This window comes from Hyperoodon ampullatus (assembly GCF_949752795.1).
Source record: "Hyperoodon ampullatus genome assembly, chromosome: 14".
Taxonomy (NCBI): Eukaryota; Metazoa; Chordata; class Mammalia; order Artiodactyla; family Ziphiidae; genus Hyperoodon; species Hyperoodon ampullatus.
Genome location: NC_136927.1, coordinates 4,697,180 through 4,756,944, shown reverse-complemented (window position 1 = coordinate 4,756,944; position 59,765 = coordinate 4,697,180). Strand labels below are relative to the sequence as shown.

The window sequence follows — 59,765 nt, the reverse complement described above, 5'->3', positions numbered from 1 at the left end:
TCCAAAAGCAGATGATTGTGGGGGCTGGAGACACAAGCACATCATGGGGAGGCGAGGGTGATACGTCACAGGTGAGGCTTAGTTTTCTGGGTAAGAGTCCATAGTTCTGAGAACTTCTTGATGCTGGCTTAGAAGAACCTCTGAGGGCTGGATTTTGAAGGCCCTGGTCTCGGTACCCCTCAGGCCTCCGGAGATGTTTGGAGAGCCCTCCACCCACACTATGGGAGTCATCCTCCCACTGGCTCCCTCTCCCAGGAGCTGGCCTCTCCCAGGACACCTGGGGAACACTTCTTAGAACCGTTGGGGGGCAGGGAGGAGGTCCAAGCTTCCAAGAGCACCATGGACTCTGGGAGGAAATGTCCCTGAGTGACATTCAGTGAGAACCTGTGTCACCTGCCACCAGAGTGCACATGTGAGAACTCCTCACACTTGGTGGGGTGGAAGCTGCCATACCCCGAGGCTGGCAGGCTCACTCCCGAGCCCACCCCAGGGGCCCTGGTCCTCTTCCGCCAGGCAGTGGTGCCACCATGGAGCCTCAGGGACACTTACTCTGTCACATGGTGGTATCACTGGACTCCTGGGTCCACTGGGTCCAGGCGGGGTGGGGGCATCCCCGTGTCTTGGAGGGGCCTGAGATCAGTTCTTGTACCACGAGAGAAGCAGTCAGCTCCTCCACGATCAAAGAGGGGCTGGCTGGAAACTGTGCACACCTATTCTGACCAGCGACCTCTGGCAGGGCTGCCTATCAGAGGCCAGAGCAGGCAACTCCTAACACAGCTACACCCAACCTGGGGAGCCTACAGAACCAAAGAGGCTGCCAGCAAGCAAACCCTGCTGGGCTTTTGAGCTGTGTCCAGCCCTCCAGTGCTTCCGCAGCCCTGCAGGTTGACCAAAGCCCTCTCTCACCCATGTAGAGCTCCCCGTCTGGGTCACTCTCCTCCCTCATCTTCCCCTGGAAACAGGACTCCAGGCTCCCAACAGGGCTTACGAGAGGGAGGCATCCCAGGGCTGCCCATCCCAGAATATTGGGTCCCCCACCTCCCTCCAGGTTTGCTCACCTTCCTCCCTGGTGACGGCAATGGCTGCAGTGACAAAGCACAGTGCTCGCGGGACACCTGGGGACACTTGCTTGTTGCCGGCCCTGTGCTGCTCAGGGCCTTGGCATCGGTTACTGATGCGTCCGAGGTGACAGCTGGAGTTTCTAAGGCAAAGTGATCCTCTGAGTAACCCGAGAAGGCCCCGGTTACCAGGTGGACCAGCAGGATGGTTGGACAGCTTGGCCAGGGCCCAGAGTGGCCGGCCCCTGCTGTAGGGTCCTGGGGGATGCGCAGTGGTCCTCAGGCAGGAGTGAAGACTGACTGGAGCTGGGCCTGGGGCCAGGTCCACCCCTGAGGTCACAGAGCGTGGAAGGTGGGTCAAGAGGATTCAACTGGGCTGTTTGGGCGTGGGGGTGATGGCACAGGGGACTGATGAGACTCACTGGGGCATGGAGATCCAGCCCCACAGGCCAGGTTTATTGGCGGGAGAAGGGGAGACCCAGTCCAGAAAAAGACGTTTGGATGGGAGAAAAGATGCTGACCTAAGTAATTTTGGAAACGAGCAGGGTCTGTAAAACGAAAGGCAAAAGGAACTGTGCATAACACTGTGCTCTAGTTGGTAAAGTTGTTCCCTACGGGGGTGCAGGTTGACAATTCTGAAATCACACTGTACGTGCACACTGGCACTGAACAGTTAAGTCAGTGGATCGTGGGAGCCAGGTTTCTCCCTGTTGGAGTGGGAGATTACAGATGAGCAACGGGGAAAAGCTAGAATGACCCACGAGGCCCTGGATCAGTCAGGAACAGCAGTATGAACTCATGCTTAGCCTACTCTTGCAGCAGATAGATATACACAGAAATATTTACAGATATGTGCACTTGCATAGGTTAGTACCTGCACATCAGTTTGCTTGCTCTGTCAGCTGAGAAGGCTTAGAAGCAAGGACATCCCAGCAGCAGTGAGCACATCCAGTGCCAGATCTTGATTTCTAATATCATTGCCCAGTAAAAGGAGCCCGGGCACCCTGGAGAAATGACTGATTCGAGGGCTGGGGCAGGAAATATACAAGGTGAGCCTGGAGCATCTTCTAGTGCTGGAGAGTAAGGAAGTGCTACACACACACACACACACACACACATGCACACACAATGGGGTTTGTCAAAGGGACACAGGAACTGAAGGAAAGTGTTCCCTGTGGCCAAAACTGGAACAATTTGAGCAAAAAAGTAAATAACAGTATTGGGTTACAACCCAAAGTATAAAATAAATAACTCCAAGTTTACACTGATATAAACAATTGATTAAATAAATGAGGAAAAGAGACATATCTCCTGTGCAGAAGAATTCCAGATAATTTAGACAGCTATTTCTCCTTATGGAGGTGGAACGGAACTCCCCACCCTTAAGTGTGGGCTTAGCGTAGTGACTTCTTTCCAAAGAGGACAGATGCGAGGGTGGGGAGACAGTATTTTGCAGTGGAGAAACCCGACGAACATGACCTCAGTCAGGTGATCAAGGTCACCACCAGCAGGGGAAAATCAGGTTGATAGCCCGGACCCTTTATTTGATGTGATGGGAATGGCACTTTGCCTCTGTGGACTTCCTCTGCAAAACCCGTAATCAGTCTGACTACGAGAAAAACTTAAGGCAAACCCAAATTGGGAGACATTCTGAAAATACGTAGCTCTTCAAAATGGTTAAGGTCATCAAAAACAAGAAAAGTATGAGAAACTGTCAGACTGGAGGAGGCTAAGGAGGCCTGATGCAACATGGGATCCTGGGACGGAGAAAGCACGTTAGGTGAAAAGTTAAGGAAATCTGAATTAGCTAATAATAATGGGTCAGTATCAGTTCATTAGGGGTGACAAATCGACCATAGTAATGTAAGATGACAGCAATAGGGGACATTGGGTGCAGGGTAAGAGGGAACTCTGCACTGTCTTCCCAACTTTCTGCAAACCTAAAGCTGTTCTAAAATTAAACGTTTATTTTTAAATCCTTTTCTCAGGATGTGGGGAATGGGGATCAGACAGATTAGAAGATACTCTTAATAGGTCACCATGATTGAACTGGATGTTTTCCAGAGTTTGCTTTACCCGAAGGTGCTCCAAGTTACTGTGTGTGTGTGTGTGTGTGTGTGAGAGAGAGAGAGAGAGAGAGAGAGAGAAGTGTATATATGTGTGCTCTAGTCTCATGTACATGATAAACTCTGCTAGGAAGCTTACAGTATATCCTCATTGGAAAAAAAAATAACTGTGAGTGAACAAGAGTGTCCCCAGAGCCTGGTGGAAGAGTGACTGATGTTGTAATTGAGTACATCTTCAAGCACAACTCTGAATGCCTGTTAGGCTGCATAACTGTTGTGCTGCATGGTAATTGGACATAAACCAGGGCAGTCACATGGCTGATTTACTTGGGCTGCTCTTTTGTCCTCTTGACTAACAAAGTCTATATGGTACAAAATTAAGTTACCTGACACCACTGATGGGAATGTAAAATGGTACAGCCATTGTGGAATACTGTTTGGCAGTTTCTTAAAAAGCTAAACATACTAAACACTTTTCAAATGACCCACCCATCCCACTCCTAGGTATGGATTTACCCAAGAGGAATGAAAGCATATGCCCACACAAAGACTTGGACATGAATCCATCGACAGATGAATGGATAAGGAAGATGTGGTACATATATGCGATGGAATACTACTCTGCCATAAAAAAGAATGAGATAATGCCATTTGCAGCAACATGGATGGACCTAGAGATGATCATACTAAGTGAAGTAAGTCAGACAGAGAAAGACAAATACCATATGACATCACTTATATGTGATCTAAGTATATCAAAATATGAATCTAAAATATGACACAAATGAACTTGTCTAAGAGACAGAAACAGACAGACATAGAGAGCAAATTGGTAGTTGTCAAGGGGGAGGGGGGTGGGGGAATGGAGTGGGAGTTTGGGATGAGCAGATGCAAACTATTATATATAGAATCAATAAACAACAAAGTCCTACTGTATAGCACAGGGAACTGTATTCAATATCCTGTGATAAACCATAATGGAAAAGAATATGAAAAAGAGTGTGTATCTATGTATGTATATATATATGTTTATATATATATTCTGCTATACAGCAAACTAAATCACTTTGCTGTACAGCAGAAATTAACACAACATTGTAAATCAACTCTACTTCAATAAAATAAATTTTTAAAAAAAGACTTGTACATGAATGCTTATAGCAGCACTATTCACACAGCCAAAAACCGGAAACAATCTTAATACCTATCTACTGGCGAATAGAGACACAGATTGTGGTCTATCTCTACAATGGAATGCTACTCAGTAATAAAAAGAAATGAACTGTTAATACAATCAACAAGGATGAACCTCAAAAGCTCCATGGTGAAAGAAGCTGGTAATGAAAGGCTCTATGATTCCACTTGTATTAAAATCTACAACATACAAGCTGACCTATAACATCGGAAAGCAGAAGAGTGATTTCTGGGGCCGAGGTAGAGGCAGGGATGAATTGCAAAGGGGTGTGAGAGAACTTCTGGAGAAGATGGAAATATTCTGTATTTTGATTGTGGTGGTAATTTGGCAGGGATGTGCCTGTCAAAACTCACTGAACTGTACGCTTTAAATGTATGCAATTTCTTGTATATAAATTATACCTCGATAAAGGTGATGTTTAGAAACTTGAATTACTTGAGGGGTACACTCCTAAACCCTGTAACTTATGTAGGATGGGAAAGTAACGCACACTGAGCCAGACCCCATCATGTGCCAGCAATTGTCATATATTTGTTATCTCACGTGACGGTCACGACTCTCCCAACAAAGTCAGAATTGTTAGCCCCAGTTCAGAGAGGAGAAAACAGAGCTTCAGAGAGTTAAGTGATTTGTCCAGGGCCACACAAGCTCATGAGTGGCTGACATGGTGTTTGACCACCTCTGCCCTCCTCTACCTGAGCCCTCAGGGAGACTCACGGTCCTGTAGAACTGACCGCAGATGAATGCACATCTCTGCCCCCCAAGCCTAGATACTTTCTCCATGCTCCTCCGGGTTCCACCTTCTTTTGCCCAGCATGTCCCAGTAGGCTCACAATGTGTCCTGGGCATTTCCCACCCCAATCTCAGAAGGTCCAGCCAAGCTGTGGGCATGCCAGCAGGTGGGGCGGGGGGAGGCCAGGCCCAGGTTTCCAGGGTTTCGTGGGACTCAGGGAGGGGGATGTCTGTAGGTGTGGAGGAAGGAACCTCTGGAGACCCTTGGCGGGTGCTGCTGAAAAGGGCAGGCGCCCTCGACTCCTCTCTTTATTTTACATCCCAAATTCAAACATCATCGGATCCTACGGACTCTATCTTGGACTTTAAAACGGTAACCAGGACCTACCTGCTTCTCTCCACTTCCCCTGCTGCCATCCTGGTCCAAGCCGCCATCATCCCTCTCCTGGGCTGGTTCCTCAGCCTCCTCACTGGTCTTCCCTTGCCCCCGGCGCTCTATTGTCAACGTAACAGCCAGAATGATCTGTTGAATTGAAGTTAGATCGCGTCACTCTTCTGCTCTAAACCCAGCCCGGCACTAATTCCTCACAATAGCCTGTAGGGCCCCACCCATTCAGGCCCCTCGCACATCCCTGGCTTTCCCCCTGCTACACTACACTTTGGTCTCTCCCTCTGTGCAAGGGCCAGGCATGTTCCCACCTCAGGGCCTTTGCACTAGCTCTTCCCTCTGCCTAGATTGTTTTCCTTCATATGTCTGCACGTGCCCCTCCCCCTTCCCCTTAGAATCTGTTCAGGTGTCTCCTGTTCTGTGCGTGGTCCCCTAGCACTCCTTCTGTCCCCTGCTTTCTGTTTTCCCTCCCCCATAGCGCTCTCACCAATTGACCTGCCGTGTGGCCTATTGATTTAACTTTTTTATTGTCTGTCTCTACCCATTAAAGTGCAAGCCCCAGGAGAGCAGGGATTTCCATCTGTTTTGTTCATTGCTGTACCTGTAGTACCTAAAACAGTGCTCGGCTGCGTAGCAGGTGCTCAATAAATATTTGTAAAATGAATGGATACATGAATAAAACCTTGGGCTTCCCTGGTGGCACAGTGGGTAAGAATCCGCCTGCCAGTGCAGGGGACATGGGTTTGAGCCCTGGTCCGGGAGGATCCCACATACTGCGGAGCAGCTAATCCCGTGCGCCACAACTACTGAGCCTGCGCTCTAGAGCCCGCGAGCCACAACTACTGAGCCTGCGTGCCACAACTATTGAACCCTGCACTCCTAGAGCCTGTGCTCCGCAACAAGAGAAGCCACCGCAATGAGAAGCCTGCACACCACAACAAAGAGTAGCCCCTGCCTGCGGCAACTAGAGAAAGCCCGTGCGCAGCAATGAAGACCCAATGCAGAAAGAATTTCAAAAGAGAGAAAGAAAGAAAGAAAGAAAGCCACGCTGTATGCCTCAAACAGAAGGAAGTGCATTCTCTCCCCAAGGCTGCTGTTAGTAATCTTTTTTTTGTTTTTAATAAATTTATCTTATTTATTTATTTTTTGCTGTGTTGGGTCTTCATTGCTGCGCGTTGTCTTTCTCTGGTTGCGGCGAGCGGGGGCTACTTTTCGTTGCGGCACATGGGCTTCTCTATGCGGTGGCTTCTCCTGTTGTGGAGCACGGCCTCTAGGCACACGGGCTTCAGTAGCTGTGGCACACGGGCTTAGTTGCTCCGGGGAATTGTTGGATCTTCCCGGACCAGGAATTGAACCCATGTCCCATGCTCTGGCAGGCGGATTCTCAACCACTGCACCACCAGGGAAGCCCCTGCCCTTAGTAATCTTAAGAGAATCTCAAGGATGGGCCCCAGTATGGCACATGGTAAGTATTGTGATTATTATTATATCCAGTATTATTAGGTTCTTCTGACAATTCAGTTGTGTTCCCCAAAGTCACAAACCACTTAAAAAAGAAACTATATTTTAGAGTAGTTTTAGATTCACAGAAAATTTTCAAAAATAGTACAGTGCCCGTATACCCCATATTCAATGTCTCCTATCGCTGACATCTTACATTAGTTACATGTTACATTTGTCAAAACCAATGAACCTAAATTGATCCACTATTATCAGCTGATTCAGATTTCCTTAGTTTTCACCTAACGTGCTTTATCCGTCCCAGGATCCCATCCAAGATGCCGCATTTAGTTGTCATGTCTCTTTGGGCCCCTCCAATCTGTGGCAGTTTCCTTGGTTTTGATTACCTTGACAGGTTTTTGTTTGTTTTTGGAAATAGCTCATAAGAGATTCATTAAATATGTTCTTTAGTACTTTTTTTTTTTTAACCTTGACAGTTTTGAAGAGGATTGGTCAGCTGTTCCACAGAATGTTCCTCACTTGGGTACGCCTGATATTTTTCTCATAGTTAGACTGGTTGTGAGTTTTGGGGAGGAAGACCAGAGAAGCAAAATGCGATTCTCATCACATCGTATCAAGAGAACATGCTATCAACGTGATTTACATGCTGTTAACCTTGATCACCTGACTGAGGTCCCGTTTGTCAGGTTTCTCCCCTGTACAGCTCTCCCTCCCCCACCCCTGCATACTGCCTTCTTTGGAAGTCACTTAACGTTGGGGAGTTATGCTCTACATAAATTATTTGGGATTCTTCTGCATAGGAGACATGTCTCTTCTCATCTATTGATTTATTCAATCATTTGTATCTGTATAGACTCATGGATATTTTATTTTATACTTTGTTTCATAATCCAGTCCTACATTATTTATTTTGTTGCTCAAATCATATGTGTGTTTTACACTGTCTTATTTTCTGGTACTACAACGCAGGCCAGGCTCATCCCACCCTTAGAATCAGCCATTTCTCCGAGGAGCTCTGGTTTCTTTTCTCGAAGAATGGTATTAGAAACTAAGATCTGGCACTGGATGTGCTCATCCCTACTGGGGTGTCCTTGCTTCCGCGCCTTTAGTCATATAGTCTCCACTCAGTTCCCAAGTTAGTTAGGTCAGCATCTTTTCCCCTCATTCCCTTCATTGAGTTTATTTCATACATTTGTAATACAGTTTGATTTTGGGGGGGGTCGCATTCTGTATTTCATCTTGGGATGCCCTAACTTCCTAAATGCTTTTTAAATTTGCCTACATTAAGGTTCACTCTTTGTGCTATAACTTTCCATGGATTTTGACACATGATCAATGTCATGTGTCCACCATTACTATAGCATATAGGAGTTTCACTGCCCTAAAATATCCCCTGTGCTTGATCAATCCTGCTCCCTTAGTCCACTGGCAACCACTGATCTCTTTACTGTCTCTTTAGTTTTGCCTTTTTCAGATTGTCATATAAATGGAATCAAACAGCCTTTGTAGACTGGCTTTTTTCATTTAGTAATATGCACTTAAGATTCATCCATGTTTTTGTGTCTTGATAGCTCATTCCTCTTCACGTTTGTACATCATTTCATTGTTTGGATGGATCACCATCCATTCACCTATGAAGGACATCTTGGTTGCTTCCAGTTTGGGGCTATTATTAGTAAATCTACTATAAACATTCACATACAGGTTTTTGTGTAGACATAAATCAGTTGGGTAAATATCTAGGAGTTGTACATAAATACAAACGATTGCTGTATCATATGGTAAGACAGACTTTAGCTTTGTCAAACTGTCTCCAAAGTGACTGTACCCTTTTGCATTCCACCATCAGTGAATGAGAGTTCCTGTTGTTTCACATCCTTATAGGCAATTGGTATTGTAGAGGTTATTTTGGATTTTAGCCCTAGTACGTATACAGTGGCATCTCATTGCTATTTTAATTTGCTTCTTCCTAATGTCTTTGCCAGCCCCTCTTTTCCTGCCACCCCGTGATGCTGGAGAGCCTCTGCCACTTCTCTCTTTACGCCTCTTGCTCCTCCTAAGGAACTGTATCCGTTCTGGGTGACCTTGCAGAACTGTGAGATTGCAGCTTTGTGGCTAGAATCTCCTCCCTCTTCCTCTGAATACACATTTTCTTGAACTTACACCAGGAGACGGCTTGCCAGGAAGGAATTTTATTAATATATTTGCCTTTGAGTCTGGGAGACGAAGGGCATCCACCACGAGCTCCTGCCACGCCCCACTCATCCGACGTTTTCACTGTGGCAACTTCTTTCATCCTGGGCTCACTCTTAACTGGGGGAACATTTTTTACTTATTGTGCCCATCATTCCAGATACAACTTATTAGATACCCACTTATTGAGTGCCTACCCAGCATCCATGCCCTTTCTAGTATTACCCAAGTCTCTGTCTGGATTCTTCCTCTCCCCTGAGCAGCTCATGTGATTTGCAAGAAATTGATCTCCCCTGCAGCTTCAGCAGGGGGCCTTGTTTAACTCTCCAAAAGGCACAGCCCATTTTCCCAGCCCTTCAAGGTGCACGAGTGAGCCTCTGCTTCAAGCCAGCCAGGGTGAATCTCAGCACTCCTACTTGGAACACCAGGGTAAACATCCCCACTCTCCCCTCACTGGAAGTGAATGTGGAAGAATGAAGCCCCAGCTGTGGCTGGCAGCTATCCCACCACCAGAAGGAAAGCTGGTCTGAGGATGAAGCTGATACTCGGGTGACAGAGTGAGGGACAAAAAGAACCTCTGTCCTTGATGATGTCACTGAGCTGCTGATTCAAACCATTCCTGAAGCCTGCACTATCTCTGGATATTCCAGTGACAGAAGCCAAGAAATCTCCTTTGTTGTTTAATCCCATTTGAGTTGGGCTTACTGTTACTTGCAACATAAAGAACCCTGATACCCCAAACCTCTTCAGAGGTCAGAAATACTTCCCACTTTGTTCTCCTGTATTGATCACATTTGTTAACATCTGTAGGAGGGGCCAGTGTTGACTGAATGTGCTTTACATGCATTATCTCATTTAAGCCTCCCAACAATGCTTTGAGGTAGAGTCTCTTATTCTTACTTGACTGATGAGGAAACAGACTCACAGAGGTTAAGTAAAAATCATACAGCTAGATGAGGTGGATCTTGGACTGGAGCCCAGGAAGCCTGATTCCTGTGCTCATCTTCTTTTTTTTTTTTTTAATAAATTTATTTATTTATTTTTGGCTGTGTTGGGTCTTCGTTTCTGTGCGAGGGCTTTCTCCAGTTGCCGCGAGCGGGGGCCACTCTTCATCGTGGTGCGTGGGCCTCTCACTGTCATGGCCTCTCCCGTTGCGGAGCACAGGCTCCAGACGCGCAGGCTCAGTAGTTGTGGCGCACGGGCTTAGTTGCTCCGCGACATGTGGGATCTTCCCAGACCAGGGCTCGAACCCGTGTCTCCTGCATTGGCAGGCAGATTCTTAACCACTGCGCTGCCAGGGAAGCCCCTGCACGCATCTTCTTAACCCCTACATGACTTTCCACCCAATATTTTCATTCTGAATTTCCTCCTGGGATGACACTCATGTCTGCCCTTCACAGAGCCCAGTGTCAGTCCTGATTTGCTTGGTGTCAAGAGCATTAACAAGGAAGTCATGACTCTGGGACCCTGACCAAGAAGTGCCCCTCATTTCTTCCCCACTACTCTGAGACAGTATTCACAACATCGTCCCTTGTCTTTCTCTGGCCTCTTTCTGTGTAACACACAAACCAAACAAGTGAAGAACAAACTGTATACTTTATATGAAGGGAGGGACCATCCTCCATCAGTCAGCCTGTAATCTCTTGCTTGTCTGCCTTTTCTTTGGGTTGTCGGTGGCTTCTCTTTTCTGAAAATGTCTCAGGGTCAGCCAGAGACAGCTCAGCCCCAGCTCAATGTCCAGGGCTGGACTCTCCTTTTGCTCAATGCTGCTAACCAGGGGATGACCAGATTCCAACTGCAAAACTAATTCTTGGTCTCAACTGGGGTAGAAAATGAGAATCTCTGTTGAGAGGCATTAAGATAGGTAGCTGGAGATAGGCTCTCCAGATTTAGGAAATAAAAATACGAGACTCCCAGTTAATTTGAATTTCAGATAAACAAAGGATAATTTTTTAGTATAGCTATTCTTATTCCCTCTTTTGAGAGATACCACAGTTGACAGTGGACTGCAGTATTGGTGCCCAGAGTGACAGAGCATTTGGGGTGAGGAGAGCTGAACAGGGCACCGGCTTAAGACAAGACCAGAAGTGATCGGGAAATGGAGATTCTGCTCTGACAACCCCTTTGAACTGAGAGCTGAACACAGTTACCCTAAGGGGCAGCAATCAAGGAAGCAAAGGCCCATTGGAAAGTATTACGTTGGCCACACCTATGTAATGCTTCAAACTGGTTAATGGTGACACTCTATGGCCCCACCTACTGGCCAGAAGAATTTTTGTTTTGGTTGCTATCCAGGATATAGATTTTCCTTTGGATAGAATTCATCCTTTTTCTTTCATTCATTCAACACATTTTTACTGAGCATCTACTATGAACGAGGCACTAAAATAGTTGACACGGATACAATAGTAAGCAAATACAGACCCAATGCTTGTCCTCCAACAAAAATACTTTGGTCATGTTCCTTTATATTTTTTTTCTTTTTTTCCCCATTGTAAAATTCCTCCTGACCAATAAATCACTGTTTGTAAACAAGCATCATGTGCTATATTTGTCTTTGCAAGGGTAGCTATTAAGTCCCGTATCCCCCTTCCAAAGCATTGCTTCAGTCATTCCCTTGGGGACAAGAGATGGCGGTATAAAATGTGGTTGATCCTGTCAACCGATCTTGTAGCAGGTAAAAAACCGATACCACAGGTCCAGTTTCAGGGGTTGACAGGAGGGCCTAGGAATGCTCCAAAGAGGGATACTTTGCTACATGTTTCATGGGTGATACAATCCTTCCTATCACACTTGAATTAAAATTTTGGATTTAGGCTTAAGTAGCGCGTATTCTCCTCTGCTATTTATAAAAATAGAAGTGTCAAGGTTCATGCTTGGAGGTTTTGAAGAACAGAGGGAAAAAATAAAATGCCAGAAATACATGAGTTTCAGGAACTGACTGACCACTGAGATATTTGTCCTGAGAAAGTAATCCAACTGAATAAAAATAAAAGCTATGAATATGAATACTTGCAAAACTATAATACTGAAAAGTAGGAAATAATACAAATGTCCAATGATAAGATTAAGTTCATTATGTTATATCCCTGAATAATAATTAAAATTATCTAGATAGAGTAAAAGAATTTATGATAAACTAAATTTAAAAAACAAAATAAAAAAATTGTCTAAACACTACGGTTACAGCTATGTAAACCTTTTAAACGAATATAAAGTTCACATTTTCATGTTTATAGAAACACACAATAATAAAGTAGCAGTTATGATAGTAAAATACAGTCTTTTTCTTTGCTGTTTATTTCTCCATTTCTATAAAATTTTAAATGAGTTTAAAGAGAAAATATGAGGTAGGGGAAAAAGAGCTGAGAGACTACCTGTTTCTGTTAGGATTAGGATGTCTTCGACTGCAAGTTACAGAAAATGTAACTCAACATAGTTTAAAAAAATAAAGGGGACATCTAACTAGGAGGTCCAGATGTGGGGTGGGCTTCAGGCACAGTTTGATCAGGGCTCTGACTTCATTTCTCTGCACCTCTCTTGGGTCTGCCCTCTCCAGTATGTAGGCTTTATCCTCAGGCTGGCTTTCGTCATAGTTACAAGTTAAGGGAAGTGAAGCTACAGGCTTCCTCCTTAATATCTTTAGTCAATCTAAGGGAGAGGAGACACCACTGGAAAGGAATCCTAGCTTCATTCTAATTGGTTCACTTGCATCCCAGAGGCTGGTCATGCATTCCAGACATTGGTTTTTGTTTTGAAAAATTACTGTGATAAGGAGGATAGGATTATCCTGATTGGCTGAGACCAATTAAGACCCACTCCTAGAGGTGGGGGTAGTTCAGTCGTACCCAAAGAGCATGCATGGAGGTGTGTGGCTTACATGTTGGGTAGGAAACACCAGTGTTCACTGTTTCATGTGGAACGTGTGCAGAAGATTGCCATGAAAAGCAGGAAGGTGAGTTGTAAGGCAGTTGAGAATTTGATACAAACAGTCCTGACTTAAAATGGTTCGACTTATGATGGTGCAAGAGAAATCATACTTCGAATTTTGAATTTTGATCTTTTCCTGGGCTAGCGATATGTGGTACAACACTCTCTTGTGATGCTGGACAGTGGCAGTGAGCTGCAGCTCCCAATCAGCCACACAATCATGAGGGTGAACAACAGATACGCTTACAACCATACTGTGCCCATACAACCATTCTGTTTTTCACTTTCACTACAGCATTAAATAAACTACATGAGATATTCAATACTATTATAGAATAGGCTTTGTGTTAGATGATTTTGCTCAACTGTAGGTTAATGTTAAGTGTTCTGAGCACGTTTAAGGTAGGATAGTCTAAGCTATGATGTTTGGTACGTTAGGTGTACTAAATGCATTTTCAACTTAACGATATGTTCAACTTACAATGGGTTTATTGGAAGGTAGCTCCATTGTAAATGGAGAAAGATATATAGATATATAATGCCTTGGCTACACACTTTAAATGTTTCCTTTCCCTTCTGAAATGATCTCAGCCATCGGGGAAGAAACTCCAGATGAATTCGAGATAAAAGTTTAAATCAACTAGAAGAAAACACTGGAGAATATATTTGTGTGTATGAGTGTGTGTGCTTTTTATTTTTGGTATATGTAATATTGGAGAATACCTTGCTTTGGGAGTTTGGGATTAACATGTACACACTGCTATATTTAAAATGGATAACCAACAAGGACCTACTGTATAGCACAGGGAACTCTGCTCAATATTATGTAACAACCTAAATGGGAAAAGAATTTGAAAAAGAATAGCTATATGTATACGTATAACTGAATCGCTTTGCTGTACACCTAAAAGTTAAAAAAGAAATAAAGAATACCTTGCTGAATACGATACAAAAACAAAAGCCCCTTGGTACTTCCCTGGTGGCCCAGTGGTTAAGACTCCACGCTTCCACTGCAGGGCGCGGCCAAAACAAAACAAAATAAAACAAAACAAAACCCAAAAGCCACAAAAGAAAAGGCTGATAAATGTGTGTACTTCAGAATTTAAAATCTCTGTATGACAAAGACACCATAAACAAAGTTAACAGAGATGTGATCTGTAGGAGAAAATATTTGGAATTTATATCACAGACAAAGGATTAATATCCAGAATAAGATAGAGAATAATTTCTATTTCTTCCTTTTAGAAGTAACAACCTTCCAAGTGTTAGCTAGACACACAGCAGTACAGCCAGAGACTACATTTCCCAGCTCCCCTTGCAGCCAGGTATGGCCATGTGACTAAGTTCTGGCCAATTGGATCTGAGCAGGAAAGACTAAGTGCAACTGAAAAGTTCCATCCTTGAAAGTGAACAGCCTTTCATTTCCTTCTTTCCCCTACTCAGGGGCTGGAAGGTAGTGACCTTGGCGTAAGGGCAACACCCTAGTGCTGTGGCTCCATACTGTGCCCAAAGTGCCGGGGGTGGGGGTGGGGTGCCACAGCAAACTCATGGGGATGCTATGGGATATCTTAAAAATTTGAGAAAACAAAGTAACATCTGTGTTGTACATGAAATGCTAGCTTGAGTTAGTTCACATTTTCAGCCGTTAGATGGAGAAATTCCTGACGTCTCATCTTTGTGAAGATGGATTTAGAAAGCAAGTGCTGCTGGAATGTGGAGCAGGAATGAGAATGGTGGTTGTCAACCTGATTTTAAAGTTTGATAAACTGTGCAGTGTGCAAGGGGCACTAAGTTGTTTGGACACAAATACTTATGAAGTTGTTCAGAGATAATTATTTAATAGATGGGATTATTAGATATTTCTTTTGGCTGAGATGCTCTGTGAAAACAGTTCTAAGTCCCTGAGGGGTGTTGTAATCAGAGAAGGTTTGGAAATTTTTACCGAGTGGTGGAGCAACAAGATAGGAAGGATCTGGGTCTTTGTGAGATCGCATGGATCTCCTGGAGCGGAACTGCCTACCACGCCTGGACTGTCCACCTACCTCTGGACTATCGCATGCGAAAGAAATAAACTTCTTTCCTAATAAAACCATTGTGTTTTGGGGTCTCTCTGTTATAACAGCAGAGCAGACACTGTAGGTGCCCTGCCTGTATCCCCACAGCCCTCCGTGGAGATGGATGGCTTCCTGAGTGTCTGCCTGAGGTGTCCTCTGTAGGTGGGGCTGGGCTGGCCTACGTGTGGGCAGGCTAGAAGGACTAGGGAGTTACTGTCCCAGGAGTAGCTGCTCCTCCATGGGACAATTCTGAGGCGTGTTCTGTGGAGCCTCTCAGATGATCCCCAGTGGGACTGAGCCCCACATGCCCCCCTCTACTCATCAACATCTGCTTTCCTGGCTTTCCTCTCCTTTCTCTCACTCCCCCAATCCCTCACCATGTTTCTTGGGAATCTCTCCCCAAACAAACTACTTACACCAAATCCTTGTCTTGGGGTTCGCTCTTAGGGAGCCTGAACTAAGAGAAGCACCTTAGCCTGTTCCCTAACAAATACATAAAATATGTAAATAAGTACCACAATGCAACAAGAAAATGGTAAACAAATAAAAGTGGCAAAGGATAATTGTAAGCAGTTCACAATAGAGGATAGACAATTGGCCAATAAACACACAAGATGTTCAACATCACTAGAAACCAGCCAGCTGTAGTGAAGACAGCCCAGCACAGCAATTAAGCACACTGATTCTTTAGCCCAATGGCCTGAGTTTGAATCATGGCTCTAATACTTTTTAACTCAATGACCTGAAGGAAAATTATTTAACTTCTCTATGCCTCCATTTCCTCATCTATAAAAGTGGTATTATATTAATAATAGTACTTATCTCATAGAGTTACTATAAAGATTAAATGATAAATATTTTAAAATTTTAAACTAAATAGAACGGTACCTGGAACCCAGTAGGTGCTACATAAGTGTGTGGTGAGCAGATAAATAAAACGCCATTTAGCCCATCAGAATGTACATAGTAAAGGAGCCGATCTGGGAATTCCCTGGTGGTCCAGAGTGCTGTGGCCTGGGGTTCTACCCCTGGTCAGGGAACTAAGATCCCACAAGTCTCATGGCAGGGCCAAAAAAAAAAAAAAAAAAATGCAGAAGCCGATCTATCAAATGTTGTTAAGAAACAGGCTCCCTCAGACATTTGTAGTGCAAGGGCAATTTAGTATTTATTAAAATTAAAAATGCCTATATATTCTGTGGCCCAGAAATTCTACTTCCTGTAGCTGTCCTAGAGAAATACACCTACTTGTGTGTAATGAAGTTCATGAAGGTATTTTCACTTCAGCACAGTTTGTAATAGCAAAATGTGAAATTAACCTAAATGTTTAGTAATAGGACCATTATATTAAAGGTCGCAAACTGGTGGCCCTTAGGCTAGATTTGTCCTGAAGGTATGTTGTGCTTAGCCTGAATACTGTTTTAAAATCTTGAATTAGTTGCCAACATTAAAAAATTTGATTTATGTCATAAAAATCCAGGTTTTCAAATACTCTTAAAACACTGGAATTCAAGTTAACAATCCTTTGGTCTGCATAAATAGCTACTTCTGCTTCGAACAAAACACACCTGCTCCACTTTGTCACTTTACTGATTTGTTACCTGCATATCCCCTGTAGGCACTAGAGTTTGGGACCCTGGCAGATGAGTTATGGCTCAGCTAAACAATGAATTGCACATAATGAGGTAAATACGATATAGCAAATATATACGTATTGGTGTGGAAGGATCACCAAGACGTATTTTGGGGAAAATAAAAAGAAAGCAAGATGTAGAGCCATTATGTATAAGATAATGCTATTTCAGTAAACAAAAAAATTATAAATGTGTATGTACAATCTAGAATGTAAACTATGAAGTTCAGGGGTTTTTCTGTTTTATTGCTATGTTCCCAGTGCCTAAAACAGTGCCTAGCATATACTGTGTACTCAATACATATTTGTTTAATAAGTACATATGTAAAAATGTATAAAAGAGTTGTGGAAGATACACACTAAACAAGTGATTAATCCTGCCAAGGGACTGAGATTTGGGAGGGGTGATGGTCAAGGGAGGTTTCTGGTTTTGTTTTGTATAGTTTGACTCTTTTACAAGGAGAACACAAGATTGTATCACTTGCATACATTTTAAGAAACGAAAGAAAAGCAGTCCAGCGCAAAATACCACAGGTAATCAAACGAAGATTTAAAGTTAGGCTCAAATCAAACTATCCAGAGAAAAAAATGAATGGGGTTAAAACTAAAATTCGGCATTTATGAGTGAGGAAAGCTAATCAAAATACTTAACCACCGGCTCAGAATTAACCAGCAGGGTGAGGAGTCAGCTGGAGACACTGATGAAGTCCAGCCACTCTGCATACGTGATGAGGCTCCATCCATAACCACAGTCCTCCCTGGTGGTATCACATTTTCTGATTTGGGGGTTTTGTTTTTCAACTCTGTGTCCACAAGTTCGTGAAGGCCTTTCACACAATGTACCAGAAAGTGCCCAGCTTGGTAAGTTTTTTAAAAAGGAAAAAAAAAAAAAAAAAAAAGAATTGAAGCTGTAAGCTGGGTAGGTAGCAAAGGCCGGAAAAGAGAAGCGCTTTAATGCCAGTGTTTGGAGATCACAGACATTTCCCCTCAAAAGGAGGATAGGCCTGGCTCAGTTACAGACAGGTTTTCAGAGGCATCGAGAATAGACTGGTCTCAGCGGATTCAGAGGCGTTCAGGGTAAAAGGGACACCCCACAGGGGACTTGTCAATGCTATGTTTGGAAGCAGCTTTTCTCACTCCAGGTTCAACTATCATTAAACAGCCTTCCTTCTTATCCTCTAGGTTTGGAGTCAAACAATCGTCATGCTCCCAGGGGCAGGATGTTCAGAGGCGTTCTGAGACAGCTGGAGCAAAGACACTGGAACGGTTCAGACAGGTCCCAACGGTGTGACTGGCAGAAAGCAAAGCGAACTCTGTCCACCACTAAGACACAGGGTATGAGCCCCTAGGTGTGCCTGCCCTGCGGTGCCCGGGGTCCCTGCTCGGCTGGGAGCCGAGCCATGACTGGGCTCTACACAGGCCGGTGGGCGGCTCGGTCCGCTTCACAACAGCGGCGTCCTCGCCCGCACCAGGCCTGGGACAGCCTCTTTGTAAGATTTCTGGCAACGGCTCTATAAAGTTGGACCTCCCAGCCGTCAGACTTGACCACATTCTGGAGGAGCCAAGGCGGGAAGCGAAAGATTACTCCGAGGGTGCAGAACACAAGCGGCAGCCCCGCCCCACCGGCTGTCCGCACGCACTTCCGTCGGAAGTCGGCCTGGCCGACGGCGTCTCGTGATGACGTCACGGCTCCGCCGGAAGTCTGGGGAAGCGCCCTAAAGGCGCCGACCAGGTGCTGCTGGCGGTAGACAGGTCTCGGCGGTAAGTCCGCCTCCGTTGGGCTCTTAGACACCCGGGCTGGCAAAGGGCCCTTCGTCTCCCTGTCTGACCCGCCCTTCCCCCTTGTGTATGGAGCTGCAGCCCCACCTCCACCCCTCCCGGCGCACAGACACCCCCAGTGTCCCCTCCGATCTTTCTGCACCCTCCATCCCCCCAACCCCGGTTTCGGCTCCCGGGGAAAGCTCCGGCCAGGCCCACCCGCTGGGATCTTCGGACGGAGAGTAGCCTCGGGAATGCTCTTCTGTCAGGTCCCCAGCGCGGGCTCCTCAGGTATAGGGATAAACACCGAGATCCAAGGCTCCCGGGTTATTTCTTCCCAATGAGCTTTTTGTCTAGAAATCTTACAGCCCCGTTCACCCTGCGGGGTCTCAACATCCCTTGTCTTCCAAATTCTTTTACACGATGTATTCCGCCCCTGACTCCTAGCCTGTCATATTATGTGAGGGTTGAATTGATGTCTCTGCAGCCAGATCCAGCTTCCTAGAGGAGCCATGTCTCCTGCAGCTTTGGGTGCCACCTGTTGTGCCAGGCGCACGCCGCTGAACAAGAGGAGATGCCGTTTGGATTCTCCGTGAATGTTCGGAGGAGGAACGCCAGAGCTGCCGGCTGAAAGCTATCCAAACAAAAGAAATATGTAGGCTGGGGACCCTGAATCACCTCGTGAGAATTGCTGCTCTTTGTTTCCTCTGTCTTATCTCGTCAGGAGCTTCTAGTTTGGTTATCTTAATTGAAAGTTCTGCCCAGAACCATATCTGCCAAGGCCAATAGTAGCCGTTTCCAGTTTCTTAATACAGGCCTGTGTGTCGACTCTGGTCCCCCTGGGTGATCCCTGATTGTTGTGGTCACTGTCCTGGAGGGATCTTCATAGGACAGCATGCCTGATCCTGGCTGGGGGCCCCTGACTGCCTCTGGTGGATGCTTGTTCCAAGGGCAATGCCAGCAGATTCTTTTGGGTACATTCATATCAATGTCATTGTGAATATTTATATTCAGGGGAGTAAAAGACGGATTTATCGTTGTGGGAGGGAAGGGGGTGCATGTTGCATATTCTTCCCCACTTATTTTGGGATTTGCAGGCAGGAGATGCCACAAGGCAGACCACAGTGGTTTGATTAGGAAACTTTTGAAGGGTGACCAGATGGGAAGCCCCACTGAGAGGCAATTTGCGCTTGAAGGATGAAGAATTCTGCTTGGAGTCACTTAGGGAATTGATGTCTGAGAATATGTGTTGGACTATATCCCTCAGTAATAGTCACACTCCTTCTGTTCCTTTGTAGCCCCAGGATGGACTTTCTGGTTCTCTTCTTGTTCTACTTGGCTTTTGTGCTGATTGGTGTTGTTACGATCTGCATCTGCTCGAAAACCCATTGCTTGAAAGGCCTGGTCAGCAGAGGAGCACAGGTAACAGTGATGGTTGGAGACCACGGGATTTTGAATACCACCAGTCTAAAAGGCTCACCAGTTTTCTGCCAGAACAAAAAAGAGATGCCATTTTTTATTCGTTCGTTCACTTGTTCTTTCATTTATGGCACTTGCGGAATATTCGAAAGTCTCTCTCTCTGTTTTTGTTACTGTTGAAAGTAATCTTTTTTTAAAAAATTATTTAATTTATTTATTTTCCCTTTTTTTGGACTGTGTCGGGTCTTAGTTGCAGCACACAGGATCTTTGTTGAGGTATGCGGGACCTCTTCATTCCGGTGCTTGGGTTTCTCTCTAGTTGCGGCGCTCAGACTTCTCTCTAGTTGTGGTGCATGGGTTTTCTCTGACTAGTCGTGGCACGCGAGCTCCAGAGCATGTGGGCTCTGTAGTTTGCAGCACACAGGCTCTCTCGTTGAGGCTCGTGTGCTCAATAGTTGTGGCACGTGGGCATATGGGATGTTAGTTCCCCGATCAGGTATTGAACCCGCATCCCCTGCATTGGAAGGTGGATTCTTTACCACTGAACCACCAGGGAAGTCCCGAAAGTAATCTTTTGATGATGCTTTAAGAGAAGATAGCATTCTCAAGGTTGGCTGTTTTTCTCTAGAGTTGATGCCTGTAATCGGGCATGGATGTGAGCAAGTGTCTGCCTGGAGGGGCCTGATGGGTGAAACTGGGGGTAGTGTGAGTAGAAAGCTGAACATCGGGCTGCCCACACTCCTCCAGGGATCAAAGTGATTAGAATTGGGGTGAGCGGCCTTGGGAAGGGGTTGGCCTGGTGGCGGGACCTGGGCTAATGCTCTGTGATCTGGAGGTGGACTCTGGAACCTAGGGTTGAACCCAAGGCAGGGAAAGGCTACATTAACAGTTCACATCAGCATTACCTGATCCGGCCCCTCTGCTCACCTCTCTTTGCCTGAAGACCCCGACTTAGTGCCTTGTTTGGGGTCAGGATGGAAATGGAGGAGTTGACATCATAGGAAGGCCAGCTGAGGGAAGCCCTCCTCTTTATTCTCACTTAAATCTCTTCTCTGCTCACATGCAGAAACATGCCGTAATATCCCCAATATTGCTGGCTGAAAGTGAAGCATCTAATTTGTTTAGGAGTGGGGAGAAAGAGAAATGAAACTGAACCTTCCTCTTTTCTTTTGTTTCAGATAATTTCGTATATAATTCCAGAATGCCTTCGGAGAGCCATGCTAAGATGGCTTCATTACCTCTTCCATACACGGTATTTATATTTCAGAGTTTAAGTATTATCTTCTTTTCTGTTTCGATTGTTAACTGTTGCTGTCCTCTAGCTCTAGGAGGTTCCTTGTTTGTTTCCAGCATGATACAGGGAGGCATGCTGGAGGGATCGAGTCCTGGGTTCAGAACCTCGACTGACAGATAATCTGCCTTTTATCTCTGGGGTTTTGACATATCAAATTTTAAGTATCAGTACTTAAAGAACGGGAAAGTATTGACATGCATTTCTGTAAAAAGAAATATGTACTGATACTGAGACCTCAGTTCCCAACAAAGGTGATGATGATAATAGATAACATTTATTGAGTACTTACTATGTGGTAGGCACTAGGTGAAATGTTTCACATGATTTCTAATGTAATTCTTACTGTTGTCTCAAACCCAAAGGAAGTGGTTGTCCGTTGGTTCACCTTCTGTAGTGTGGTGTGATTTTTTCACAGAGAAGCCCCTGTGAATAAGTCATGTACCTGTGTCCTTTCAGAAACCACACCTTTGTTATCCTGCATCTCATCTTGGAAGGAATGGTTTATACTGAATACACCTGGGAAATATTTGGCCTCTGTCAAGAGCTGGAGTTCTCCTTGAATTACCTTTTTCTGCCTTATCTGCTGCTGATTGTAAACCTGGTTTTTTTTGCCCTAAGTTGTGAAACAAACCCTGGTAAGTTGAGGCTCTTAGTGTAGAAAATGGTGACAGCTCAACTGTCTGTCTCACTGACCGTGCTGCAAACAAGCAGTGATCCCTCCAAGGGCTTTGCAAAAAATTGGGTATGTAGGGTTCGCATGATCTTTCAGTTTTGAATGTTTTCTAGGTTTATTTTTTTCTTCTTTGTCCCACAGATTATTTAGAACTATTTAAACATTATCACTTAACTGTGTTATATACAGAGCTTGCAGTCTATATGAAACTGTTTCTTTTAAAGTTGTTACTGATATTTGCATTATGCCCAGGCATGTGGTCAGTTTCTGTAAATGATCCATGTGTTCTTGAAAAGAGTATTATATTTTCTAGTTCTTGGGCACAGGCAACCATATAAGTCCATTAGATCAAGATGTTAATTACGTTCTGATTTTTTATATTCATGCTTATATTTTTGTTTGATTACTGAGAGCGGTATGTGATCTCATTCTGTTGGTAGATTTGACAGATATTTTCCTTCACATATTTTGAAGCTATTATATGTGTGTGTGTGTGTACAGTAGTTATATATACTCATATTAGATGTATTCAAGTTTAGAATTAGTATTATCTCTTGAATCTTTTTTCAAAGTACAGTGAGCCCCTTTGTTACTAGTAATACTCCTGGCTCTCAAGTCTCCTTTGTCTGATACTCATATTTATTATTACACTGTTTTTAGATATATACTTGCTAGGTATTTTTTTTCCCATCCACTTATTTTAATAAATTAAATTTATTTGTTTATTTATTTATTTAAAATTTTTGGCTGTGTTGGGTCTTCATTGCTGCGCGCGGGCTTTCTCTAGTTGCGGCGAGCGGGGGCCACTCTTCGCTGTGGTGCACGGGCTTCTCATTGTGGTGGCTTCTCTTGTGGCAGAGCACAGGCTCTAGCTGTGCATGGCTCAGTAGTTGTGGCGCACGGGCTTAGTTACTCCGCAGCATGTGGGATCTTCCCCCACCAGGGCTCGAACCCGTGTCTCCTGCATTGGCAGGTGGATTCTTAACCACTGCACCACCAGGGAAGTCCCCAACCACTTATTTTAATCTTTTCTATCCTTGAAGGACCAAATGTCCATTAATTAATGAACAGATAAATAAAATGCGATATACCTATTCGATGGAATGTTATTCAACCATAAGGAGGAATGAAGTACTTATACATCCTATAACATGGGTGAACCTTGGAAGCATTATGCTCAATGGAAGAAGCCAGATACAAAAGACCACATATTGTATGATTCCATTTATATGAAGTATCCAAAAAAGGCAAATCCATAGAGACAGAAAATAGATTAGTGGTTGCCAGGGATTGTGGGATTAGAGAAATGGAGAATGACTGCTGAAAGGATTTCTTTTTGGGGTGATGAAAATGTTCTAAAGTTAATTGTAGCAGTGGTTGTACAACTCTGTGACTATAAAAACCACTGAATGGGGGCTTCCCTGTGGGCGCAGGGGTTAAGAACCCGCCTGCCAATGCAGGGGACATGGGTTTGAGCCGTGGTCCGGGAAGACCCCACATGCCGTGGAGAAACTAAGCCTGTGCGCCACAACTACTGAGCCTGTGCTCTAGAGCCCGCGAGCCACAACTACTGAGCCCACATGCCACAACTACTGAGCCCGCACGCCGCAACTACTGAGCCCGCATGCCACAACTACTGAGCCCGTGCGCCACAACTACTGAAGCCCGTGCACCTAGAGCCCGTGCTCTGCTACAAGAGAAGCCACCGCAATGAGAAGCCTGGGCACCTCAACGAAGAGTAGCCCCTGCTCACCACAACTGGAGAAAGCCTGCGCGCAGCAATGAAGACCCAATGCAGCCAAAAATAAATAATAAATAAGTTAATTAATTTTTAAAAAAACCATTGGATGATACACTTTAAATGGGTGAATTGGGTTTATGAACTATACCTCAAAGCTGTTAATTTAAAAAATAAATTATTTGGAATATTAAATACAGCAGTTTTAGTTGTGCTTTGCCAGGACAGATTGCGTGAACATCTGGTCCACTGTATTGCTCGAAACTGACACTTGTCCCTCCTTTTTTCAGGTACCATAACAAAAGCAAATGAATTACTCTTTCTTCAAGTTTATGAATTTGATGAAGGGATGTTCCCAAAGAACGTGAGGTGTTCTACTTGTGATTTAAGGAAACCAGCGCGATCCAAGCACTGCAGTAAGTCTGGTTCTGGCCCTTCCAGCTCTGCCCTCGCACAGTGGACAAGTGGGCTTCATCTGTAAGGGAATGTTACATAAATCTAGAAGCAGGGCCATTTGACCTCCAGACATGAGGTGGCCTCTGCTGGTAGGGGATAGTTAGATAGTGGTTTCTTTGAGATGCGTAGAGGTAAGGTCTTGTGTTCTCCTGTAGTGGGTAACCTTCAGCTCTGGGTAAAACAGCCCTTCCTTTGCCACATGGCAGTGCTTGCTGCTCAAGAGATGTTTCTGTAGGATGTTGTGTTTGCAGACTTCAGTCCTGGCAGAGCCTACTCTTCTGGGCAGTGGCCAAGATTTCTAGATTAGTGCTGTCTAACAAAAATATAATGTGAGCCACCAATGTGATTTAAAATTTTCTAGTAGGCATGTTGCGAAAGTAAAAAGAAATGGGAAAAATTTATTTTAATTATATGTCACTTAAGATATCTAAAATACCATTTTAACATGTAATCAGTATAAAAATATCATTCATGGATTTTTTAATATTCTCTTTTCATACTAGTTCCTTGCAATTCTGTGTGTTTTACATTTACAGTTCATCTCAATCAATAGATACTAAATTTTTATTGGAAATTCTTGATCTGTATTTAGATTTCATAAAATTTATAGTTGGAAGAGCTGATTCACATACCGAAGCTATTCTAGACATTCTTAAAAGTTTTTCAATGACTGAATCAGTATCAAAACATCATTTTTCTTGGGACTTCCCTGGTGGCACAGTGGTTAAGAATCCGCCTGCCAATGCAGGGGATACGGGCTCGAGCCCTGGTCCAGAAATATCCCACACACCGCAGAGCAGCTAAGCCCATGTGCCACAACTACTGAGCCTGTGCTCTAGGGCCTGCGAGCCACAACTGCTGAGCCTGTGTGCCACAACTACTGAAGCCCACGCACCTAGAGCCCGTGCTCTGCAACAAGAGAAGCCATAGCAAGGGAAGCCCGCGCACCGCAACGAAGAGTAGCCTCCACTCACCACCACTAGAGAAAGCCCGTGCGCAGCAACGAAGACCCAACGCAGCCTAAATAAATAAATAAATAAATAAACAAACAAACAAACAAACAAACCAGCATTTTTCTTTAATATCCATATCTATATTGACATAATGGTTTGTCTTTATCAGAAGAATTGATTTGACTTTAAAGCAAAAGCATCAGTTTCAAAATTATGTCTGTCCAAGTTAATAAGTTCACTATTTTGTCATCTCAGCATTATTCACATTGATCTCAAAGGAGCAATGCATAATTGAAAAACAGCTGTGAATTTATCAATATCAACAAAGTATTCTTTGAAGTTTCTCTTGTAGCCACATTTCAAGTGCTCATTACTCACATGTGGCTACTGTATTGTCCCCTTCGGTTCTGAAAGCTTGGTGACAGCAGCTGCCATTGACACTACCAGCTCATACTGCTAGTGTCAGTGTGTGAAACTCTCAGTAGGAGTGCACGGTGTCGTTACCAAGGATCAACGCAGGGTTGTGGCTCCCCCATTTCTGTGCAGGTGTGTGTAACCGCTGTGTGCACCGCTTTGACCATCACTGTGTGTGGGTGAACAACTGCATCGGGGCCTGGAACATCAGGTACTTCCTCTTCTACCTCTTGACGTTGACGGCCTCGGCTGCCACCATGGCTGTGGTGAGCACCGTGTTTCTAGTCCAGCTGGTGATGATGTCGGACTTGTACCTGGAGACTTACGTCAATGACTTTGGACACTTGCAGGTGGTTGACACTGTCTTTGTTATTCAGGTAATTAATATTCAGGTAATTATGTTGTGGGCTGTATGTTTCTGACTTCAGGTTTCAAAATCGGAAAAAGGGCATTTGTTTTCTGAGTCAAAACAAGAAGGCATTCCTTTTTTTAAAAAATTGATATATAATTTTAAAAAATCAATATATAATTCACACACCATAAAATTCACCCTTTTAAAGTATACAGTTCAGTGGTTTTAATATATTCACAGAACCACGTAACCATCACCACAATCTAATTTCAGAACATCTCATCATTTGCAAAAAAAACATATCTATTAGCAGTCACTCCCCATTCCCTTTTTCCCCAGACCCAGGCAGCCACCAGTTTACTTTCTGTCTTTATGGGTTTGCCTTTTCTGGTCATTTCACATAAATGGAATCATACTATATGTAGCCTTTTGAGCTGGTTTCTTTCACTTAGCATAATATGTTCAAAGCTCATTTATGTTGTAGCATGAATCAGTGCTTCATTCCTTTTTATGGCTAAATAACATTCTGTTGTAATCATTTGAGGAACCACCAGACTGATTTCCAAAACATTTGCATCATTTACATTCCCACCAGCAATCTATGAAGGTTCTAATTTCTCCACATTCTTAACAATACTTGTTATTATCTTTTTTTTTATTATAGCCATATAGTGGGTATGAAGTGATATCTTACTGTGGTTTGATTTGCATTTACCCTAATGACTAATGATATTGAGTATCTTTTCATGTGCTTATTGGCCATTAGTATATCTTCTTTGGAGAAGAAAGTTTAAGGAAGAAGCAGCTCATTTTTATTTGGGTTGTCTTTTATGCTTGTGTTGCAAGAGTTCTTTTTTATATTCTGGACACTTGACTCTAATCAGATACATGATGTGCAAATATTTTCTTCCATTCCGTTGGTTGTCTTTTCACTTTTTTGATAGTTTTCTTTGAAGCACAGAAGTTTTAAATTTTGATGTTCAATTTATTTTTTTCTTTCGTTGCTTCGGCTGTAGTGTCATAGCTAAGAAATCATTGCTTAATCCAAGATCATGAAGATTTACACTTAAGTATTCTTTAAAGTATTTTATAATTCTAGCTCTTACATTTAGGTCTTTGATCATTTTGAGTTTTTTTTTTTTTTTTTGCTGTATGCGGGCCTCTCACTGTTGTGGCCTCTCCTGTTGCGGAGCACACTCTCAACCACTGCGCCACCACGGAAGCCCCAACTTTATTCTTTAGTTTGTGGATATCCAGTTGTTCCAGCATCATTCATTCATTCATTCATTCATTTATATTTTTGGCTGCGTTGGGTCTTCGTTGCTGCACATGGGCTTTCTCTATTTGCAGCAAGCGAGGGCTACTCTTTGTTGTGGTACACGGGCTTCTAATTACGGTGGCTTCTCGTTGCAGAGCATGGGCTCTAGGTGCACAGGCTCAGTAACTGTGGTGCACGGGCTTAGTTGCTCCACGGCATGTGGGATCTTCCCAGACCAGGGCTCGAACCTGTGTCCCCTGCATTGGCAGGCAGACTGTTAACCACTGTGCCACCAGGGTAGTCCCCCAACATCATTTATTGAAAAGACTATTCTTTGCCCATTAATTTACCATAATGTAAAAGTCAAAGCCATTCTTTAAAAACTCATTTGATTGCTAAAAGATTTCTATTTCATTTATTGGAAATGGCTTATGAGCAGTCTTTTTTGGGGTAACTGCCTAATTCTCCTTGAGTGTTTTTTTCCTTTTGTTTCAAAGAAAATAAAATGAGCAAGTGGGACGTATTAAATGAATGCAAGGTTGGTTCAATATTGGGAAATTTATTAGTATCTTATACAGCATTATTAAGTATTAGGAACAATGATATGATTATTTCTCTAGATGCTGAAAAGCCTGTCAAAAAATTCAATACCCATTATAATAAAAGCACTTAGAAAATAGGAATTGAAGGATAGTGTGTTAATATGATAAAATACACACATAGTCCTAAAGCCTGCATCTTTTTTTTTAACTCTTATTTTAAAATAATGATAGATTTACAGGAGGTTACAGGAATCCTGTGCACCCCTAAGCTCCTCTCCCCATGCCAGAATCCCTATGCAAGCACAGCACAAAAGCAAGAAATTGACATTGGCACAGTCCACAGTGCCAGTTATATATGTGTTCGTTTGTGTTGTGTGTGTAGCTCTGTGCAGTTTGTCACATGTGTAGCTGTGCGTAATTGCCACCACAACTAAGGTGCTCTTCTGTCCATCACCACAGACTCCCTGTGTTATCCCTGATACCCACATCCTCCTCCCCACATCCCTAATGCCCGGCCACCACTCATCTGTTTTCTATCTCTGTTATTATGTTATTTATTGTTACATACATGGAATCCTACAGTAGCATTTTGTGATTGGTTTTTTTCACTCAGCACAGTTTCCTTGAGATTCATCCTAGTGGTTGCACGTATCAGTAGTTCATTCATTCTTACTGCCGTATAGTTTTCCATGGTGAGAATGGATCACAGTTTGTTTAATGAGTTAACCTTTGAATGACATTTGGGTAATTTCCAGTGTTTGGCTATCACTAATGAGGCTGCTGTGAACATTGGTTTAGAAGCTGCTGTGTGAAAAGAAGTCTTCAGTGTGATTGTTGGGTTGTATGGTAAGTCCGTTCTAAGTTGTTTTTTTTTTTTTTTTTTTTTGTGGTACGCGGGCCTCTCACTTTTGTGGCCTCTCCCGTTGTGGAGCACAGGCTCCGGACGCACAGGCCCAGCGGCCATGGCTCACGGGCCCAGCCGCTCCGCGGCATGTGGGATCTTCCCAGACCAGGGCACGAACCCGTGTCCCCTGCATCGGCAGGCGGACTCTCAACCACTGCGCCAGCAGGGAAGCCCCATTTTTAGTTTTGAAAAGGAGAACCACGCTGTTTTGCAGAGTGCTTGTACCTTTCTACATTCTCCTCCCCAGAGACGGGGGAGTAAGTGTTTTCTCTGCATCTTTGCCAGGTTTATCATTATCACTGATTTTCACTTCAGCTGTTCTCAAAGGTATGTCATGATACCTCCTTGTTGTTTTAACCTTGAGTAGTTTTATTCTCAAGTTTTTTCCCAATTATGTAAATTTGTAATCATACTGAAAAGTTAAAAGAATAACAGAGTGACTACCTATATACCTTCCACCTAGATTTTAAAATTGTTAACATTTTAATCTGTTCTCTTTCTATGCATGTGTATATATTTCTCTGTATTATTAGAAATAAGTTGGAGACGATGTTGCTTCACCCCTAAATACCTGAGCATGCATTTTTTCAGAATGTCAACATTCTCATACGTATCTACAATTCTATTATCCCATGTAAGAAAAGTAATAATAAATCTATATACTCTCTAGTCCGTATTCAGGTCTCCCCATTGTTTCAGATATATCTTTTATAGCTCTTTTATTTCCTTGAACCAGATTCCATTTTATAGTTATGCATTACATTTGAATATTATGTCCTTTTATTCTAAAATAACGCCCCTGCTTTTTTTCCATTAAATTGACATTTAGTAGTCTAGTTATCTTTTAAAATGTCCCATGTTCTAGATTTTTCTTTTCCTAATTGTCATGTAATTTTTCTCTCTTCTTTATATTAGTTTAAACTGGAAGTTAGTTCTAGAGCCTTGATTAGATTCAAGTTAAATATTTTTGGCAAAAATGCTTCCTAGGTAGGGATGTGTATTTCATAGTGCATCCCATCAGGTGACATAGGAGCAGTGAAGCCCAGGTTGATTCATTGGTTTAAGGAGGTGACCACCAGTTCTCTCCACTCGTGAAGTGCATTTTCCCCTTTGCAATGGGTAATCTTGTGTATATGGTTTTGTTTTTGTATTTAGGACTTTCTTTAGGATAGATTTCCAACAACATAAATACTGGGTCAAAGATTGACAACATTTATAAGTCTTTCGATATTTATATATGTTGTCAAATTGCTTTTTAAAACCTGTGGTTAGAGCAGTGTGTAAGTATTCCTTTCACTGCATCAGACCAGGCATTGATGATGCCTGGGATGGGAAGTGCTTCTAGTTTGCCAGAATATGGTTTACCCTTTTTTACAAATTACATTTCTTTCATTACGTTTGATTACTTTCCTTGTCTGTCAGTCATTTGTATATCTTTTTGTGTGAATTCTGCCCTTTAATTGTTTACCTATTTGCTATGAGAATAACTTTTGATTTGAGGTCTTTGGATAATAATGATAGTTCATTCTTGTTATATTTGTTTTCTGTTTATGTGTCTCATTTTTTGTTGTTTAAAAAGCCTTAGACATTCTTCCTCATCGAATCTGTCTCTTTTCTTTGTAACTTCAGTTAGCAAGTCTCGACCATCGGGAGTTTTGATGGAGTTTTGATAAGTATCTACTTCTTTTCTGCTAACTTTCAAAAATATTGAACTCTTTCAGAATTCTTTGTCTATCATAAAAACGAACTTATAGAAATTCAAGTAGTCCAGAACTTTTAGGGGTGGGGGGAGGTGGGAGAAATAAGTGAAGGTAGTTATTCCAGTTGAAAGATGAATAAGTCCTGGGAATGTAATGTACAGCATGGTGACTGTAATTAACAATACTGTATTGTACATTTGAAAGTTGCCAGGAGAGTAACTCATAAAGGTTCTCAACACACACACAGACACAAATTGTAACTGTGAGGTGACAGATGTGTTAACTAACGTTATTGTAATCATTTCATTATATAATATATATAATCATTATGTTGTACATTACATGCACCTTAAACTTTCATAATGTTACATGTCAATTATATCTCTATAAAGCCGGGAGGGGGGGAGAAGAAAATTTAAAACATCTTGGACAAAAATAAAATATAAACTGGGAATTATTCCCCTCCCCTCCCAACAGTTTCATTCTCCAGAGACAACCACTTTTATAGTTTGGTGTACATTTCAGGCTTTTTTGCTATGTTTATTTATATGGCCATACACTTTCATCGAGTTAGTTTTGTTTTTGCACAAATAGGATTCCATTGTGATTTTTGCATTTTGTCTTTCTTGTTGGGCAATATATTACCAACATCTTTTCCAAATTAGTATATACACACTGACCTAATTTAAAGGCTCCTTGTTGTTCCATAGTATGACTATCCCAGAGTTTTACTCTTCCTCCTGGATGGACATTTAACTTGTTTCTTTTGGGAAGAGGGGCTGTTAAAATCAGTGCTATAGTGAATACCCTTGTACATGTATTTCTGTGGTTGTATTGTTTTCAGAGAGAGATTGATCTCTTCTGTCCGTCTGGACTTTATGTTGATGCATGAACTGAGATCTACATTCATTTCTCTGTTTATTTTCTGAAGAGCTAACTGGCATCATCTCCTGAGTGTCCTTCCCCTTTTCCTTCAATGCACACACTTAATTTATCCCATATGAAATTCTTCCTGGGTTGTTTGTCAGTGCTGTTTTTGGTTCTGATTTTTGTGTTCAGTGGGTCAGATGTGTATGGAGGTGGGGGAGCTGGGAAGGCAGTTCTGAAGTGTATATGGATGTGACCATGGCCGGTAGTTCCTGACCCCGACTCGTGTCACAGCCCAGCTGCCTAACGTGCTGCTTCTTCTTTGCCCCCAGTACCTGTTCCTGACCTTCCCGAGGATTGTCTTCCTGTTGGGCTTTGTTGTGGTGCTGAGCTTCCTCCTGGGGAGCTACCTGTGCTTCTGTCTGTACCTGGCCGCTACCAACCAGACCACTAACGAGTGGTACAGAGGTGCCCGAGCCTGGTGCCAGCATTGCCCCCACGTGGCCTGGCCCCCATCAGCAGAGCCCCAGGTTTACCGGAACATTCACTCCCGTGGGCTTTGGAGCAACCTTCGCGAGATCTTTCTACCTGCTGTTGCACATTATGAGAGAAAGAAGAAATAAGAATGGGAAGAGTGTTACTGCCTTTTAAATATAGTATATGTTTATTTATACATATGGATACTTTCTTTTTAAAAAAATTTTTATTTATTTATTTGGTTGCGTTGGGTCTTCGTTACTGCACGTGGGCTTTCTCTAGTTGCGTCGAGCGGTGGCTTCTCTTATTGCGGAGCACGGGCTCTAGGCGCGCGGGCTTCAGTAGTTGCGGCTCGTGGGCTCTAGAGTGCAGGCTCAGTACTTGTGGCGCACGGGCTTAGTTGCTCCGTGGCATGTGGGATCATCCCGGACCAGGGCTCGAACCCGTGTCCCCTGCACTGGCAGGCGGATTCTTAACCACTGCACCACCAGGGAAGTCCTGGATACTTACTTTCTAAGCATTGGTTTATTTCTTTTTTCCTGGTTTCCGCTGTGTTTATGAATTGGTTCTCAGTAGCTAAGGAAGGGAAGGGAAAACTAGTGTTTACTGAGTGCCTAAGCCTTGCCAGGTGCCATGCTAATAAACCCTGGGGCAGAAATACCCCTTGCTCATCCTCTGTTCATTCAGCCGGCTGGAGTGGAGCATCTCTGAAGTCCTGGTGCCAAGGGGCTCAAAGGTGAATTCCCAGAGGTTCCAGTTGACCTTGGTCTCCCACTGGGCTCCTGGACAGGAGGGGCCTTATGGCTGTGTCCCCTGATATGCAGGAGGGTCTCCGTGACTTGAAGTTGTCCCAGCTGCACCCTCTTTAATGTCCTTTCCATCTTTCCCTGGGAAAGGCCTTGGCTTTTTTCATCTCCTTGACCACACCCAGCATCCTCTCCTAGGCCCACCCTCAGGCCAGTATGGACCTTTTACAGAAGGCTCATTCCTGTGGCCTCTGGCCTGCCCTCCACTGGCCTCTTGTGGCCACATTCAAGTCATTTCTGCCGTTTTTAAAATCCCAGGCTAACCCCGCTGTTCATTCATTGCAGAGAGATGAATGCAGAAAAAGAGATTCACAGAAAGTGCTGAGGGTTTTGAGGTTTTGAGGTCTTAGAGGTCAAGCGCAGGAGACCTGATTCCTATGGCCCTCCCAGGCTAGGCGGGGCCCATCTGGAGGGGGCTGGGGAATAGGGACTCGCAGGTAGGCAGGCATCATTTGTCGTCGCAGCCCCGAGTTCAGACTAGATATAACGTTAAAGATGAACGGCTGGGGCCTGAGCCACAGCCCTGCACCACAACCCTATCCTTGGAAAAGCTCCATGAAATCACATGTGTAGGCTTTGAACGCCGCGCAGAGAAAGCAAGGGGAGATCCGGGCGGGCCTTGCGGGGCTGGGGGGCGCGCACAAGACCTAGAGTGCGTTCTCTGGTGTATGTGGCCCCCAGCTCGGCCGCTCGGGACCCGCTCGGCGGTCGCGGGGCCCAGGGGCGGGGTTCAGGGGCGGGGCCCTGCCGCTCCTGCGGGCCAAGCCGCCAGGGGGCGCCCTCAGGGGGCGGGCCCTCGCCACCGCCTGCGCTTGGCCCTTGCGGGCCGCCGTTGCCGCGCTCGGCATCCGCCGCCTTTCGACTCCGCGGCATCGGGTTCCCAGGGATCTTGGTGGTGCCGGAGTCGCACACCCGGGGCGCCCGCTGGCCGCCGGCGGCGGCGGTGGCCCCCTGAGCGGGCCCGAACGGGGAGCGGGGAGCGGGCGGGCGCCGCGGCCCAGACCCAGGGTCGGCGAGCGGAGGCCGACTCGCGGCCTCTTTGTCTCGACAGCGGCGGGCGCGTCCGCGGGGCCCGGGGCGGAAGTCCCGCCGCGCTCCCGGCGCCCCGGCCGCAGAGGTGGCACCATGAGCGACATCCGCCACTCGCTCCTCCGCCGCGACGCGCTCAGCGCCGCCAAGGAGGTGCTGTACCACCTGGACATCTACTTCAGCAGCCAGTTGCAGAGCGCGCCGCTTCCCATCGTGGACAAGGGCCCTGTGGAGCTGCTCGAGGAGTTCGTGTTCCAGGTGCCCAAGGAGCGCGGCGCGCAGCCCAAGGTGCGCCGGGCGTCCGGCTGCCGCGTCCCCGATAAGTAAACTCCGGTTCCTTTTTCCTTCTCGGTGACAAGCGTCGGCCAGACCCCAAACGCTCTTCGGATCGGGGTCTCCGCCCTCGCCCTTGGCCTTGCTCCTTCAGCAGCAGCCAAAATGACCGTTTTGCGGGGCTTGTGACAACCATGTCTCAATGGTGTTAAAGGAAGAGACTTTAAAGTCCTGTTACCGAGAATCTCAAACCGCTGTAGGTCATCCTGAGCCCCCTAGGATGATGCATAATGACGTAGAATGGTATTTCTTGAGATTAACAGTAGAGAGTTCTACTCCGTGGGACCCGGGCTTTAGGGAGGTGAAAAGTTCCCCGGTGTAACCAGTGTTTTCTGTTTTCTCACTGTGTGAAATTAATAGGCTGAATTTCTCATCGCTTCTCCTGGATTTGTTTTACAGAGATTGAATTCACTTCAGGAGCTCCAACTCCTTGAAATCATGTGCAGTTATTTCCAGGAGCAAACCAAGGACTCTGCCCGGCAGATTATTTTCTCATCCCTTTTCAGCCCCCAAGGGAACAAAGCCGATGACAGCCGAATGAGCTTGTTGGGAAAGCTGGTCTCCATGGCAGTGGCTGTGTGTCGAATCCCAGTGTTGGAGTGTGCAGCCTCCTGGCTCCAGGTACGTCTCTAAAGATAGCGTCTCTGAGAGTCTGAAGAGGTGTTTTGTGTCAGGAAGTTTAATTTAATTGGATTTCTGGAGAGGTATTTTCCACATGTTATCTCCTTGATGTTTCTGCCCTGTATGCTGATACCCCACACCTATATATACAGGTGATCACCATTCTTGAGAAAACAGTAGTTTGTAACGGTGAATGAAGGCTCCATCTTCAGAATAAGTGAAAAATCATTTTTCTTAGTTGAAAACAATAAGGTAGGATTTTGAAAACAGCTATGCATGCAGTCTCAAAGATTGGATTCTTTTTATTTTAAAGGTCACTGTGTGTCAAACTGTGACAATGTTTGCTTGTTTTTTATACAGTTAGATCAGTAAACATGGGAGTTGTTCCAGGGTGCCATTTCAAAGCTGATGGCTCTTCTAATGGATATGGACATAGGAGCCTTCTATAGTGTTTTTAAATAGCTTTAAAAAAAAAAAAAAAGTATTTTCGTAGTAGACTTCGTGTTAGATAGTTTTTTGGAAGATCTGTTTTGCTCTTTTGTTACTCAGAGTTGTTGAAAATTCATAATCCACTTACAGTAATTATTAACTCAAATTTTTGATTAACATGATCCTCAGCTAATCTAACAAAATTCACTACATTCAGTTTTTCAAACCTGCTTCATTCCCAAAGACTTGACATCATTTGGGCTTTTTTCAATTTATTTAAATGTTTTACCTGTGATCTTATTTATCTTTAAAATTTGGCTAGTAAAAATATATTTTGTTCTTTGTAATACACAGGTAAATCTCAAGGGAATCTATACCTTAATGGCCACCATTCTGATTTCTGAGACACCTGAATAAATCTTGTGTGTTGTATTTAATGTCAAGATTATCTCTATCCCTTGACAACCTGATGAAGTCAAGTTTAGCATCTTGAAATTCATCATATAATTTTCCATTTATCTCTCATGGTGCTGTTGCGCTGGCATTTTGGCAAAGTGAAAGCAGATGTTAACAACAGGAAAGGGTCTTGTGGTTTGGGTCAGGGTTTGCCACACTGGGGTGTAGGGCTGCAGCTTCCTCCAGAGGAAAGGGTGGAGATGGCTGGTTTGGTGCGTGAATGAACAATCTGGCCTGATGCCTCCTTGCAGTTTGCCCTGCAGGCCGTGTTGTAGCCCTGAAACTGTAGCATCCTGAACAACGGTTAAATATGGCTACAGATGGGCATCTGACTGGGAAGGAAAAAGACAGGAGGGTGGTGATGTAGGGTTCAAAAGTATTAATGGAATTCGTAATAGGAAAGGATTGTAGGAAAATTTGAGAAAGTACTGCTCTAAATCATGTGATAGCTCACAGACTCTCCTAAGTCACATCAAAGTGGTACCAACTGTTAATTTTTACCTTTGGAGTCTCACCTGTAGGGTTACAAAAATTGTCGTTTCCTCACTTGAAGTCAGGAATGATTTTTTCTGAAGTAAACTTCAAAGGTCGGCAGGCCTTTCATGTAAAGGGCAAGATAGTAAACATTTTAGGCTTTTTGGGTCATATAATCTCTCTCTCTCTCTTTTTTTAAAATATTTATTTATTTGGCTGCTCCGGGTCTTAGTTGCTGCATGCGGGATCTTTGTTGCCACGTGCGGGATCTTTAGTTGTGGCATGCAGGATCTAGTTCCCTGACCAGGGATCGAACCCGGGCCCCCTGTACTGGGAGCGTGGAGTCTTAACCACTGGACCACCACAGGGAAGTCCCTCGGGTCATATGATCTCTGTCACCCCTACTCAGCTGTGCCCTTGTAGTGCAGGAGCAGCCTGAGACAATAGCAAACACGTGAGCAGGGCTGTGTTTCAATAAAACTTTATTTACAAAAAGAGGTGGCAGGGCCTCCCTGGTGGCGCAGTGGTTGAGAGTCCGCCTGCCGATGCAGGGGATACGGGTTCGTGCCCCGGTCTGGGAGGATCCCATATGCCGCGGAGCGGCTGGGCCCGTGAGCCATGGCTGCTGAGCCTGTGCATCCGGAGCCTGTGCTCCGCGACGGGAGAGGCCACAGCAGTGAGAGGCCCACGTACCACAAAAAAAAAAAAAAAAAAAAAAAAAAAAAAAAGAGGTGGCAGGGTGGATTTGGTCTGTGGGCTTTCATTTGCCAACCTCTGCTTCAAAGTAAGCTGTTAACGTCTTCTTCCCCTCTTGGAAGGGGTTCTGCCAGTTCTGATTTTCACCATGTGTACATAGTTGCTAGTCTCCTGGCTCACGACACCTGTAGTTACATGGACTGTGGCTTCTTTCCAGCGGACGCCTGTGGTCTACTGTGTGCGGTTAGCCAGGGCCCTCGTGGATGACTATTGCTGTCTGGTGCCGGGATCCGTTCAGACGCTGAAGCAGATATTCAGTGCCAGCCCTCGCTTCTGCTGCCAGTTCATAACCTCAGTCACTGCGCTGTATGACCTGTCGTCAGGTAAACTTTAAGCAGATTGTTACCCTTAAAGAGGCTTCGGCCGATTGCTAGTTGTATTTGCACTGAACACCCAGCCAGCGGATGGCCTTTTTTTCTTTTTTTTCTCTCTCTGAAATGTGTATTTTATTTCAGGCTGAAAGCTAAAGGGATGGGCCACCTGCACCTCTGGAATTTGCTAACAAGGAACTTTCCTTAGCGAGTCCCATTTGCCTGACTCAGAATGGTCCAGGTGGCAGACAGCTAATAAGCAAGGGTCTGGTGTCTGGGACAGATGTGGCTTTCTCCCCAGACATGACCTGCTTTTTTTTTTTGGGGGGGGGGTGCGGTTGGGGAACACACCACTCAGCATGTGTGGTCTTAGTTCCCCAAGCAGGGACTGAACCCGTGGTCCCTGCATTGGAAGCACAGCATCCTAACCAGTGGGCCACCGGGGAAGTCCCCATGACTTGCTTTTTTATTCCCGACTTTTTATTTTGAAAAATTGCAAAACTTCAGGAAAGCTGCAAGAACATTACAACAAAGGTTTGTGTATCTCTCACCGAGGTTCACCAGTTATTAACGTTTGCCATATATTCTTTTTTTTCTCTTTTCCTTTTGCTCTCTCTTTCTTTCCCCTTCTCTCCACATACACACTCACAAGTATTTTTTTCCTGAACCCTTGAGTTTGTTGCCAGTGTCAGGTACCAAGTACTTAAATGTGTATCTAAGAACAAGAACATTCCCTTACACAAACATGATATCATTATCACATGTAAGAAATTAAATACTGACAGAATACTTTTATCTCATATATAGCTGTTGTTCAGATTTCCTTGATCGTCTGAATAATGTCTTTTATAGCCTTTTTCCCCCCTTTTGAGGGACCAGGAGAATTCGGGATCCAGTCAAGGCTCATACATAGTTGTTATTTCACTTTGGTCCTTTTAAAATAGTTCCCACACAGACGTAGAGAATGGAATTGAGGACACAGGGAGGGGGAAGGGTAAGCTGGGACGAAGTGAGAGAGTGGCGTGGACGTATAGGCACTACCAAATGTAAAATAGAGAGCTAGTGGGAAGAAGCCGCATAGCACAGGGAGATCAGCTCGGTGCTTTGTGACCACCTAGAGGGGTGAGATAGGGAAGGTGGGAGGGAGATGCAAGAGTGAGGAGATATGGGGAAATATGTACATGTATAGCTGATTGACTTTGTTATACAGCAGGAACTAACACACCTTTGTAAAGCAATTATACTCCAATAAAGATGTTTAAAAAAAATAAAACAGTTCCCAGCCTTTAAAAAAATCTCTGATACTGACATTTTTTGAGAGCTCAGCCCTGTTGTTTTGCAAAATGTCCCTCAATTTAGGTTTTTGTTTTTTTTTTTTTTTTTTTTTGCGGTACGCGGGCCTCTCACCACTGTGGCCTCTCCCACCGCAGAGCACAGGCTCCGGACGCGCAGGCCCAGCGGCCATGGCTCACCCATGGCTCAGGGGCCCAGGCGCTCCGCGGCATGTGGGATCCCCCCGGAATGGGGCACGAACCCGCGTCCCCTGCATCGGCAGGCAGACTCCCGACCACTGTGCCACCAGGGAAGCCCTCAATTTAGTTTTGTCTGTTTCCTTATGAAAGGTTCAAGTTAAACATTTGTGGCAACAATATTACCCAGGCCGTGATGTGTCCTTCCTGTGCTGGGAGGCAAGCGTGTCTGTTGGACTGTGGGTGATGTTCTGAGACTTCCTTAGCAAGGTACCAGGAGAGGGCCTCAGGGAGGCCATTAGATGGCATTTGACTTCAGCTGGGAGAAGCCCACGTCCGTCGTCCCTGTCCAGCAGCAGAGCCCTCTGGACCCCCAATAAAGAAAACCAAGAGAAGTCGACCAGCTCTGGTTGAATTGTGGCAGGGGTCTCAGACCCCACCCCCTGGGCCCTGCTGCCCACTTTCCTCCCCCAGGAGTGGGTTCCAAGGAACGTGGATTGACAAGCCCTGAGTCCTTCTACATCTGTGTCCTTGAATGACCCCCACAGCCCTTGCGGCCCCTGGCTAGGGCTGCTGCCCTCGCTTTGCATTTGGGGAAGGTACAGGCCTCGCCCTCGTGAGCAGCTTTCTCTGCAGAGGCAGACCCGAAGCCCGCTGTTCTAGTTCAGGTTCCTCCTCTGCCCTCAGCTCTGACCGCCCAGAGGGCTGGCAGGTAACCTTTCTTCTCCTGGTTTAATAGCTAACCCAGCTGCTGGAAAGCCTTAGCAGCATTCTCCACTTTTGTTCAGTCCAGCACTGGTCTCCTGCCAGCACCCTGATTGTATTTGATTCTCCTTTTATTTGTAACTCTTTTCCTTGCCATTAGACTTTTTAGTTCTCTTGAGAAAGTTCGCATGGACCTACCATGAACGTTTAAGTGCGTATCATACCCGCGTGTAATCGCATACTTTGCTTTCGTCGCTGCATGCCACTCGCTGGGGTGGGTGGCAGGGCTTGTGGGCGCCCTGCTGCTGGAGTGGAGTCTTCCCTGGCGCTCTCTTAAGAGGCTTCTCAAGAGCCCTTAATAGCTAGGAACGTATTTAGGTCTTTTGTGTTCCCATAGGAAAGATTTGCAGCATTGTAGTTTCTCTTTCAAGTCATCGGTTATTCCAGGGCAGCAAGGACAGAAGTTGGCCTTAACGTTGGGAATGGATTCGTGAACATGTGGAGAAGGAAATAACGTTCAGAAAATACCACTAACGTTCTAGGATGCACATGAGACGTGGTATTTTTCTCTTAAGTCAATTTGCCAGTCTGACATGTCAGTCTTTTCTTTAAACCACTCTGTCGAGGTAGGATTGACACAGAAAGAGCTATGCATTTATATGTACAATTGGATGAGGTTGGAGATACGGAAATCCCTGGCTCCATGGTGGTGGCCCAGAGGGTGGGCCTGAGTCCGCTGGCAGCAGGGTGCTTGCCGCTGCTCTTGGTGCTGTGGCTCACGGGCGTCTGTGCCTCCAAAGCTGAGAAACGGAAGGGGCTCACCTAACTGAACAGAACACCCTCTGGCCCCAGTGTCACAGGGAACTTGGGTCTCTGCACACAAAGGTTGTGGAGATTATTCGCGCAAGTACACACGCTCACGTGTACTCACCGAGCGCACGTGTACACAGCATGTGTGCATATGCCGCCTTCAGGCTCCGGAGATGCCCCAGCTAGACGTGTGTGGGGCGGGGGAAGGGCTGGGTTGCTGGAGGAGTGGGCCTGAGACTGGCGTGTCCCAGACAGAAACGTTTCGGGGAGTCAAGGGGCCAGACACAGGGTCACCACTGTTGATTTTGCCAAGTAAAGGTCATAGATGACAACTCCCTCTTGTCACCATCATTTCGTAGCAGAAGGGAAGGGCGTGGGTCAGCCCTCAAGCAGTAGACAGTCCCAGGGGAAAGGCCGGTGTCTCCCGAGGAAGAGCAGTTGGAGGCTTCACACCAACACCGGGCTCCCTCTGCCCCTGACTCTCTCTTCTCATGCTTGGCCCTGGACCTCAGCAGCCTGGAAGGGGCTCCGTCATCCCCAGCTTCTTCATGAGCTGAGGTGTGCACAGCCCCAGAGGCAGGAGGCTGGGGACCCGCTCCCACGCACACAGACAGCCTAAGGGCAGTATCCGCTGACCCCAGGATGGGCGGTGTAGCCTAGTGGTAAGAACTGGGCCACCTGGGGTCAGGTCTGGGCCCACCACGTAGTTGTTTTTTTTTTTTTTTTTTTTTGCGATACTCGGGCCTCTCACTGTTGTGGCCTCTCCCGTTGCGGAGCACAGGCTCCGGACGCGCAGGCTCAGCGGCCATGGCTCACGGGCCCAGCCGCTCCGTGGCATGTGGGATCTTCCTGGACCGGGGCACGAACCCATGTCCCCTGCATCGGCAGGCGGACTCTCAACCACTGCACCACCAGGGAAGCCCCCACCACCTAGTTTTAATGAGTCTGGAGAAAATGATTTAACATCTCTGTGCCTCAGTTTCCTCATTCTCTATATAATAGTTGGTTTGTTTGAGGATTAAGTGAGTTCATCTGTGTTAGGACTTAGCCCGGTGCCTGGCACGTCATAAACTCAGAATAAATGTCAACTTTTGTTTTTAAAGTTACTGTTCTCTGTCTTGCCATAGAATGTATTAGATCTCAGGAATCAGAGGAGGCCAGGCCTCTCTTAGAGTTTCCAGGTTTGAGGCTGGGATGGCTCCTGGCAGCTGACAGATCATTGTCTGGACTCTGAGCTGCTCCCTGAAGGCCACCGTAGCTGTCACCGTACCACTGAGGGGACACCAAACACAGGGATGAAACCTGCTCACAAGGGAAGGGATGAAGTGTGGTGGAGGTAGTTCTGGACATTGATAGTGGACTTTTATTTAAATTGACACATAGGATCACAAGGCATAATGGAGTTCTAGGGAATTGTTGGCTTAATGTGTTGAGTCCAACCATGGCCAGGCTTTCCTAAGTCGGATGAGAGCCCAGCCCTCTCGGAGGGGACGTTCCAGGAAAGGAGCCAGAGGGTAGGTGAGGACAGAGGTGTGTCGCCTGGATGTGGGGTGATGAGTACTGTGAGCTTGAAGGTCTGTCTTTCCCTGTCTCCTGTCCGTGGGGCTGAAGACCCTTCTGACTTTGTGTTGCAGACGATCTCATCCCACCGTTGGACTTGCTTGAGATGATTGTCAACTGGATTTTTGAGGACCCGAGGTTGATTCTCATCACTTTTTTAAATACTCCAATCGCAGCCAATCTCCCCATAGGATTTTTAGAGCTCACCCCGCTCACTGGATTGATCCGCTGGTGTGTGAAGGCCCCTCTGGCTTATAAAAGGAAGAAGAAGCCCCCCTTAGCTAATGGCCACGTCACTGCCAAAGTCACCAAGGACTCGGGGGGGATGGACAGAGATTCCCACCTCTTGTACTCAAAGCTCCACCTCAGCGTCCTGCAGGTCCTCATGATGCTCCAGGTGCACTTGACTGAGAAGAACCTGTACGGCCGCCTGGGGCTCATCCTGTTTGACCACATGGTCCCGCTGGTGGAGGAGATCAACAGATTGGCGGATGAACTGAACCCCCTCAACGCCTCCCAGGAGATTGAGCTCTCCCTGGACCGGCTGGCACAGGCTCTGCAGGTGGCCATGGCCTCTGGAGCCCTGCTATGCACGAGAGGTGGGTGATTGCCTGGCCAGGCCTCCCTGGGGCGGGTCACCACCACCCGTCGGAAGGAAAATAGGGGCTCCTGGACAAGGACTGTGTTCCGCTTTTAGGACTTCTTTCCTCTCAGTGAACGCAGGGTAGGTGGACGGAAGTCGCAGGACGCGCCCAGGTAGAATCCTGTGGCGGTGGCATCTGGGTGTCTCCTGGCTGTTTTGCCCAGGCCTGGGGATGCCTCCAGAGCACAGATAATAATGGCTTAATCTCCTTCCTCTTAGGGAATCTTTTCTTTTTCTGCAGTTCTTTTCCATTGCGGCATAATTTACATACAATGAAATGCACCTGTTTAAGTGCAGGAACCATTCCCATCACCTGTTCAGAGGGCTCCTTAATTCTGCATTTCAGTGCTTGAACTCGCCCAGAAGAATGATCTGATGCTAATGACACACTTCTGTTTGCTTTTTGACTGCTGGCTCACAGACGTTGCCTGAGGCCCATGCAGTAGTCCCTGGAGATGGGTTTCCCTCTTATCTCGCTCTTAGCCTTGGGCGTCTGATCTGTTGTCTCTGGGCCTTTTCCCAGCCATCTGACAAATTGCCAGTAGAGCTGCCCCCTTTCCTAAGTGATGTCTTCTGTTGAGGGCGTGTGTTAAAGCAAAAATTGAAGAAGAAGAGAGCCCCGCTTCTAAATGATGCTAGGAAGCTGAGCATGAGGGACTGTTACTGTCTTGCTAGCATCCTTGAACAAAAGCAAACCTCTCACCTCGTCATCTTCAGGCCGTCCCTTAATTCTGTGTCTCCTTCATTTCAGATGACCTGAGAACCCTGTGCTCCCGGCTGCCCCATAATAAGTAAGTACCCTCCCAAGACTTCTAGCTGGGTGGGTGCGGGGGTGGGTGCGGGAGTGGTGGGGTGCAAAGCAGGGCAGACCTCTTGTCCTGGCTTCTTGGGGAGAGCTGGTCTGCAGGGTCTAGAGCGTCTGTGAATGAGGGGCCCCCCAGAACCTGACAGTAAGTGGGGGAATGGATGTGATAGCATAACACAGGAGAGGAAGCTCAAGCAGGGAGTCCATCAACGAGGTAAGAAAAGTGGCCATCCTTCTGGGTGTCAAGGAAGAAGCCGGAGCGAACTCGGGGGGCCTTTACTGCTCACTAAGTCAGCGTGCGTGTGGGTCGTGGTGATGTCGCGCGCTGTTGGCGACATTGATTGCACAGCCCTTAGGGAAATACTGTGTCGGTTAGGCCAGCGCCTTGGTCTCGGGTGGCACAGACGGGGTTCTGAGCGGGGTTGTGTCTGTGGTTTGCTGTGACGCCGGGGCTGACTCTTTTGCCTTGGTTTCCCCCCTTGTAAAATGGGGACTGTAATTCACCTGCCTCACAGGCTTGTAGTGAGGTTTAAATGAGGTGGTGTTTGCAAAGTTCTTTGTCCACGGCACACGGGCGTCTCTCCGTAAGTGGTGGTTATTGTCCTAATTTGGGGGGAAGCAGTGGTAATAGTGGTGAAAAGCAGGAACTGTGTGGTCATAGCAGCTTCTGGTGAGAATTCCACCCCTACTACTTCCTGTCTGTAAGACCCTGGGCAAGTGCCCACTACCTCTGTTTTCTCTATAAAATCAAGAAAACAATAGTACCTGCCTCAGGTCCCCCTGCCTCCCCCGCCGTGCTCCCGTCATAGGAGTTTTGTGAGGATTAATTGAGTAAAAACATAGAAAACACTTAGAATGGTACTTGATATGTAAATAACCTAAGAAGTGTTAGCTTCTGTAACTTTTACTGTTATTTGTGTAACGAGTTTCTCTTAATCAAATTAATTTCACTGAAGCTAAGAAGCAAAAAGCTATGTGCACAAAAATGTTTCATGCAAAGGCAGTCTTCTCAGTAGCAAACGTCAGAAACAAGCTAACCATCCCATAGCATGGGGATACTTAGTAAGTTACATCAGAAGGATGGAACATTATGTGTCCACTAAAAACAGTTGTTGTGGCCACCGTGAGAGGAGATGTTTATAGTTGAAGGCAGAACTGCCCCGCTCCCTGCTGTGTGCACCTGGGCAGGGTTTACAGGAAAGAAGAGAGCCGAGTTCTTTCTGCAGAGGGTCGCACTGGTTTCTAAGGTGGATAGTGGGGCTCCAGGGCTGGCGCTGGCAGGCAGTGCGGACAGAGGGTGAGCAAGCCCACCGGGCCCCTCGGCACCGTGTGTGTTCCCAGCCGCCCAGGGCCTGACCCGCCAGCCCTGCCGGGGCCCGGGAGTGGGGCAGGTGTGGCAGGCTGAGCAGAGGCTTAATCTGAGGCCAGAAGATGGGCCAGATGCTACTTCCCGGGCTGACAGGAGGGGAGCTGCAGCCAGAGGGCCGGGAGCTTGGCGTCGGGCTCCAAGGAGCAGGCAGCTCCAGGCAGGCCTCTGGGTGGTTAAACGGGGGTTTCTGGAGCAACCGAATGGTCCACCTTGAGACGTGACATCAGCAGGGTGGACCGCTTGTCCAGAGGCCACCTCGCCCTCGGGAGCCCACACTGCGCCTTTGTCTCCCTCTCTCCATCCCTTCCTTCTTTCCTTTCTTCCCTCCAAGAAGGTCTCCTGCGTCTGAGGACATCGTCAGTGCAAGTGGCACCTCTTCAGCTCCTTGCACTAATCCCTTTGTAACCTTTTCCTTCTTTGCGCACAGCTTTTATTTAACGTTTAATGTTTTCAGGGCATTAAAATAGTGATAGGGTATGAATCGTTTATCATCCCAGTGTTATAACTAGGGGTCCCCGTGGGAATCCTCTGGAATTTCTAACAGCCCGGAGGGACCCCCCCCCACCGGGGCCTGTAGCTGCTACCTCGAGGTACAGCCCTGGGCCCCAGTCCCCCAGGGGCAGCCTGACACTGACATGGGGAAAGAGTGGCCCACAGTCGCTTGGACTACCTCTTTGATTTCTGATTGTTCCTTTTGTGTTAATTGTCTTCTGGACTAGACCAGAAACTTCCTGAAGCCCCTTCTCTCTCTGGCAGAGTGTGCAGGTTCAAATGAGCATATGACCTACATTTTGCCTCCACAGTATTCCCTCCTTAGACTTACTTTTTTTTTTTTTTTTTTTGCGGTAGCGGGCCTCTCACTGTTGTGGCCTCTCCCGTTGCGGAGCACAGGCTCCGAACGCGCAGGCTCAGCGGCCATGGCTCACGGGTCCAGCTGCTCCGCGGCATGTGGGATCTTCCCAGACCAGGGCACGAACCCGTGTCCCCTGCATTGGCAGGCAGACTCCCAACCACTGCGCCACCAGGGAAGCCCAGACTTACTTATTTGTTTGCTTATTTTCCTTGAATTTCTTACCCAGAGTTATTAAACCGTAGTAGTTATTAAAACGTAGTGAAAAGAGTCAGAAGAGCTTCAAGCCACTGAAAGGCACCAGCTTTCTTCACACCTGGGTTTACTGCCTGGGCCCCTCCTGGGGGCCCAGGGTAGCAGACTTTGTACTTGGGGGGTGGGAGAGCGTGAGGGTCACTCTGCCAAAGACCTAGGCCTGCCCGCCGCTTCATTTCAGAGCTCCAGGAAGCAGCCGACCGTAGTCAGTCACCCAAGGGTGAAGTGGCCTGGCGGGGTGGGCTTTCACTGGGCCAAGCAGGACAGCATGCAGGGAAGGTGCGGCCTCGTGGGACCGGGAAGCTGAGGGGCAAGTGGTGGGCATGAACGGGACCTGGCAGGCGGGGTTTGGTGATGTGGAGGGACAGTGTAGACACTCGAGAGACAGGACCCAGCCGGAGCCACAGCCCTGGATGAGGCTGGGAGAGCAAAGCACAGAGGCCAGGGGATCCGGGGGGAGGGCAGGGCTGGGGAGGGGCCCTCTGTCCTGAAGGGGCGTAACTGGGGGAGTTGGTTATTTCAGGCTGAGTCCGGACAAGCTAGAGGTGGAGAGAAAGTTAGGACGCTCTGCCGATCGTGCTCAGAGGGGAGGGTGGCGTTAGATAGGATGAGACTGACGAGAGGAAGCTCTTCAAGGGGTCTCAGAAGGGATCAGCATAGGAGGCGACGTTGAATTCAGGAGCGGGAGGACTTCCTGGAGGCGGAGGCTGTTGATGTGCTGAGCCACAGAGAGCAGAGCACAGGCCGGGGTGGGAGGGGGTTGGGTGGGGGGAGGACTAAGGCTCCTGGGGGTGGGCGTGGGGCAGGAGGGGGCCCTGAAAGTGGGTGAGGGCTGGGTCCAGGCCGGGGCCAATCCTGAGGACTCCGGACGTCAGGGTCATGTGAAAAGCCACCTTCTGTGTGGCTTCGCTCGGAATTCAGTTAGGACTCAGTCATTAGGAGTGGCTTGGAGAAGCGTGGCCCTCTGTCCTTTTTGCTGTGGCTCCTCCGTCACAACCCCCGAAGGTGTGGACAGGTGAGGCTGACACCAGTGCCCACCTGCATGGTCCCCAAGCCACAGATGCCAAGCTGTGTCCGGAGCTTCTGTGGACTACAGGCTCCCTCCCTCCCTCCCCGTCGCTGCCAGAAGGATCCCGGCTTTTCCCACTGCGGCCCCTCACCTCTCCGGGCCCCAGTCTGTCAATACATCCCGCTGCCTCCAGGTCACCCCCTCCTGCTGCTACCCAGCCACGAGCCACCCTCCGTCCTTCCTGGAAACTTGGTGTCTGTCCCGGCACAGGAGCAAGGACCACCACGGCAGCCTAGCCTGCCCCCCACCCATAGCGCCACGGGTCGGGCGGACGCCACCGTTGGCACCAGCACATCCTAACCCTTCTCCTTGTGTTTGCAGCCTTCTCCAGCTGGTGATCTCGGGCCCCGTGCCACAGTCGCCACACGCGGCGCTCCCTCCCGGGTTCTACCCTCACATCCACACACCCCCGCTGGGCTACGGGGCTGTGCCGGCCCACCCTGCCACCCACCCTGCCCTGCCCACGCACCCCGGGCACACCTTCATCTCAGGCATGACCTTCCCGTTCAGGCCCATCCGCTAGGCTGGCCCCTGCGAACCGCTGAGTGGCACCGTGCCTTCCATGCCTGGTTGGAGGAAGCCTTCCCAGGAAAGGACGACCGATCCATAGGAGAGGGCTCGGGGGGCAGCCGGGCAGCCCTTCCTCGCTGCAGAACCACAGAAGCGGGTCGGTGTGGAAGTTCTGCGATGTCGCCGTCCAGGCGCCTCCTACCTGTCTCATTCGTAAAAGTCCAGATAGGATCGATGAAAGGAAACGTCCAGCCCTCTGCGGAGCGATGCGGGCATCTTTAAAAGCTGCCAGGGCTGTGAGCCTGTGGTCTGGGGTGTCATTGCAGACACACGCCCTGAGCCTGTGCCGTCGGAGCACTGGTGGAGGAGCAGCGTCCGCGAGTCCACGTGTCTGGCTTCCCTCCTTGTGGACGGGCTGTGTCCCACCAGGAACACAAGGCACTCCCATGGCTCCGGGAGCGCAAGGCTGAGCCGTCGGCATGGCAAGCTCTCCCCCAGCACTTGGTCCCCACGGGTCAGGGGAACCTGTGAGCCTGGCCCCCATCAGTAGGGAAAGGAACGTCTCTGTTTTATTGGGGTCTCTAAGTTTTCCTTCCATATGTTCAAATAAATTTTTTCTAAACAGTTTCATAGACTTTATGGACTGTATTTTTAAAACTTAGTAGCTGTGAGCCTCGGAGATGTCCTCCCCAGTCCGCAGCGATCCTGGTGAGAAGATTGGATACAATTGTAGGCGCTCCTTTTGGCAGAAACGCTGCAGACGCTCCCCCCACCCTGTGCAGGGCACCCAGGGTCTGTTTGCTTCAGTTACGGCTCCTTTCTTCCTTCAGGAACAAAACTCAGGCCTCAGGAGTTTTCTCCAGCACGTGGTTGGAAGGTATCTGCTCGGAGTTCTCACTTACTGGTTTGGGGAGGAAGGAAAGATAACCAGTAACCCCATTGCTGGGCTCCCCTAGGCTGAACGTGAGGAATGAGAGGCGGGTTACAGCAAACAGTGAGCATGGAGGACCAAGATTAACTCGAAGGGGTAAAATTTAACCTTGCTGTTGTTTACCCCGCTGTTGCTGAAGTCCGTGCCCTGGAAGACCAGACCAAACCAGATTGTGTGTGTGTGTGTGTGTGTCTCTGTCTGTCTGTCTTTATTTTTGTCTGGAGTTTAAGGCATCTCTCAAGGTAGTGCAGTTTTGCTGTGAGGGCCATACTTGGCTTCCGGGGTCCGTGACCATGGGTGCTTTCCTAGGGCCACGAGCTCGTGGTCTTCCGTGGGCCCCGGGAGTGCTCAGCCAGGCTCCCATTGCCCCAGCCGGTGTGTAGGAACCAGGCTGCAAGTGAAGCCTATCAGGACCCTGCTTTTAAGTTGCTTTTGAGAGCCGTGAACTAGAGAGGAAATTACCTTTTCTTTGAGTTTGATTTCATTATCCCTGTGTTTCCTGTTGCCTGTATAAATCTGCGGATGTCGGGGCAGGAAGCAAAGTCAAGTCTCTGCTTCCATCTCTCTTGGTGGGACTCATCCGTGGAACTTAGCACTTGCTGGTTCTTCGTGTTCAACTCTGGTACCAAGTGTTTCTGAAAAGGGTGGAAAACGAGCTCTCACACTGCTTCCCGGTTGGAGAGGATCTCTAAACCTGGCTCTGTCTCGGAAGGTGGTTGTCACCATCCGTGTCCAGGGCTAGATTGTCTTAGCTTCTCTCAGACCCAAGGTGGTTTTTGCCAAAATAAAAATAAGAAGGGTAAAATGTAGGAAATAAAGCCACTAGAGCCACAGACTTCCTTTGTGGTATTTTTAGCAGTATGTGGGCAATTAAGTCAGCAAATTAAAAACGATGGACCTCCTGTTGTTATGTGCAGGCACTTGCTAAGGGTTTTACATCCATTAAAAACTGACATGTGAGAAAATATTAGGCAACATATGAAATAAAGTGTATCCACCCAGAGTGTATAAAGAAACTACACATTAATCCAAAGACATTCCAATTTTAAAACTGAAGGACATGAACAGAAAATTCATAGAAGAGAAAATACAAATGGCCAATAAATAAGAAAAGATCCTAAAACTGGTAACCAGGGAAATATAAATTAAAGTGAAATGCCATTTTTTTACTTACCCATCAGATCAACAAAATAGAAAGTGTTGCTAAAGGTGTGGGGAGAGAAGGATCGCGGTTTGTGGTAGAGAATCAGTTTAGCTGCTCTGGAGAAATTAGAAGATAAGATGATTCTGTGGTCCAGCAATACTAGAAAGAGATGTGCAAGGGTGTTCAGGGCTGTGTTGTTTGTTTTCTAAGTAACGGTTTTATGGGCAGATAATTCACATACCCAGTTCACTAAAGGGTACAATTCAGCGGTTTTCAGTTTATTTACAGAGTTGTGCAACCATCACCACTATCTGTCTTAGGACATTTCACCATCCCAAAAAGAAGCCCTGCAATGATTACCAGTCACTGACCCCCTACAGAAAGTAGCACTTGGCAACAACTAGTCTACTTTCTGTCTTCGTAGATTTGCCTTTTCTGGACATTTCATATAAATGGAATCACAGTATATGTTCTTTTGTGACTGGCATATTTCAATTAACATAATGTGTTCAGGGTTCATCCATACTGTGAAGTGTCAGTTCTTGATTACTTTTTATGGCCAAATAATATTCCATTGTATGGATGGACCACATTTTGTTTATCCATTTATTAGTTGATGGACATTTGAACCCTTTGGCTCTTATGAATATTGCTGCTATGAACATTTGTGTACAAGGTTTTCTGTGAACATGTTTTTGATTCCTTTGGAGAGAAAGATATACGTATATATACACATACACATGTATATGGAAATGCTGGGTGCAGTATTTCTTTAATAAGGAAGATCCAGACACACCTCAAATAGGCATCAATAGAGGACTGTCCGACTAGGTGCTGTAAACTTGGACGTCTCTAGGGACCAGACAGGTGATGTCAAGGGATGAAGCTTCCAGAATTAGACCCCAGCGGGGACTGGGTTCCATGCTAAACTAGAGAACACCCAGAGCTGGTCGTTGCCAGACCTGGTCGCTTGGGCCAAGTGAATGTTGCCAGGACTTCTGAGTTTTCACGGAAGATGGAAATACGATTTTTCATGTTGCGTTTTCTTAATTTAAAAACCACATTTGGAAACCAGTCTCTGCTGTTAGAAGTCAAGATGGTGGTGGAGGATGGGTCGTGACTAGTTGAGGCTGGTTACACAGGTTTGTGCACTTTTCCGTATGTCGTTATACTTTAATAACAAGTGCCTCCCCCCAAAACCCCACAATACCATGTGGGCTGACCTTGACATAGTCTTTAACCAGATTTGACCCAGAGGTTTCCTGTTTCTGCCCCTTGGGCTCCTGATAAGGAAAGTTCCTCCAGAAATATTTGCCAAGTGAAAGCTTGGATAGCATTATGAAGAGTGTAATGCCTAAAGTCATGTATGTAAAAAATAAAAAGACAAGGTGATACTACAGCTTTCCCACAGGTATACATGGATGTGTATGTAAATGTGTTTAAAAATGGTATACACCAAACTGAAAACAGTGGAAACCTCTGGGGGGTGGGTACTAGAAATGGGGTGACGGCCAAAGGAGACCTTTGCTTCTCTGTACAGTTTTAAAGTTTCGATTTTATTTTTTAATTCTTAATTTAAAAAAATAGTCTGGGGACTTCCATGGTGGTGCAGTAGTTAAGAATCTGCCTGCCAATTCAGGGGACACAGGTTCGAGCCCTGGTCCAGGAAGATCCCACATGCTGCGGAGCAACTAAGCCCGTGCGCCACAACTACTGAGCCTGCACTCTAGAGCCCGTGAGCCACAACTACTGAGCCCACGTGCCAAAACTACTGAAGCCCACACGCCTAGAGCCTGTGCTCCACAACACGGGAAGCCACCGCAATGAGAAGCCTGCACACCACAAGGAAGAGTAGCCCCCGCTCACCACAACTAGAGAAAGCCCGCGCAGAGCAACGAAGACCCAACGTAGCCATAAAAAACAAACAAACAAAATACTCTGAGTCATAATGAAAGACAAGACTTGAATCAGCCCCTGCCTACTATAAGTAAGAGAAGCCTGTGTCTGGCATATGTCCTAGCCAGTACTGCACATATTTTACATTTTTATAAGGATGATGAATTCACATGTTACTTGTCTAATTAAAAGATAATTTTTAAGGGAATTTTAGGACTTCTATTTCTGGTAGTGATGGGCTAGATTTTTCAGACCAACCCTTTTACTTTAAATTAAAATGCTGGATAAAATACAAAAATCTATTGATGAGCCAGCAGGTTGTAAGGAACGTCCAGGTCGGGTGCCAAGGGAAAGCAGGTAAGGTGCCCTAAGACACTTTTGCCCTGAGGGCCTCAAGGGTTAAGGGCTCAAAGTGGCCGTCTACTAGGAGACCCTCTCTCCATTTTGCTGGAACCCCCAGGGCTGTCAGTAAGAACAGAAGACAGCATGGAAGGTTTCCCTGGTGCTGAGCAGAGCCTGAGAAAAACCAAAGGAAAGTCTGGTTCCTGAGAATTGAGGGACAGGGGTGGGTCCTCACCCTGGTTGACAGAACTGGTTACCCCAGGGCACCTCCCACAGTGACCTCAGTCCGTGGGGGTCCTAGACTTGCAGTCCTCCCAGGTGCCTGGCAGGAGCAAACACACATCCTCTGGAGGAAAGTCATTCATCCTAGGCTCAGCCCGCAAATGACTGTCCAAGGAGAATGACTGATAACCAATGAGAAGTGAACACGGTGCCAAGAGTGGGAACCAGCAGAAAGTCTTCCAGTGTCACAGTTGTCAGAGTCGGACTAAAACAGTCATGTTTAAAGGAATGAAAGACGAATGTGACACTATCTCCAGGGAAAAAGAAATTGTGAATTACCTAGCAGATTAAAAAAAAAAAAGCTGGCTAGAACTTCAAGAAATGAAAAGTAGAATCACCTACTAAATTCAGTGGAGCTGGTGGGGATGCAAAATGGTATAACCCCTTTGGAAAGAAATCTGGCAATATTCAGCAAAATTATATATGTGTTTTCCCTTTGACCCAGGAACCTCCTTTTAGTTCCAATGGCAAAATTAGGAAATAATACATATACAGGTCGTTTCATTGCAGCATTACGTGTAATAGCAAAAGATCAAAAACTTCCTGTGAGTCTATCAACGTGTTTTTTTATCCACATGGAAGTGTATTATGCTACTGTTTTTTGGTTTTTGTTTTTAAAATATTCTGCCAGGGAGTGACTGCTAGGATTTATTAAGTTAAAAGAAAAAAGCAAGGCCCAGAAAAGTGTGTATAGTATGCTACCTTTTGCAAAAGGAAGGAGGCGGGGAAATATAAATTGAAATAAAGGAAGGATAAAGGAAAAACTAATAAAATCGTAGCTTAGGGGAAGGGGGAGCAGCAGAGTGAAGTGATAGGAATGGAAACGAGGCTGCTGAATGTACCTTGTTTTGTAGTTTTGACTTTGGGACCATGTAAATGTTTAACTTCATTAAATCAGACAGAAACAAAAAGCAAACTGAAGCAGGTGAAATTAACTTGGTATTCGAATCGGTAGCAAAACCACACAGAAAAGAAAATTTCCAGTTTCTTTAAAATACAGTATTTTAATTATACCTATGCCTTCTTCAATTTACGAAATCCTGTTCAACATCACTGAGAATTTTTTAAAATGCAAATTAAAGCGAGATCATTTTTGCCCATCACATTGCCAGCTGTTAAAAAAATGTGTGGTTAGCAAGTGTATGTGGCAGAGTTGTTAGCCATCTACCAGCCATCTGTCTCCTAAAGGACCTCAGTTGGGGCAAATACTTGACAGGCACCTGCTCCGTGGAAGCTGGGCCTCTCCCTTGGAATGAATTGTGGTTGGTCTAAACCAGCATGTCCTTCCACACCTCTGCTCGGAATTTGGTTATGTCATGGGCAGGGGATGTGTTTCTGGCCAGGGTGGGGGCAGGTCTGAGAGAATGGCTTTCTGGAAAGTTCTCTAGCCCAAAGGGACCAGAAATGGGGACACAGCCGTTTTGGTGTTGGTTGGACACTGTCGTCGAGGGTATGGCACCTCTATTCTTAGGACATAGGCATCTTGCAGTCCTCTTGGGACTCCTCTTGGTCATTGAGGTGTCCTTGGGCCACTAAATTGACCAACCCTAGAACCCCCTCCATTGCACTTCTTGTTACATGAGATAATAGCGTCTTCCTCTCTAAGCCAGTTTTAACTGTTCCTGAAATTTGGAACTGAAAGTATCCTTGATGTGGCAGAGTGGTTGGGAAACAGGCACTTTTATTCTTGGCTGGTGATGGTTTAAATTGGTACAACTTTGTCAGGGCAATATCTATCAAAATTTAATATATCTGTTTCTGGGAATTCCCTGGTGGTCTGGTGGTTAAGACTTGACCCTTCCAACTGCAGGAGGTGCAGGTTCGATCCCTGGTCGGGGAACTAAGATCCCTCATGCTGTGCAGTGTGGCCAAAAAAAATAAAGTAAATAAAATATCTTTGGCCAGCAATTCCACAAGTAGGGCTGTATCTCACAGAGGAACTCTCACAGTTAAATTAAGTTTCATGTACAAGCATGTTTGCAGTAGCAAAAGATGAGAAACAGCTTAGATAGTCATCAGTATGGGCCCGGTTAAGTAAACTAAGGTATATTCTTGCAATTGGATTCTAAGAGGGAGTTCTTCTAATTAGGTAGGTATTTGTCCTACATGGGAAGATGTCCAAAGTATATTTAGTTTAAAGAGCAAGTTGGGAGTTCCCTGGTGGTCTAGTGGTTAAGACTTGGCGCTTTCACTGTCGTGGACTGGGGTTCAATACCTGGTCGGGGAACTAACATCCTGCAAGCCACACACAAAAAAAAAGTTGTTGCAAGTCAATATGTATATTATGATCTCTACTGTGTAAACACATTATAAATAAATAACAATATATTCTAGTTATGATGTATCTCTGTTGTTTCTGCCCATTCAAAACTCTGCCCCTTTTTTCCTGCTAGTGAGAGCATCCTGACTTCACCCCTGAGGCCCTGGCTCCATCCCTGGCCCAGGCCTGGCCTAGCTGAGCTCTGCAGCCCCCATGGTGGTTGCCTGAAAATGAACCCATGAACCCAATGAACCTTAATGAAACCCAATTCTAAGACTTGAGCCAGGGATTTCCCTGGTGGCGCAGTGGTTAAGAATCCACCTGCCAATGCAGGGTACACAGGTTCAAGCCCTGGTCTGGGAAGATCCCACATGCCGCAGAGCAACTAAGCCTGTGCGCCACAACTACTGAGCCCACGTGTCACAACTACTGAAGCCTGTGGGCCTAGGTCCTGTGTTCCGTAACCAGAGAAGCCACCACAATGAGAAGCCCGCACACCACAACGAAGAGTAGCCCCCACTCGCCACAACTAGAGAAAGTCCACACGTAGCAACAAAGACCCAACACAGCCAAAAATAAATAAATAAGTTTATTAAAAAAAAAAAAAAGACTTGAGCCAGAACTACTGGAAAGAGAATCTGTCTTTTCACTTGAAGCTGGGAGGGTGTAAGTCCACAGCTGGGGTGGGAGAGGCGGAGGGGCAATCACGTGGATGGAGGGTGACCACACAGAGGAACACAGAGCTGAGAAATGAAGAGACCCGAAGTCCTTATGATGACGCTTGTACCCTGGATCTTGACACGCCTAAACATGGTTTCTATTCCCTGGGCTTCTAAATTATGAATCAATAGATGCTTCCCAACTTTTTTTTCCTCAAATCAGTTCAGGGTGATTTTCTTTTACCAGCAACCGAGAGATTCCTGATGAATTCACAAATACATATACCTATGGATTTTTATAAGAAACATCTGGAAAACTGTGTTCTTAGCTGTTAAGAGGGGTTGTCTCTGGAGGTTGGGATTTTAGGAGAGTTAAACTTTTTTTCTGGCCATGCCACGCAGCATGTGGGATCCGAGTTCCCGGACCAGGTATGCAACCCAGGCCCTGGTAGTGAGAGCACCGAGTCCTAACCACTGGACTGCCAGGGAATTCCCTAAACTTTCTAAATTATGGCTTTGCTGTCCAACATGGAAACCTGTAGCCAACGTGGCAGTTGAGGAGCCCTTGAAATGTGCCCAAATGGAGATGCACTGTGTGTGCAGAAGACATATATAAAAAGAATGTAAAAGTTCTCATTCATAATTTAAAAAATCAATTACCCATTGAAATGATACTATTTTGGATAGATTGAGTTAAATAAAACATATTACTAAAATTAATTTCACCTGTTTCTTTTTACTCCTCTCAATGTGGCTACAAATTTTTTTTCAATGACTTTTATGGTTTGCATTTGGCATCACACTTCTGTTAGGGCTGGTAAAGAGAGCACATGAAAGCCAACCTGTAAATCTTCGCTGAATGAATATCACGTTTAAAGTGTTTGCAACATGCAGTATTAACTTTGTGATCAGATCAAGAAAATGAAGTCGAGAAATGTTTAACGCAGTTGCTGATATTTGCGTGGTGACCCCAATTGCACCTCAGCCCCTGGGATTTTGCATCACCTGCTGGACTAGGAATTAGTTGGTGGAGTAATCAAGAGCATGGGCTTTAGAATTCCACAGACCAGGATCTGACCCCAGCTCGCCCTTTGTGGCCTTGGAGGAGTTCATTTAATCCTCTGAGCCCTGGTGTTTTCAGCCACAGAATGGGGCAAAACACGCTTTCCTCCACAGGTGTAGCTTGACAAAGGCGTTTGAAAGGAGAACTTGTGCCCCTTTGTTCCCTGGACTTGAGCTACCAAGCCCTAAGGTGCAGTTTGCCTCCTAACTTTGTGGAGCTGAGATTGCTGGCTGTCCACCAAATCCATTTTCTCCTTCCACCAAAATTAGGTGGTAGCTGAACACACCACTAGATTCCTTTTCCCCTCTGCCTCCCTGGCACGTGATCCCTGTACCTCGGGCAATGTAGATTGGACAGCCAAACTGAGCTGAGCCATTCAGAGTCTTTCCTCGGAGTTTAGATGTGGTGGCCAAGAACATGTGCCTCCCAGGTCTCCTGCTGTAGGAGCACAGCTGACCTACAGCCCCAAACAGATTTTAAACTCAGAACCAGGCAAGCACCTCAGTTCCAGTTCTCTGAGAGTGAACATCGGGGGTGGGAGGGTGGGGGGTTGGACCTGGGGAAGCGATGCCTGACTTTTGCCCACTGGTCACCACCAGGCACGCTTTACACACACCCTGGGCAGTCAGTGCTGCCCCTTCATCGGTCACTCTTCCCCAGAGCATATTCTGGACCTTCTCCATCATCCCCAGCTGGATGCAACTTTCTGCAGCCCCAGAGTTGCCATCTGGATGCAAGTCTGTCACATTCCACGCCCCCTCCAGGCCTGTGTAACTTCCTCTTTCTGTCTCTCCTTCTCTCTGTTTCTTTTGCACACGGTCTCTGCCTCTCTCAGGAAAGAGAAAACCAAAAGCACCCATCCACCAGATTTTAGAAACTGGAACACAGATGACCTAGTGGACCTGACTTAGCAGAGTAGAGAAAGCTGAAAGCTAAGCTGTCAGAGGCAGAAGCCAAGCAGCAGCCACCTGAGCTCCCCAGACCCCAAGAAAGCCTGCAGAATCCAAGACTTCCTAAAAACAGGAAGATTGGTACAAAGTCTTAAAAGGAGCCAGTGGGCCCCCAGACCTCCCCTCCCACTTTGTATCCAGCTAAGAGACCCCTCCTCCTCCACCCTGGCAGAAGCCTGAGACCAAATAGGCTCTGATTTGGGGAACACCAGGCAGAGCCAAAGGCAGGGAGGGTTCATCTTGAAAGCAGGGGGATTTGATGAAATCTGCTTTCTGTAATATGAGAATCCTCTTTTCCCCGTTAGGCTCCTAGAATGCTCATGATCAAGTTACTTCTCCAGGCTAGAGCTTAAATGAGTCCTTTCTAGAAAAACTGAGTGGCCTAAGAGAAAGTACTGACAGGTGTTCGAGGACACCCCTCCCCCGGTGAAGTTCTCCAGTTGTTCAATTCCCTCTCTTGTATGCAGAGTGACTCACTCCACGCATATGACTGAACAATCCAGGGTCACCTGGCATGCTAGGAAACCCTCCAACAGGAGAAACAAAACAAACACATTAAAAAACAAACAAACAAACAACAAAAGGAACTGCAGCAAACAAAGATGACAGAGGGAGCAGGAACAAAGTTAACTGTCCTCAGAGAGATGAGAGCAAGTATTGTAATCATGAAACAAGAACAGCAAGTATGAGAAAAGCAACAGCTTGAGAATAAGAAAGCACTGGGATATTGAAGACAGGATAGCAGAAATAAAAACATTCAACAAAATGCTTAGAAGAAAATGAAGAGAACATCCTCTAGATCTGGGTTCTAGAAAGTGCACTGATTTTAAGTGATGAAAAATGGAAGAGGAGTTAAAATGACTTGAGAGGATTAGAACAGAAGGTCCAATATCTTTTTTTATATATAAATTTATTTATTTAATTTATTTATTTGGCTGTGTTGGGTCTTTGTTGCTGCATACAGGCTTTCTCTAGTTGCGGCCAGCGGGGGCTACTCTTTGTTACGGTGCATGGGCTTCTCATTGCAGTGGCTTCTCTGGTTGTGGAGCACAGGTTCTAGGCGCGTGAGCTTCAGTAGTTGTGGCACATGGGCTCAGTAGTTGTGGCTCGTGGGCTCTAAAGCGCAGTCTCAGTAGCTGTTGCACACGGGCTTAGTAGTTGTGGCTCGTGGGCTCTAAAGCGCAGGCTCAGTAGCTGTTGCACACGGGCTTAGTTGCTCCGCAGCATATGGGAACTTGCCCGACCAGGGCTCAAACCTATGTCCCCTGCATTGGTAGGCGGATTCTTAAGCACTGTGCCACCAGGGAAGTCCAGAAGGTCCAATATCTGAATAATCAAAATTCTGGAAAAGGAGAAAAGAAAGCAGAAGGGGGACACTATCAAATAAATAACTCAAATTCATTTCTCAGAACAGAAAAATGTGAGTTTCCAGATTGAAATAGCTGCTTGAGTGTCCATTATGGAATTTCAGGATACAGGTTAAAAAAAAAAAAAGATTTACAAGGTTCCAAAGAGAAAATACCAGTCACGTGCAAAGGATCAGGTATCAAAATGGCCCTGGACATCCACAGTAGCAATACTGGAAGCCAAAAGGCAATGAAGCAGTGTCTTTCAAATTCTGAGAAACAATTGCCAATCTGTAATCCATACTCAGTCACATGAGAATGAAGGTTTTTGCACGTGAGGGTTCCCCAAAATTTACTTGCCATATACTTTTTCTGCTGCAAGACTTCAAACTACATTTCCCAGACTCCCTTGTCTTGGCCTCGGGCTAGATTCTATTATACTAGTGAGATGCACTAATGAGAGATGGAAGAGAAGACATTTCCTGTTTCTGGTGGTGCCTTCACAGGTGGCTGGTGGGTCTGGGCTCATGAGATTGCTTTGGACTCACAGTTCCAACAGTGGGTACAACAGGCTTGATGACAGAACTCCCTGAAATATTGTTTTTCCCCTTTGCTCCTCCAGCCCCGAGGGCACTAATTTCTGAGTGGTCTCATCTTCCCTCTTTGTAATACTGAAGCCCTTTTAACATGTTTGTACCATTTTCCTGTATTAAATGTTATGTTTAATTACTTGAGAATTCTGCTGTTTTCCTGAATGGATTTTCTGGGCCTTGGGCTGACTGAGATTCCACTCTTGTAGTTGTACCATCTGGAACACATCTCCTCCAAGGCCACACAGCAGCGGAGGAGTGAGATGGAGGAAGCACACCAGCTCGTAAGAGCTTTGTCTTAGAAGTAGCATATGTCACTTCCTTTCATAGTCCCTTGGCCAAATTATTCATTTAACCCCAATTTAACTGCATGGAAGGCTTGGAAGTATAGGGGAGCTCTTGGAATAGTTGTTGAGCATGAAGTGTCTCTACTACAATGAGAAAGATAAAGACGTGGTATGAGGAAACAGAATGATGCAAGAGAGAAAGAGAGAGAGAGAGAGAGAGAGAGGCAAAGGAAAGTCCCAGATTGATGGCAGTGGAGAGTCCCAGGCTGATGGCAGCAGCCCTGAGGGCAACCTGCCCAATTTGGATCCCAAGGAAGGAGGCTCCAGAAGGGATGTCTCTGGAAACAAAATGAAACAAATAGATTTTCTGACCAGTTTCACCAGGTGGAAAGTTGTGTTGAGAGGCATGTATAGAGCTGAAGGAAGATGTGAGGAGACCTAACTGTTGATTCTAAGAATGAATCAAAGAAATTTAAGAGAGAAAGAGAGAAGGAGTGATTAATTCCAGGAAGAACCAAGAGTTGTATAAGAAGGAAACTAAGAAAAATAATTCACTAGGCTGAGCAGTGAACAACATTTGCATAGATATAATTATGGAAACAGTAAACATGGATTTACCAAAACTGATAAAATTGTGTTGAGAGGTGTGGTACTGCACTGCAATTCTGATACTGACCACCAGAGTTGGCACAGACTCCACAAGTTAAGGACATGATCCCCAACAAGACTGCCCTGACCTCAGATATCCACTGCAAGTTTGGAGTTTCCCAGGGCACCTACACTTCTGACCAACTGGCTGCAAATTCAGGGGTTCCTATGACCCACTCGGGTTCGATAATGCACTAGGTCAACTCACAGAATTCAGGAAAGCACTATACTTATGATTACAGTTTTATTATAAAGGATACAAATCAGGACCAGCCATGGGCCATGAAGGGACCCAAGGTCTGGGAGAGTCTTGAATATGGAGCGCTCTGTATCCTCTCTCTGTGGAATCAGAATGCATCCCCCTCCTCTGATTATCGCCAACCAGGAAGCTCAGCTGAGCTTGGTGTCCAGAGATTCTATTGGGGTTTCATTACCTAGGCATGATTGACTGAATCACTGGCCACGAGACTGACTTCAGTCTCCAGTTCCCCACCTTCTCCCCAGAGGTTGGGCTGATATCACTGGCTCAAAGCCCCAGTTACAGAATCACATAGTTGGTCTTCGGGGTATGACTAGCACCCACCCTGAAGCTATC

The 59,765-nt window shown here is 46.2% G+C and overlaps 2 protein-coding genes across 5 annotated transcripts; both read left to right on the top strand.

Annotated features, from left to right (window-relative positions):
- Positions 1-19,763: 19,763 nt before the first annotated feature.
- On the top strand, positions 19,764-31,708 carry ZDHHC4 (zDHHC palmitoyltransferase 4; the record flags this gene model as incomplete). 2 transcript variants are annotated; one of them, XM_079718823.1, is made up of 6 exons in its annotated part: positions 19,764-19,887; positions 21,063-21,136; positions 21,635-21,813; positions 23,880-24,005; positions 25,545-25,789; positions 31,368-31,708. In XM_079718823.1, the coding sequence occupies 6 exons, from the start codon at positions 19,771-19,773 to the stop codon at positions 31,656-31,658; spliced, it is 1,032 nt and encodes a 343-aa protein (XP_079574949.1). In that variant the 3' UTR covers positions 31,659-31,708. The 2 variants fall into 2 exon arrangements, with proteins under 2 accessions (XP_079574949.1, XP_079574950.1); XM_079718824.1 differs by having other exon boundaries at positions 19,771-19,887; positions 23,880-24,053.
- Positions 31,709-33,443: 1,735 nt separating this feature from the next.
- INTS15 (integrator complex subunit 15) lies at positions 33,444-47,399 on the top strand (the record flags this gene model as incomplete). Of its 3 annotated transcripts, XM_079718736.1 has the most annotated exons (7): positions 33,444-33,635; positions 34,137-34,301; positions 36,574-36,739; positions 41,346-41,409; positions 41,641-41,870; positions 42,666-42,705; positions 46,584-47,399. In XM_079718736.1, 7 exons carry the CDS (start codon positions 33,444-33,446, stop codon positions 46,783-46,785), a joined length of 1,059 nt encoding a protein of 352 aa, XP_079574862.1. In that variant the 3' UTR covers positions 46,786-47,399. The 3 variants fall into 3 exon arrangements, with proteins under 3 accessions (XP_079574862.1, XP_079574861.1, XP_079574860.1); XM_079718735.1 differs by having other exon boundaries at positions 34,080-34,301; positions 41,346-41,870; positions 47,099-47,399; XM_079718734.1 differs by having other exon boundaries at positions 34,080-34,301; positions 41,346-41,870.
- Positions 47,400-59,765: the final 12,366 nt, after the last annotated feature.